Raw genomic sequence first — 72,089 nt, 5'->3', positions numbered from 1 at the left:
AGCTCAGTGGCTTACAGTTCTTTCATTATCCCTCACCTTCTCTTGGTTGACTGAGTTCTGCTGGCTGGCTCTTCAGCTGGTCTCACTTTGGGTCTTTCAGGCAGATGCAGTCAGATCATAGCAGGAAATGGGGTCATCTGGAGGCCCCACCGGAACACTGGCATGGCTGGACCCCCCCTTGATCTTCATGTAAGGTTGAGCATCTTCTCTCCATGTGGCTCTTCACGTGGTCTTTCTCTGCAGTCTCGCCAGCAGAGAAGCTGGACCTCTCTGCACGGCAGCTCAGGGCTCCAAGAAAGGTTGCAGGAAGGTCCCATTGTGCAGGTGCTTAGCAAGCCTCTGCTTCTATTGCTGTTGCTAACGTCCCATCAGCTAAAGCAACTCGCATGACCAAGCTCAGAGTCCATGTGGGAGGAGACTCCCAAATGGCAGGAATATCAGAGGCATAGTTCATTGGGGGCCACCAATGGAACAGGTCACCAGAGTCAGGGACGGTAAAGCCTTCCAGGCAGTGAGGGGAGACAGCATCCCACAATTGCTCTGTGTGGTTCTAGTTTATGGTCATGGGGAGTCGCTAAAGATGAGGCTGGAAAGGTGGTCCCAAGCAGACTGAGAAGGCCTTTCAACACCCTGCAGAGGAATTTGGATGTTAGCCTATAGACTGATGGCGGGAAAGCACTGGAGGTCTCCAGGCAGGGGCATGTATCCCAGGTGTGTGGTTTAGGTTAGCTCAGGCGGACGTGGGTGGTGGCAGATTTCTGGATCTGGTAAAGATGGCAGTGATCGAGGAGAGACATGATAAGTGGCTGGGGTGAGGCAGTTATGGGGAGGGGGCAGAGCGGGTAGTGCAGGGACAGTTTTAGAGAAGGAACCAGTGCAGCATGCAACTGGTGGGCTGGAGGGGCTCGGGAAAGGAGGCGACCCCCTCCAGGAGTGTGCTTCTCTGGCTCTAGGCCTGGGGAACATGGCTGTGCTCGCTGCGCGGGCACTGCACCTTGATGAGGTCAAGTTTTTTTCTTATCACACACAAATACTTTAGGCAGAAGTTATGCAGATTTTGAAAAGGAGGAAACATTCCCGGATACTGAAAATAGGAAAGCTTAGTAAAGATTTACGAAGAACTCTGAAATTCTAGACGTAGGAAGAGACAAAATGGAAACTTGTCATACTGAGTAAAGTCAGTCAGACAGAGAAAGACAAATGTCACATGACATCGCTTATATGTGGAATCAAAAAAAAAGGGTACAAATGAACTTATCTACAAAAACAGAAATAGAATTACAGATGTAGAAAGTAAACATCTGGTTACCAGGGGGTAAGGGGGGAGGAGGGATATATTGGGAGATTGGGATTGACATATACACACTACTATATATAAATTAGATAATTAATAAGGACCTACTGTAGAGCACAGGGAACTCTACTCAGTACTCTGTAATGACCTATATGGAAATAGAATCTAAAAAAGAGTGGATATGTTTATATGTATAACAGATTCACTTTACTGTACACCTGAAACTAACACAACATTGTAAATCAACTAGACTCAAGAAAAGTTAAAAAAAAAAACATACCCAGTGTAAGAATTGTCAGATCCTGGGGGCCATCAGGTGTTACAGGGGTGATGGAGAGCAGCCTTGTTCCTGCTTCTTCCTGGTAGGGGAGCCGCAGAAACAAGCAATGCAGCACTTGAGGAGCACACGTAAGGGGTCTGCCTGGGAGGGTCCCTGGGGCCGAGGGTGGCCAGGGAATGTGAGGCTCGGCCCCTGGAGCTGCCAGGGAGGACAGGGCTGGAGATGAAGAGGCTATGGGGGGATTTGGAGACGTCTTTTAATTCCTCATCACACTCACTGCTGAGGCAGCAGGGAGTTTCTGATTTCAGACCCCATGCCCCAGGGAGCCTCAGATTTCACCCTTTGTTCTCCTGTCTCCTAAGAAGACAGGGCTGCCGAGATCAGCAGGGGTCAGGGGGCCGGGGCTCTAATTACTTTCATTCCTTGAGTTGCTTGGAAAGGGTCTTGGGAAAGCGATGGAAGGCCTGCTTGTCACTCCTGTCAGCCAAACGGGGCTCACACATTCTCTGTAAAGTTGTGTTATTTTTGGTGAAGCCGTTGCTCGTTTCAAACAGCAGCGTCGAGGTCCAGGGCCCGGGAGTGGTTTATGGGCGAGATGTGACCCGGGCCTTCTCGTATACGACGGAGATTGGTTTACAAACTTGGAAAATACATTTTGGGGTGGAGGCATTTGCGACAACCTTTAAATTGATCTGAGGGTTGAACTAGACACGCACAAAAAAGAATGTTAAAAGAAGAAAAGCTTTGGGCAGTGAGGTAGTGAGTGGGCTTGCCTCGCCCGGTTGCCCTGGGGAGGGTGCAGCCCTCCTCACATCCCCGGTGGGGCTCTCATGAGTGACCCTGCACCTTCTTGCCCAGGAAGTCCTGGACTCAGCACAGTCCTGGTCAGTTGATTTGCTAGAAACACCAGCTTGTCCTTTGATCACTTGTTTCCAGGGTTAAGTTACTCCTAGAGCTATGATTAGAGACATGTTTTCTGTGCTTGGGAGACTCTCACGTATGATCCAAAAAATTAGAGTTAAATCTGTTAACCCTAAAATTAGGCAACATGAAATAAAATTTTACCTTTAATAGTGAAGAGTTATTAAGAGCCTCCATGCCAGGTATTGCTCTAAGGACCTTACCTGAGAAAGCTCATTGGTCCGTCCCACACCCCTGCGGGGAGGTGACATCATTGACCTCATCTTACAGATGAGGAAAGGTTGCACCGAGAGGTTAGGGGAGAACCCAAGGTGATACAGTAAGGAGGGAGCAAGCGTCCACACAGGAGATCTGAATACAAAGCTCGGGTTATGTCCCAGAGGGCCTCTCCCCTCCCCTGCTTTCTTCCCACCCCACCTAAAACCATGGCTGGTTTGTTTTCTGCTACTAAAAAATTAAAGTGGAAACATGGCATCCTTTGAGGAAGAAAAATAACAAAGTGCTCCCTGGAACCCCACTCTGCCGGTCGCACATCCGAGGATAAGGCAGCCGGGGTAGCCTTCCAGCCACGGCAGGTAGCCATGGCCTCAACCTGCCCAGGTCAGAGGCAGGGCCCTAGGAAGTGCTTGAGAGAAAATCATTCTCCAAAATTTTCTTGTTTTCTGGTTTAGGAGAACTTTGCCTTATTCATTCATTCATTTATTCATGCATGTACTTATTCAAATCCAGGGTATTGTTTTCCCTAGAGACCTAAATTGTTTGGCCACAGTTTGGATTCCACGGTTGTACAGGATTTTAAGGTGCTACCTCCTTCTCCTCTGTGTCTCTGCCTGACCCTGAGGGGCAGACAGGTGGCCCCCAGAGAGCGGGCAGAGGGGCCGCTGAGCATCCCGAGACCGGGAAGTCAAGTTCTGCTTCACAAGGAGAGTTCAGCGCCCTGGACTTTCTGGCCACCCCGAGCATCCCTAGCTGTGGTCCAGCAGGTGGGACGGCAGCTGTCAGGGTGGGTACACGTGCCCTCAGGTGGGGAGAGTGAGGTGGGAGTTCCGAGTCAGGGTTTAACCGCTGAGTCCTTTGTAGTGAGGGGACGCTGGCTCCAGGGAGGCTGGCAGGACCGGAAGCCTTGGAGATGCTTCTTCCTGGAGGGCCAGGAGGGTCCTGCTCTCCACACCTGTTGGTCCCCCTGGCTGAGAGGAAGGGGGAGTGTACAGAGCACGTGGGCTCTGGGTGGGGAGAGACGAGGGTCGCTTTCAGTCCACGTGGAAGGAGGCGACCTTGGAGCAGGTCCTGTCCCTGCTGATCCTGCATTTCCCACCTGAGGATTTCAACTCTGGGCTCGGGCCCTCCCAGCTGGAATGTCTCTAGATATTAGGAGATACCTCTGACTGTATAAATCCTCCACACTTTTTTTTTTTTTAAATGATAGGAGAAATAATACATGTTCATTGTAGAAAAGTAAGACAATATAGATTATGCAAAAGAGAAAGAAATAAAACCAACCCTAATTTGCTCTCTATGACTATTTTTTGGCATATATTTATATACAATATATATCATTCTGGACTTTTCTCCTGGGTATGTGTATTTAGTTGTGTGTGTGTATGTAAGCAAAATAAAATGAGACTATCCTATTATATATAGTATCTTGTAACCTGTGTTTTTGCTTTAACGATATACCTTGAACATCTTTCGGTGTTGATTTTTTTTTTTTTTTAATGAACATAGGTCATTTAGGAAGACTAGAGATTAAGGGAACATTGTCAGATACATGCAGATTGACTTAATTAAAGCAGTCGAACACGATTTGACTGTTAGACACTAGATGTAGGGGATGGTGAGACATATTTCCTGCCCCCAGGCAGTTAGGGGAGATAAGAGACACACACACAATTACTTGGCCCAGCACCCCATGATCAGCAATCTACTGTGGCTACAAACCAATTCTGTTTTGGAGGTACCTGGAGGGCTTCTTGGAAGAGGTGACATTTGTGGAGTGGAGCAGATTTTTTTCCCTTACTTGGTAACCATTTGCATTTTCTCTTGTGGGAGACAGGCTGGCAGAGAAGTCAAGGGCCCTGGCTTTGGAGTAGATGCATCTGGATGCCAGGCTACTCTGTCACTTTCTAGCTGTGTGACACTGGGCAAATTCACAAGCCCTCTGAGCCCTGGGTTTCTTCTCTGCCAATTGTGGATAATTGTACTTCATCAGTTCAGAACCTACTTCATCAGTTCGTTGTGAGATTTCAGTAAAATAACACATGGCAGGTATCAAAAGCCCACACCTGATGTGTTGTAAATGCTCAAGAAAGGGTCATTATTACTATCATTAGAATTTGGCAAAAATAACTATTCATATTTAAATCTGTAGCAAAATGGGCAGAAAATATGTGAGCTTTTAAGTAATTAGGAATGAAAGAGAGTCTTAAGTGCTTTCACTGTCATCCAGAGTATGTTTTCAGTAAGTCCAAGTAACTCTTCAGAATTTTTTTCTGGGATGCAGAGAAAAACAGATACTGGGTGTTCACAAGTTGCTCTGATTTTAAGTTTCGGGAAATGTGGGGAGTCTGTTGTGATGGACTCTTGTAGACAATGGACTATTCCTCTAATAGTATCAGGAAAATTCCCGCATAATGCTGTACTGATATAACTCGGAAATCATTATGTATTCTGCTATTTCTCTGAAATAATATTGCACTTAATTAATAGAATATCCCAGCTGAAAAATCTTAACTTAGATGTATCACCGTGTTAAATTCCAGACTCAACAGATGATCTCCTTTCTTAGTACTTTTATGAAAGGAACACTCAGATTTGATCAGATTTGATCTGTTTATAGTATTGAGAACTATATTGAAAAGAAACCCTCATTTGGCTTTCTAATTAGGCCAATTTTCAGTGAATGTTAAAAATATTACAATATGGCATGTGTATACATATGGAATAGATAAAACCTTCTGCTTTTAAGTTGTTAAGATGCTGACTTTTCTTAATGTCTGTCCAAATGAAATGCTCTTTTAAAACATATACACGCCACACACACCCTCTCGGAGGCTGTGATCCTAATTTCTCTTGCCACCCAAAAGTCACGGCTAAATTAAATTAATACATAAGAGACTTGTTGTGTTCAGCTCCTGCAGTAACTACTTCTGTTTCTTGAAAGGCCTTTCTTTTTACCGACTTCCTTATCTGAAAAGGTTTACCCTGTCTTCATGCAAGTGGTTGTCATGCTTTAGAAAAATCACGAGCAGCAAAAAGTCAGAATCGTCAGTTCAGAAGACACTGCTTGTTCCACTGGGTACAACCAAGCAAGCGGTGCTGGCAAACGATCTTTAGAAAAAAACAGAGGATGGGAACGGCGGCAGAATGAAGATAAAAAGAGTTGCTGGCTTTATTCTTGCTGAAGGCTGGCAGCGGGAGTCTGCAGGAGGGGGACGCCTATCAGATAGGTCATCTGTTGGGTAATGAAGAAAAGAAGACAGGAGACAGGCGGGGAGCAGGTAATGCTCCCTCTTGGAGGGCAGGAGCTCCTGGAGCGGTGGGAAGACACAGCTTGAGGAGCTGATCACCTTTCATTTGGAGGCTTGCGGGGCAGAGCTTCCAGGGGAGGGGCACCCACTGATAAGGTTATAGGTAAACATGAAAATCCTGCTCATTTCCCCCGGCTTCATTCGTTATGGACTCATCTCTATGTGTACAGGGCGCCCTATTAAAAATTACTGATATGTCAAAAATTTCCTAGTCCTGTGATATTTATACTACTGTCCTACCATCTTATTTTGTGTTAGTGAGGAGGTTGTGTGCTTTTAGGAAGAAGCAGCAAAATGATGGTAATAGGTAGGAACAAGTTTAGATGCACGTCTTTGTCCGGGAACTTCTGCCTTGTGGGGCTCTGCCCATAAAATGCCCTGTGTTTTGCTTTTAAAAAAAAGTACTCAAGGGCTTCCCTGGTGGCGCAGTGGTTGAGAGTCCGCCTGCCGATGCAGGGGACATGGGTTCACGCCCCGGTCCGGGAAGATCCCACATGCCGCGGAGCGGCTGGGCCCGTGAGCCATGGCCGCTGAGCCTGCGCATCTGGAGCCTGTGCTTCGCAACGAGAGAGGCCACAGCAGTGAGAGGCGCATGTACCGCAAAAAAAAAAAAAAAAAGTACTCAAAAGATACACCCTCCATGAAAGTTGGTTTATAGATCTCTAGTTTAAAACCATGATGGCCTCCTTGGACTATTACGGCTTTGGGTTTCTACAAGAAGGTTCAGTTTGGCATCGTTATCTGCTGCCTTGAGGGCTCCTGGCTGGGCGACTGGGGGTCCCTGCAGGCTGGGTAGAGCCTGGGGCGGCCTGAACACATGATTGAACCTAGGGATGCAGGAATGTAAAATGAGTTTGGCCTTTACTTCCAGAGGACCCAGACCCCTGCTCTTCCACTCTGGGGGATACAGGAGACGGAGAAGGGGCCTTCAAGCCAAATACACTTTGGCAAATGCCTCCCTGCAAGAATTGTTAAGTCAGGTCTTTAAGAAACGTGCTAGGATTGAATGGGCTGGGGGGACACTCAGGAGACTACGTCCTCTGGCCAGCCTGCCGGAATCAATCATGGCCATTTGGGTTCGGTGAGAGAAAGTAGGAGGCATCATCTCTGCATCACCGTCTAGGGTACAGGCCACCCTGCCAGGGTGGCCAGGCATTAGGTGCGACCACAGCGGTCTGCGGGAGAACTGCAGGGATGGGCCCCTGGACGCTGGGTTTGCCATTCATCAACGGCCTCCGCCCGGGACGGGCCGGTGCCTTGCACGCACGCATACATCACGCATCAAGTCCGCCCTCCTTCACAAACAATCTAAGGGAATGTGATTCTTTGCTTTCTGCCTCCTGACATGTGGGCCCGGCCACAGGACCCGGCAGTAAATATCTCTCTTAAACAAATTGCTGTCACTGCCAAGTCACCAGGGGCGTTTAAGAGGGAATTAAGAATTTGTGGCGATGGGGAATAAAAGACGGATGGGCTCATTTGCATGGCTCTGCAAATCTGAGCGTTAAAATAGGTGGAAAAGGCTAAAATAAGACAGCAGTTATGCTTCTGAATGGGTCACACTCAATCATTTGGCAATTAATTTGCCAGTTACTTTGTTAAAGTTGTGTGTAAGTCTATGTCTTAGCTACACCTATATCTAGTGAATATCTTGTGCCTATGTTACTGTGTATGGTGTATTTACATATATAAATACGTGTACTGTGTAAGATGTACACACATATAGTGTACACATTAGAACGGGAAAGTTAAAACAGAGACTCTGCCTGTATGTCTCTGCGGCAATAGTTCGGTCACCTGATGGTTGTGCTACGCGAAAATGGCACATTAAATGTCTGCTTTTTACGTGCAGGGTGGTAGCTTCTGTTTGAATAATTTAAAGTTCAAATGGGAAAAGTCTGTGTGCCCACACTTCAGGATTTCATCTTTTTGGCAATCTAAAAGGAAAAAAAAAATGTTAGCTGGGGCCAATAGCTTGGTTATGTATTTTATATGCTGTCAGTACCCTGACATAAGAAGATTATGATGTTGAAATCAGGCTTACAGATGTAGTTTCTACTTTCTAAGCCAGAAAATCCTCCAAATTGTTACGCCTAAATATTTCAATCTCCCTGTTTAGGCCGAAAGGTTAGCCCAGGAACAAAAAATATCAACCATAAAGAGATGCTGAGGGACATTTCAGGAAGCGATTGCTTGGCTGTGCTGTGCACATCACAGAAACAACACTCAGAGTGGATGGTGTCTGTTGGGGCTGGCGGCAGCCGGCCCGAGAGTGCCTTTCTCTAATGGACCGTGTCCTGTGCAGCCTCGTTCACATCCCAGGGAGGGAGTCATAAGCCATCAGGACTGAGTGCCCACTTCTGTCTGTGGGAGAGCCGGATGGGGTCAAATTGGGGAGCACAAGATGTGGCTTTGGCCTCCCCACTTTAGGCAGCCACACTGGGTTGTCCCCAGTTTGGAGGGGTACCAGGATACCCCAGGCTCCTCCCAGGCCTCTCCTTGGCCCTCATCCATCCCTTCTGTCTCTACCTGGTACCAAGTGCTGATAAACTTATTCAAACTATTCGTGGCAGCCCCTTTCTCTGTTACTTTATTTGTGGTTTGTTGCGGCTAAACAGAGAGCCTCTGATGTTTTGACCGGATGGGTTAAGGAAATGAGGGAATTTCAGTCCCTGAGAAACGGCTGATTAGAAAGGTACTGTTAGGGCTGCAGAGAGCCCCTGGTACTCTGAGCTTTGCATGAGCCCGTCTGGGGGAAGGAAACCCGGGCGCTGGTACCTGGACCAGGCCGGTGACCTATGGGGTGGGACAGAGTGGTACCACAGGGGCCGTCGGGCTTTGTCGATCCCTTGCAGGACCGCGGGGAGGTGAGGCTGCTGTGACCAAATATCGCACATGGCGTGGCTGAGACAACGGACGTTTAATCCTCACGGTTCTGGAGGCTGGGAAGTCCAAGATCAGGGCACCGGCCCACCTTGTGTCTGGTGAGGGCCCCTTCTTGGTTCATAGACGGCCGAGTTCTCGCCGTGCCCTCAGTGGAGGAAGGGCGAGCAAACTCTCTGGGGTCTCGTTTATGAGGACACTAATCCCAGTCACAAGGGCTCCACCTCAAATGCCCGCACCTCCTAACACCATCGCCCTGGGGGTTGTTAGGGCCTCAGCGTATGAACTTGAGGGCGTCGGGAGCACAACATCCAGCCCGTAACTCCCAGCCCCAGAGGACGCGGGGGTGAGGCCGGTGCGAGGACGTGATCAGGGCCCTGCCTGCCCCTCTCTCGGTAAACGCTGCTGTGAGCGCGGCTGCCCTCCTGGACTCCTTCATTTTCTTCCTCTGCAGTCAGAAGCCTCAGCAGTTCACCTGTACTTCCTTCCCCTCTGCCACCAACCCCACCAGCCTCCCTGCTTTCCACCCCCATTCCGGTCCCCGCAGCATTTCGGAGGTGTCCAGCGTCGTCAGGTAACGTACAGGCGACATAAAGTAGCCTCTGAGCGACCCCCGCCAGCTCTCTCCTTCCCGATCCTCCTGTCTGCAGCCCCGCAGACCATGCATTGGACACCATTCTCTGGTGTCACTGGGCCCCTTCCCCGTCCTTGCTGGGTTAGCACATCCTGGGGGACTCAGAGCAGTTTCACCTCCCCTGGCCGTGAGTAGCCCCTAAGCCCACTGGTCCTGTGCGCGGGCTCAGTCCTGGGTGACAGTTAAGGATGTAGGGGTCACAAACTGCTGTGTACAGTAGAATGGCAAAATGCAGATTCCGGCCCCGCCTCCCCCCTCCCCTGCTGCCCCCGCCCCCCCAAGTCTCCTATAGCTTATGGTCCTGGGAGCCTCTGTGGGGCAGGGAACCTGCACTTGAAGCAGCTTCCCAGGAGGTGGTGACGCAGGTGGTCCCCGGACCTCACGCTGAGGTTGCTTGACCGCGAGCGGTGATTCCAAGTCCCAGGGAGATGCTGGGTCCCGCTCCTGCTGCCTTTCAGGGCTGTCGTGCTGCACGTGCTTCAGTAGAAGTGAACCCCATTTTAGCAGAGGAAATGCCTGGGTTTTTTTTAAGTTCCCCCCCTCCCCGCTTTCTACCACCTGGGGGGATAAAGCCGTTTCAACCTATGATCCAGAGTAATCATATTAAATAACATTGATATATTAATAATTTAATAAATCTTTTAATATAAATAATATTATGGAAGATGTTAAGATTTCACGTCCAGGGGTACAGGGGACATCTGTGAGCTAGCTGACTTTCCCATCACTCACTATGGTAGTCGGGGAAATGCCAGGGGTGGTGGGCGGGTGGCGACATGGGGGAAAAGCACGCGCTTGGGCTCTGGGGGTAGGAAGAGATTCCTTGGATGGGAGAAGGAGGCTGGGACACGAGAAGCCCCTTCCTGCTGGGCCGTTCCTACTGCCCCCTCCGAGTTGGGCCATGACCACACCACGTCTCAGCCACGGTCCCTGAGGGGAAGGTCTCCATCTCTGTCCCCCACTCCCACCCCCATCATGGGGTGGGTCAGCCCAGGGGCAAGGGGGCTTTTGAAGCAGGTCTCTGTGGTTTGGACTCTCCTCCCTCCCACCTGCCAAGGGGACCAGCCTGGGTCTTTCTCCAGAGCCCAGAGCCCCCATCACTCCCCGACTTGGCGCCTGCCGGCTCTGGCCCTCGGCCCCCGGGGTGGAGGCTGGCACCTTTCATTCAGCTCCTCTGCATAGCATTAAGCCCGGGGACAGGCACATCTGCCCTCGGCATGAGTTTCTGCAGACCACTGAGTCATTAGCAGAGATGCAATGAGTCCAGATGTTCAGGAACACGGCAGCGCTTCACAGACCGCCACTGGGACAAATAAACACGGAATGTGTGTGAGTCTATCGGGTACCAGAAATTTGGCAAGTCGGCGCCCTTGTGAAAGGAAAGGCTGGTGACATTTGAGGGGAGGTGGCAGCGGGAGAAGGGGAAAGTGCTTTTATCTCAAATATCTCAAGGATAAGTGCTCACTTCTTGAAGGAAGGGAGTTGTAACTATTTCAACTTCACTTGAAGGGGGATGATTTATTCTCATTCTACAGCCTCTTCTGATGCTACAAATGTAATTTCCGGCCTCTGCAAGGCTGGGCTTGATGCGTTCCTGGCCTTGCCGTGTGCCGTACAGCGTGAGCTCTAGAGTCAGAGGGAGGTTATTTAACACCTCGAGGCTTCAGTTCTCCTGTCTCTAAAAGGGAATAATAGACACTCCCATTCTCAGAGGCTTGGGAGAATTAAGGAACCTGCCTTAAGTGATGCATTAGCTCAGGCTTATTGACGAGGCGCTGTTAGGACGGCTGCAGGATTTAGTCCCTTTTGCTCTGTCATCTCCAGTGACCTGTGCATCAAACTCCAAGCTTGGTGATCTGAGAGCAGGATCTGGACTTAAACATGTGCATTTCAATAAAATACTGAAAAGCAAGTGCTTTTTTTTTTTTTTTTAAATCTTTTGTTTAAATATAGCCTAATTGCAAAGGATATTGCCCTTTGAGTGGCACCAATAGTCAATGGCTTGGAGGAAATTAATGGGAAAATGGTGATACATTATACCCACTTAGGGTTCTGAAGAAAGAAGAAATGTTTCTGCAAAATTTAATTAAATGTTTGCATCAGAAGTTTATTCACAATAACCCCTGTAATCGCACTGTGTCAATGACGTGATTTGTCGCACGTTGAGATGTTTCACGGTTTCGGTCTTGCGAGGATTCACCTGCTGAAGCCGTTTCCAAAACAACGACGAATGTTAAGAAGAGACATGGTCTCTCTCTCACGAAAGGACTAAGGATCTAGTTAATGTAAAGCAGACCAAGCCAGTAGTTGTGACATTGACTTTGCATTGGTGATTCCTCTCTTCCCTGACCAACAAAGATGTCCAGTTCATTTGACCATGATACCTGAAGATGTTATCCGTGTTCACACACTTCTTTTAGATTAAGGTTTTATTAGAAGGAAATCTCTCAAGATGACAACCTACAGAAATAATAGTACCGATGTCAGTTTCATTTAAGATCTACTCTCCGCTACTCCAGTAAATAAATCTTGGAGGGATGTTCAGCTTGATGTATGTTGACTGGAGAAGACACACTAGTATCATCTTGCAAAGTCCATTTTACCCAATTATAAGTCTCATTCATTGATTTGTTCAATACTTGTGAATTTGAACATTCAAGAAGGACCAGCAAGTGACTAGTAACCAAGATCTGAAGCTCAGGAAAGAGAATCACTCATTGGTTTTTTAAAATGTACCCATTCATTTCTTCAACAACTTTTCTTTGATGAACGAGGCATGCTCCCTGCCCTCCCAGGGCTCACAGCCTATCGGTGACACAGGCGCTTAAGGAATCACTTTCCCTAGCATGTGATAACTGAGGACCACGGGAGGTTGTAGGTAACACTGGGCTGGGTGTGATTAATCTCTCGGGGTGGAGACAGAGGCATCAGGTCAGAAAGATGGAGATGGAGCCAGAGACTCAGATTTGGGAGGTGGCTTGGTGGTGATGAGAGAGGAAACTATGAAAGATGGTCCTTGAACCTGAGGATTAAGAAATTAAAAGGAGTTATTGAACAAGGTCCTACTGTATAGCACAGGGAACTACATTCAGTATCCTGTGATAAGCCATAATGGAAAAGAATATGAAAAAGATATACATATATGTATAAATGAATCACATTGCTGTACAGCAGAAATTAACACAATGCTGTAAATCAACTATACTTCAAATAAAAAAAAATTTTTTTTAATGAAGTTGTTTAAAGCCTCAGTGATCATCATTGGCATATTCTCGAGGCCTGGAAGAATGGAAATGTTTAAGAAGATTCTGTCTTTCTCTCTTTTTGTCACCCAAGCACTGCAGCCCAGTCCCCAGGTGCAGAAACTGTCTGTAACTCCGTACATCAACCAAACAGGATAGTTGTGCTTTATCGACTGGATGAAACACAGGCAAAACTGGACTGAACTGGCTAGTTCTGAGAAGGCTAGCAAAGCGGGCTAAAGTTCACACCTTTTCTCCTTATACACTGATTATAATACATTATCAGGCTAAGACCTCCTCCCGTGCGGGTGTCATGACCCTATAAGAACAGAAAGAAGGCGTGGACCCTATTTCCTGAAACTCTCTGACTTTTCCGAGAAATGAGGTGATGTCAGACTCCACCCCATCCCTCCCCTTTGACCCTTTACTATAAAAACTTTCTTCTGGTTGGGGAGAAGGTGCCTGTAGAGCATGAGCCCCCTTTCTCCATTCTCTGACCATCGAGTAGAATAAAAGCCTGTCTTGCTTGTACCAAACTCAGTTTCATTATTGGCGGCTTGGACCTCATAGGGAAGGAATTCCTTGACTAAGTGGGGGCGGTGGGGTGGGTGGTTTTCGGTTCATTAGGGCCCCAAGAGGGGGCCTCATGTCTAATTTGGTAACATCTGATGATGAGATTTTTCTCTGTAGGGGAATATCATGGGTGGTCCTATCAGGGCCCTTCTGCCATCGCCACCTAGTTGTACTTAAGCATCTACAAGAGAGGGAACATATTGGCAAGGTCCTGAGGCGACATCCCCAGAGCGTCTGGTTTGAGCTGCCTCTTCAAGAAATTTCCGGTGATGACTTGAGCTCCCTCAAGTGTTTGCAGGACACATACGTTCATTTTTGTCCTCCTTTCCTGCATATATTTTCTCCCTTCTTTCTGGTTTACTGAATTCTCCCATCTAAAAGTATGTGTTCGTTATAGAAAAATTAAAAACTATGGAAAAGTAGAGAAAAGAAAAAATATCACTCACGGTTCCTCATGTAGTCGTAACTACCATTAGCCTTTGGTGTTTTTTTTTTTTCACCTCTTTTCCTAAATAATTTTTCTTTTACACACGTATGACCATATGCTGTGTATACAATTTTGTATCCTGCTACTTTATTTATTTTATATTGTAAATGCTTTATCAGACTCTTTACATGTGTTTATCAGACTCTTTACATGTGTTTTAAATGCTTTATCAGACTCTCTTCATGTGGAGTTACTATAATGCACTCTTCCCTCCTCACTTCTTATTAGATACAAATTATTTTCAGTGTTTTTCTAATATAAATAACAATGTAATGGACATCTTTTTGTGGAAAACTCCTTCTGTATTTAGGAGTATTCTTTAGGAATGGAGAATGGAAATGGAATTCCTGGGTCAGAGGACATAAATGTCATTAATATTTTGGGGACAGACAGCCATACACATCTGCAACGGCTCAGTTCCATGAGGCATGAACATGTCGGATTCACAGAAACCCTGCAAACAATGGGTGCTGTAATTAAAATTCAACCAGACAACAAACTGATCCCCATTAAACCTTTACGGATTTGACAGACACATCTACTAAAATTTAAGCTCGTGAAGACAGAGACGTTTGTCTTTTTTGTTTGTTTTCTTCATTGACATAGCCCAGGCCCCTGGAACTAGCACAGAGCAGGCACCCAACTAATAGAGGTAGAATGGAATATACTTTCCCTTTGTCTAGGTGAGGAAGGACGTGGGCCTCTAACCTGATACACTGTATTGGGAATCTCTCTAGTCCTTGTTCATATATATTTCGGTCAGGGCTTCATTGAAAAAACTCAAGCTCAGGCTACATGTTGGTTCCCGGGACAAGTATTTCGAGAGCAGATTCAAACTTTCTGTTTCTGGACACATCTTGTCAGCAGGTTCATCAGAGACATGTTCTCTGTGGCTGCATGAGGCCAGGGGGAGTTATTTGAGTCTTGTTGTCAGCAGAGGGTGAAGCAGAGCCCTGGAGAAGGTGGGGTTTAGGTGCCTTTGGACCCAGGTGGCAGAGACAGGCCAGCCCTGGCTTGTGGATGTCCTTCCCTGGGAGATCTGTGGGGAAAGGTCAGGCCCGCCCAGGCTTCTGTGCAGGCTCTCTGTCACCGACACACGTGCTCTTTATGGGAAGCCTCTAGCTCAGTGGCTAGTCCTTCAGAGCCTGGCTCTTCTGACCAGTTCCCACTAGCCCTTCTAGCCTCAGCTCAAATGACCCCACCTTGTAAGAGGCCTCCTTTATCGTCTCACGCACTGTCCGAGCTCATAAGCCCCTCCGCTATGGCCCGAATCTCGTTGCGCTGTCATTGTCCAACTGAAGTCTGAGGTCCTCTTGCATAGAAGATCTGGGGTCTGACTTCCTTCACTTCTGGTGTCTGCATTTCGACAACCACCCCTGGATGCTTCTTACTCTTGCCAAAGTTCAAGAACCCTTGGCCTTTTCTGGGGGCTGGGAAAGCCACCTGGAATCTCTGTGGATGAGTCATCTCCCAGGGCCATAATTCCAGGGAGTGACGGCAGCCGGCTCGGGCTCGTGTGCACGGTGGCAGGTCCACAGTGTGGCTTACGCCACCCTCCTTGGGATCACCCATAAGGAAAGGCTATCTCAAGACAGATCTTTTTGGTTTTCGTTTCTGTTTTCTTACTTACGTAAACTGTAAAAGTTTTATATACAACAAAATGAAAATAAGGGGTAAGTTATAAACGCCACCTCTTAATAGGACAGCAGTTAAATTGGAGCTGTACATCATTGACCACTATGAAAAACGACTTTCATAATTGTTTTAATTTTCTCTCTTGGTGTTATGAAGACCTTTATTACATACAGTTCTATATTTGCACCTTTATTTGTAATGAAATAAAGGTTGGAAGAAAATTGAGGTTCAAACATGGCCTAGCTTCTAATGGCAACAAGTAAAGATAAACTCCATTGAAAGGGATTAAATATAAGCTTGAGACTCTAAAAGGCAGGATCCCTGCCTCCTCTCTTCCGTTGCGTTTGACCCCCTCTCTTCTTCTTGAACGTTTCTTGTTTGTTTGTTTAAAATTTTTGTTGGAGTATTCACAATGTTGTGCTAGTTTCAGGTGTACAGAAAAATGAATCAGTTATATATATATACATATATCCACTCTTTTTTTTTGAACATTTCTTGAACATATAATCTATGCGTGGCTTTATATCCAACATACAGAAGGATGTACCTAGAAGTTTGATCCATTGATGTTTCAATTTTCAGAAATATTTGCTCATAAAAACCTCCCTCTGGATTTTTTTTTCCCCATCATGGTAAAAAAGCTTGCTTTTTGCTAAAAGCCAAAAGAATGTCCCTTGAAAAGTAAATATTCAAAGATATTTTTCCTTTTCACAGTCAAGATCAGCAGATCATTGGATTTCATAGGTATTAAAAACATGTCTATGTCTTTAATTTTCAGTAGAAAAAAATATATTGCATTTTCTGGGGAAAATTTGTTGCGGTTGGGAACATAGCAGCACATACAATGTGCATGTGTCAGGGGGTCAGGGTGTGGGCGTATCTGGTTGTTGATTTTCAAAGCAAGTACCCCCTTTGGAATAAAAGTCAGGCGACAGTGTTAAGGAAACGTCCGCCTACTAGGCAGGCGTTCAGCGCTCGTGGGCATTCAGGCTATTTCGTCACTGCAGCAGAGAACTCACTTTTGTTTCACGATGAATCTTTGTGAGTCCTGTACCTCTAGACAGAGCAGCAAAAAGCCAGCCTCCCGCTCTGGCATGTGGCTGAGATTTCAAACAGAGAAACAACCTCCTGTCCCCTAAATGGAGTGGATGAATATTGGAACCGCAGAGAAACTAAGACACTCGAGATCATTATTTGAGGTCAGGAGGTTTCCTGCTAAAAATCTCCCATTTAAACCCAAGGGGACTGGACTCAAAGCGTTTTTTATCAGAAGGCTCTGGAGTCAGGGATATGCTTTGACGGCTGGCGTAAGGCTTTTGACCTGTAAAATTCCAGAGCTGGCGTTTGAACTGGGGCCTTAAGGAGACAGTGATGACGGCATGGGTGAATTTAAGTAAGTCTCCTGTGTATTTTTAAGTACATCGTGGAAGGGGCTGCTAGCGCTTATATATCACGCTGCATTTTCAAACGTGGAGCTAGGGGGGCACTGCTGTTTTTGTTAAACAGCCAAATAGCTGCCCCACTGAAGTCGGGGGCTGCCTTGAATAATATTGTTTATGAATTAAAAAAATGAGGTGTAGGGGCTTCCCTGGTGGCGCAGTGGTTAAGAATCCACCTGCCGACGCAGGGGACACGAGTTTGAGTCCTGGTCCGGGAAGATCCCACATGCCGCGGAGCAACTGAGTCCGTGCGCCACAACTACTGAGCCCGCGAGCCACAACTACTGAAGCCCACACGCCTAGAGCCCGTGCTCCGCAACAAGAGAAGCCACCGTAGTGAGAAGCCCGCGCACCACAAGGAAGAGTAGCCCCCTCTCGCCGCAACTAGAGAAAACCCGTGTGCAGCAACGAAGACCCAACACAGCCAAAAATAAATAAATTTTTTTAAAAAAAGAAAAGAAAAATGACATGTGACCTGAATGTCTTGGGACTTGTAAATGGATTCTAACCCAATTCCAGACGAAGAGTCTCAACCCGGCTTGAGCAGAGGGAACGCCTTTGCAGCGAAGGCTGGCGAGGAAGGAGTTTCCAAAGGGAAAACCCTTCTTTAGATGTGCCAGCATTAGTCCATATTAAAAAAACGAAAACCTCGTGATTCTGGAGTCATGCCTCGGACCGTGGGGCTCCTCATAACGTAAATAATTACCAAATGGGACTCACTTATTCATTATTTATTTACTTACTTACAGCTGTGAATTAATAGGATTGCCGCTGTGTTATGAATGGAAGACTATGATTGATTAGACCCCCGATCAAAATCAGATCAATTACTGTTCATTTGCTATTGATCTGGCTGGTCCTAGAGGTTGGGTGTGGGTTTAATTCCCTTTGTCTGCTCTCCAGTAAGTACTGTTTTAGCTTCACCTTGGTCATGACTTGAGTCCCGTCCTGTTGTCCCTTCACTAACATTTAACATCATGAGGACAATCCCTGGCACAGAGGACACTTGTTTCCAAATCGAGGACATGGAATTCGGCTTGTAGGTGCTGAGGCCGGAACTGATCATATGCAACTTTTGCTAAGCCCCTTCCCCACGCGGCCTCAGAGCGGGTGCTGCCGGGCCGAGCGTGCTATTTAAAACTTGGTTTTAGGAATGAGGCTGGATTCCGGGGGTCCATCAACACATGTGACTGGTCGTCACAGAGGCTGTCCCATCTGGCTCCTTTCCGGGCTGCCTGCCTGATGCCCATTTTGGACTACTGAACAATTTTACCTTTCTTTCACTTTCTCTTTTAATCCAGAGCAGTTTTACAAATCAGATGGCCTCTTGTGATATGCATGTGGGCTTAAAGATACGAGATTCTTTTTTCTTCCTTTGTTTTTTACTTTATAAATCATTTCTGCATCTCAGACGTTTATAATCATCTTTCTATTTCAGGGTATTTGTATTGGGCCAGGATGGCCCAGGATGGTGGGACCTCCACTTGACCTCTGATTGTGGGGATATAAACGAACCCTGCCATTAGGGTCTGTGACCACCCGGCGGCCTTCCAGACTCTCCGTTGTTGGGACAGGGGAAGGCGGAGCTGGAATGTGTGAGATCTCAAAGCCAGGAAGGCTGGGACCCTTGGAGAGTAAATGTTGCGATGCTCACCCAAGGCTTTTGTTGGTGTATCTTAACCGTGATTGGATTAGGAGGAATTTATCACGTCTGACAAAGTTCTCAGGTCTCCTGTGCTGTATGGGTGGGTGGGTGGGTTATCGGTCCCCCTAGAATTTTCTCTCCAATGTGCTGTAAATGAAGACGATGCTCCCGGCTTCCAGGATTTCACCTTTCTGTCCTCAACCGTTTGATCCACAAAATTACCCATTGTGCGGGCATTTGTCTGTTTACTATAATGAAGACAACCGGGTTTGTAATTGTCTATTAAATGGTCTATTAAATAGTGTCATAGCTAGAGGGACCTCAGCAAAAATAATTCGGCTTTTCAATGCTTCACAGCCTCCCTCTCCTCACAGTGTTCTGCAGCACTTTTTAGGAAGATAGCTTAAAGCGTTCTTTCTTCTTTTCTCAAATCTCGTAACCTGAAGCTATGCTGGTGATTTTTTTTTTTTCTGGGATTCAAATCTCAGTTTCCCCAGGATGTCAAGGCGTTCCTCTTGCCTGGCGGCTTCCCTGGAAGCTCCTTTGTCTCTTCAATTTGTTGACACGGTAGTTTCCCCTCCTGGCTGATCGATCATCTTTGCTTTGGTCTTGCTTTCCTGTCTCGGGGGTCCTGTCTTCTCCAGGCTCCCCTGAGTGCTGGGCTCACTTCCCGGCCACATCCCCTGGCCCCATCTCAGCTCTTCTGTTTGCCTCTTGGCCACCTTTATCCCTACCTGTGTTTTTAGGTGGGGCTTCTGTAGGTGTTGATTTCGTGGGCTCGATTGATTTCTGCTCTGTCACACTCACCACTGTCCCCCACTCTTCCCTGCAAACAGGAAGCCAGAGGCATATTTCATACCATCCAGTCCCTAAATACTAGCCTCCGAGGGTCGTTCCCCAAATGTGGCCCTTGTTCCTTTGGTGCCCACAATATGCTTTTTGGCGGATGTACATTCAAAACACTAATAACTAGGAATTTGTTTTGTTGCTTATAAGTAAAACTAGCTCATCACATCCAGGATTTCATAGATGAGGATCAAATAGCGAGAATGAGGCTGGAACAGGTTTTTGATTAATTTTTTTGGTTACAAAAGCCAGCTTAGGGGAAAATATTTAGTAAATAACATTAAGTGGGCACATGGACAACTGTGAAGGGGACAGACCACCCATCTGCTCTAAGCAGCCCTCATTTTACAATGAAGGAACGTGGAGCCTGGGAGGGAACAGGCTGGTTTGTAAGGAGCTGAGCTCTGAGGAATGCAACTGTGGCTCTCAAAGAGATGGGCTTGATGCCCGTGGAGGCCCAGGGGCCAGCCTGTAAGGCGCTTTCCAGTGAGGGGCAGCCTGGAGCCGGGCAAGGTGGGCCCCACAGGGGACCTGTGCTTGCGTTCTGTGGGCTCAAGGGGCTGCTGGGAACTAGACCAGGTCGAGCCTTCCCGGGAGAAGACCCCGGCATCTGTGTGCCCTGGAGAGTAAACGCTAGGAATAAGGAGTAGGTGTGGCGTCCTGTCTCTTTGCTCAAGATTCTGTCACATTAATATCATCCCTGCTTGACACCGTTGTTCTCCCTATATTTTCACAATCCTCACTGTTTCTCTTTGAGCATCATTCATTCTACCCATGGTGGCAGGATAGTTTGTGGGGATACTCATTTGTGTTTGGTTTCTAATTTTCCCCTTAAACCCTCTGACCCACTAAATAAGCCAGGGTGTGCCAGACTTTGTTGGGGACCTAGTACAATAAGTTCGCTCCTTGCTTGCTAAGAGATCCCTGAATATGGGGGGCCCAGTTCCAGAGGGTAAACATGATCTGTGTCAGCCATTCCTGGCAATTTTGTTCTCCTTTGCTAGTGATTGGTGTTTAGGTTGTCATGTGATCCAGCTCTGGCCAATAAGAGCTATAGGAAGTCTTTGAGGAACTTTTGGGTAAGTTTCCACTTTTTAATAAGATAGAGGCAAATGAGGAGAGATTCCTTTCTGCTTGGGACAGCGTGGTATAAGGTGTGATATTCAGCACCACAGCAGCCATTTTGCCACCAAGAGGGAAGACATGGTCAACCCTCTGAAGATGAATGAGGAAGTGTTGAAGGAGCCTTCATACACTGTTGAGTCATCAAAGGATCCTTGGAAGTTCCTGTCTCTGGAGATCTTGTTAGGTGAGATAATTGATGCTATTATTAATTGCATCCGTTTTTGTTGTTGTTCTGGCCAAAGTGTCCGGAATGGTACACGGGCACTTTTACTCCCCCATGCCCTTGAGGTTTTGTTCTGCCTAAGGGAAAAGTTGGCAGCAGAGTCTACCCATCCTGGCTTTTGTTTTCCAAAACCTGAGCTCCTAAAGAGTTCACACCCTGGGGGTCAGGGGAGGGAAGAGTTGCCAGGAATTCCTGACAAAAGTCACGATTGCTCAGAGATGCAGGTCTCCACGGTGTACGAGGAAGGCTTGTCCCTGGTAGGGGACTCCCAAGAGTTCCAGGTTTCGTGGCCCAAGAAGCCTGCCTCCAGTGGAACGCTTGGGCTCGAATGATGAGGCTACCCATGAAGTCTCTGATGGGCTGGGGACGCAAGGACTTTGCCCATTTTCTGGACACCTCAGAAGCCCTGTACTCTTTTTTTTTTTTTTTGGTACGCGGGCCTCTCACTGTTGTGGCCTCTCCCGTTGCGGAGCACAGGATCCGGATGCGTGGGCTCAGCAGCCATGGCTCACGGGCCCAGCCGCTCCGTGGCATGTGGGATCCTCCTGGACTGGGGCACGAACCCGTGTCCCCTGCATCGTCAGGTGGACTCTCAACCACTGCGCCACCAGGGAAGCCCCCTGTACTCTTAATGTGAACTGAAGGAGGAAGAATGGGAGCTCCCAGGAGATGGCTGAGATAGAATTCCTGCCGACCTAGTGGGAGGGATGCTTGGAGTTGAGTTTAACCTGATTCTAGGGAAATCCCGAGTCTGTGGTGCACGATCTATTCCTACTGTACCACACTGAGCATCTTGCGGCACTCCTTGCCCCACATTTGTCTGGCCGGAAAGCTGAATTCTCCCCAGGACATGCTTACATGGAGACGATGGCAAGGAGCACTGGCCAAAGACAATCTAGGATCTGAGTAGATGCAACGTTTGCCAACCTTTGCCTTCCTTCTGCAAAGGGCTCCCAAGGAATGCACCATTAGGGACTTCCTACTACTTAGAGTACCAAGGAGCCAAGGACAGTGCCTTTACAGACCTTTCTTTTTGTATGAAGATCATTCAGAACAAGGCATATTTTGAGATGTACTAGTTCAGCATTTTAAGATGTTACCATCTGGAGTCCTCTGATCGGTGAGCAGTCGGGATGGAATCTCAATAGCTATACTTCCCTAGTTCTTCAATGTCTCATATTGTATTTACTATAGTTCATGGTATAAGTTCTCCCCCAAAAGACTTAGGGTTTTTTCCTTGATGAAAGTTTTCAACACTACAACTGAGTTTCCTTTCCTGAGTCACATTAAAAAAAAATAATCTTTTTTGGTGGGGAATAATTTCAGATTTACAGAAAAATTGCAAAGATAGTACAGAGAGTTCCTGTCTGCCCTTCACCTGTTCCCTTCCTAGTGACATCTTACATAACTGTGCCCATTTGTCAAAACTGAGACATTGGAACATTTGTAACTAAGCTACAAACTTTATTTCCCCAGTGTTTTTCATTTGTTTGTTTGCTTTTTGTTTTGTTTTGTTTCCCACAAATGTCCTTTTTCTGTTCTAGGGTCCAATCCAGGATCCCACACTGCATTTAGACTAAGTCATATTTAATTTTGTGTGCGAGATAGTTGTTTCTGTTTTCCATTCTGTTTTTAGCACACAGCTTTCAGTCACCTATCATGCTCATCTCGTGGCCTTCTAGACACCAAAATGTCATTCCTGTCACTGAATATAGAATTCATATCAGATAATGTCTCTTTAATAAAGTTCCAGCTTTTACACAATATCTGTGAAGCTGCTAAAACTTGGACAAAATTTAAAGGCAGTCTGGGCCACAAGCCAGATCATAGCTTCAAAATATAACTTGGTGAAAACTATTCCCCAGAGAGCACCTTGGAAGGGAACACGTATAAACCCGCACAAGTTAAAATATTTTTTCTTTTCATGCAAATTTGGAAATTTCCATATTCCTCCTTGTTTAGGGGCTGAAAGGTTAGGAGGCAAGTGGATTTGTATTTTTATCCTTTCTGTGAGAAGATTAGCATGTGCTGCCTTTAAAATGCTCGTAATCGTTTTTAATATCCATAGACTCTCATATATGATTGTCTAAGTAATCCAATTGGGAAATTAATTGCTTGATCTTGTAAGTTTCTGAGTACAAGATGTGGAAGAGATATCAGAATGTAATTCTGTTTGATGGTATCTTGAGATAGGCTCACTCTTGGAATTGATTTTTGGGTCCGTAGGCACCAACTGTGATATCCTCCACAGCTGGGGGAGCCCGACCTTGCTGTTTGATGCGATATAGTCACATTTCCACTGTGTCTACATTTGGCTTCATAAACTCGTGGAACAAAATTACAAAGTGAATAAAAAGTCCATAATCAATTATTTTGCCTTTGTGACTTGAGAACTGACTTGTCAGATCCTTTTCTCACCAAGTCACCTGTGCTTTCTTGCGGTCATGCATGTCTTATTATTTCTTCATCAGCTTATGGAAACCTCACCAGTAACACTCCATACAGGGATCCATGTCAGTCTCATCTTGACAGATACAAACAACACAGCGCCAGCCACCATACTTGAGCATCCTGCATTATTTTCCCCTGGCCTTGTGCATTTTTTTCTCAGCTTACACTCTCTAAAGACATGGGTACAGTCTTCACGCGCTGGACACCTGGCTCTAGGGCAGACTAGCTTCATCTTCATGCTTCTGGAGATTAAGCTTCTTTCAAACCCGCTTCCCGTGAACTTCCTCAGCTGCGCCATTTGCATATAATGTCGCCTCTTCAAATCCCCGTAGATCTAAGATCTGACTTGTTTGTTTCTTGGGAATCACAAATTTCTTTGCTGGGTTCTCCAACTTTCTCTAGGTGTAAGGGACTTCTGCCCCCGCTCCCCTTTCCACCTCCGCATACCTAGCTTGCAAGATTGTGACCGAAACTGGTGAAGTTCTGTCCATGCCCAGTAGCCAATGAAGGGCATCATTTCTTGAGCATCTTCTGGGTACCAGACGTCATCCATTCCCTCAGGAAACTCATGGATCCTCCCCACAACTTTATGAGACGGCTCCTTCTATTTCCCCCATTTTGCCTGAGAGGAAACAGAATTTAAATAGTTTAGTGTGCACTTAAATAGCTTCTCTGGGCCACAAAGCTAGTCCCTGGGCCATAACGCTGGAGCTGGAACTCACGTGTGTCGGGACCCCAGAGTCGGACAGTGCTTCTCTCCCTGGAATAGACCTGTGATGAGGTGAGCACACAATACATATTTTTAGCTCATCAATCTAATGCCCTTTCTTAAGCAAGGAAGAATCCACTCTCCTAAAGTGCATTGTGACTGCATAATGCAGTCTCCCAGTACATTGTTTAACTGCTCCCTGATCTTTGAATGACTTTATTGTATTACCCACTGTCATTATTACATTCTGAAATTGATTTTGGAACAGTTAAATCTTTCCTTTGAACTGAATAATAGGATGCTCCGATGTTGCCAAGATCTCCCCATCCCGCGCAGGCATGGAGGGAACTCTCCAAGCTCTTGGGAAGTTTCCTGATCATTTTCACTAGTGACGTCAGGCAACGTGGACCACCACATTTTGCGAACCCTCTCCCTGGGTTGTGGCCCCTTTCCCAGCACGGAGCTGTTGCAACTGCCTTTGAATGTTTGGATTTCCTTGAGAGCTGGGTGACCACGTCCAAATCTGCCTGAGGGGTGAGATGGTATGATTTTCCCAGGTTAATGTAGGCATTTCTGGAGGCTCGGGGTGGGGGCGGAGGAGGAGGAAGGTCCGCTGGCTAGGCTGAGGGGCCATATCCTCTCCAGGCTCTAATTCTTATGTGGGTCTCTCAGGGGGCTTAGTCCAAGCCTCCATCCTTCACAACTTGACCATCCTCGGGTCTCTCTCCGTTTGGAGTCTGTTGTGTCTCAGTGCTGTGTCTGGCTGGGGGACGCTTAGTGGGACTGGGCTCGCTGCACCTGGTGGGAGAGTATCAGAGGCCTTTGGATACAGGAGGTGGGGGAGCTGAGTGAGGCACTGGCTGGGTTTCAGGAAGCACGGGGTAGTGGAGAATGAAGACAGGTGTGCGGGTCATCTTAACCTTCTCCTCGTTTCCAAGGTGGAGTCAAAAATGTCTTGTTGGTGGAATTAACCAGATCCCTGTGGGCGTCTCCCTCTCTCTTCGTTGGTGTAGTCGTGTCTAGTGGGTCCTAATTGTCATTTTGGAGCAAACTGGGCAATTTGTTGGACCCTGAGCATGGCAGGCAGGGGCGAACCTCTGGGGGTTGTTTTTGTTAGCGATTTCTCTCATGTTCCATTTTCTATGAAACAGATTATTGACTGAAAAGATAATTTATTCCCTCATCCTCTGTCTTATGACCTCAAGTCAATTTATGCCACGTTAGCCAAACTCGGTGCTGACTGAAAGTGGGATCACACCACACAGGCTGCCCCCAAACGTGGACATGGCAGGGGCACCGAGAGTGTCAGCTAATTTAGAAAGGAACGCCTGCCTGTGTGAGGATTTATTTATAAAGTCTATCAGATATTTTACCTTGAGAAACTGCATTTTGGTGAGAAGTGTACCAATGAGAGGAGTTGTCTGGGCAGACCTCACCTGCTCTGGGTTTAGGGCAGGATCCGTGTATTTCTCCGGTGCCGTGTCCGGAGTGAACTCTGTGGTGGGATCATGCCTGTGTCTCCAAGCACTGTGAATAGTTCCAAAGCCTTTCCAGGCCCGTTATTTTATTTGTTCTCCATAACATCGCCAGACCCTGAGCCCCAGAGAGGTGAACTGGCCTGTCTGGGCTCACAGGTGGGAGATGGGGCTAGAATGGGGGTCTCCCCATTGCCGGCCCCGCACTCACCTCTGGAGGGACTGGGTCATGGCCATGCTCATCTGGGGACTCACTATGACACTGTGTGGTTGCCACTGCCGCTGCGCCCAGTGTTAGTGAGAGCCAGGAAGATGGCGCCCTGGCAGGCGGCCTGCACTGTTCCCGTGGAGCGCCAGTCACCCTTCCATCGTTTCTGGAGGGCCACCTGCAGATCGCAGGAAGGTTTCTGCAGAGTGAATTGCAGCGGCTCCCGGGGTGGATCCTCGAGGCTCAGAAGGTGAGGAGAAGAGGCCTGTGGGCTCCTGCACTGCCTGCCCCCTTCCTCTGTGTCATGTACCACGCCCACCCTCTTCTGAGCACATGTTGCTTCCCTCCCACAAAGGGCACAGGCTCTCCTTCCCGCGTTTCTGCTCCAGGGCAGGAAGGGCTTATGGCCAAGATCTGGGGCTGCTGAGCTAGCGGGAGTGGGGTGTGGGCGTGGTGAGCAAGTTTGAGAAGAGCTGGTTCAGGGGTGGAGGAGGTACCACTGCTCCGGGCCGCGGGCCGTGTTCCAGTGGGAAGGATTGGAGAGCAGGAATGCAGAAGTAAAATACGAATGCAAAATGCAGCACTGGAGAAATTCCCGGGGGCCACCCTTGCTTAGGATCACGCTAATAGAGGGAGACAAGTGGAAGGACGGCTTCCAAGCATCAGAAATGAGCCCTCAACATCCGGGGCAGTTGAGATCCAGAGGGCGATCCTCAATAGTGGGAAGATGGACCGCGGAACATCATGGCCAAGCTCTCCTTCCAGCCGAAGCAGGCGTCTGCTGCCGCGCAGCCTCTTCAAAATGAACAGACCGGGTTCATTCAGGGAGGCAGGCTGGGAAGACAAACTGGCTCCAAGGGCCCGCCACATGGGGGCAGCAGCTCTGAAAAGTCCACACTGCAAGCCACTCTCTGTGGCTGAGACGCTGGCAGACGTAACTTGCCTATTAATAAAGGACATTTCAAATTTTAAACAATTTAGGGGAGAAATCCTGCTTGGATATTAGTCCAGAGTTTCCGTGTATATTCATATTGAAATTTATCTCTAGAAAATAATCCATAGATAAAGAATAGAAATCACAGCCAGGGTGAAATAACCCTCAGAAGATCACAGTATGTGGTCGATTTTCTGAGTGGATGAAACTGGGTTTCTAGCTTATGCCGGGAGTATTTGAGCTAAATTAAGTCATGAGAGAAGATAATACACTGTACCATCATTTTAAAGTAATTTAATCACGAAAACTAAAAATTTGGAAGAAAACAGATATTTTACTTAATAGAAACCATCTGTACCGTACAGTAGGCAAATTGTATAAAAGTGAATAAAACTGTCTCTGGAGGAGAATGGCTCAGACACTGGCTTATATAATGAAGATGTATTTGTGCCTTTTAGCATTTGCATTGTGTATTAGATGAAGTAAATCACACCAGAGTATAAGGGAAACAGTTACAAATTTTATTGCCATCATATGACGGGTGACAAATGCAGCATTAGAAACAACGCCTATGCGGGGCCCATCCCCAACTCCGAATGGCTCTCCACTTTGGACTGGTCTGGATGGATCAGTCGTTACTGAGCGGTGGGTCACTCGGACGTTTTCGTCTAGTTACTGTCGCCTTAGTGGCTGGTACCCGCAAGGACCATCTTTTAACTTGTTTAGGCTCCAAGTGTGCAATTTGAATTGGCTCCGCCAGGGAAGGAGCTAATTTAAACATGTCCGGAGTGGCTTTCGCGCTGGACTTTTTGGCTGGAGGGATGTGGGCGGGTGATCTGAAAACCGTCCCTTTACTCCTGTTGACCTACATCAAAATGCATTTATTTGACAGGAAACTTTTGTTCTCCCGTAACGGGGGCTGGCTCACTCCACTCTGTAGCTGAAGGTCGAGTGGCCACATTTTTCAAAATAGGCACTTGCTCCTAATCTGCAAATTAACTAAATAATCACAACTGCTAATTATACAGTATCAGGCCTGGAATACATAGGGCTTGAGTAATAATCAGCTTTTTAAATTAAGTTGGTGACAACCACTATTAGCTGCTGTGATTTAATAATCCCAATAAACGTGCACATTTTAAAAAGCGGCTCTTTGTAATTTTTTCCCAGCATTTGCAACTGAATCTGTTAATGAAAAGAGAACACAACAGTTTTATGTTACAGACGATGCCATAATAGGTAAATAAAAGGGCTCCTCCAGATGCTGTTAATGATGGAGATGCCGTGAATATGAATTGGAGAAGCAGAGCGAAATCTGAAATCAGGTTTCTATTTCTGTTTGTTATGATGAATTAAGGCCAGGAAGAGAATCTGATGCCTCTTGTATATTCAGCATTTTGGGGCAATAAGGAACAGACCGTTAACAAATACGTAAAGTAAAAACACCTCCCTGAAGATTTAGAATTTGGCAAATTTAGAACAAATGAGATGCAATTTTCTACCTCGTAGGCTCGCCTGGATTTACCTAATGTTATTATAATATATTGGCTCCAATGGAGGACCTGCGTCCTTAGGACTGAGGCACACACCTCAGCGTCAGGTAGGGGGCTCCTTGAGGGGAATTGGCCCCTTTCCCACCCCCCAGGACTCCTGCACCCCAGAGCCCCCTGGGGGGAAGCCACCCCACAGAGCAGCTTCAGTTGCAAGTCCGAAGGCTGTAGGGGGCACTGGAAGTAGAGTGGGTCTGGGGGGGCTCCATCTGGGTCGGCGGGGACCCTCACCCTGCCCGACTCGAGTCCTCCTCCTTCTCTCTCCCCACTGCCGAGAGCACTTTTTTTCCTAGTGGTCAATTGAAATTTTATGGCTAAGTTATTTAAAAGAGACTATAGAAGAACCAAATGAGGGAAGGATGTTGGAAACACTGCCTGTCTTTTAGAATAATTACTCTTGATAGCAATTTGCACTAATTTGCATTAAAAACACCCATTTAACCAATCTGCTGAAAAGGGCGACTTCTTGTACACCGTTTCCTAAGACCTCGCTGCAAGTCTTTTTTCCTCCAAATATAAATTTAGTTTAAATCGTGGAAGTAGTCCAGGGCAGTGAGGAAATCTCTCAGCGTAGGCCCGGGATTAGGCTTGTTTTAAACTACCTGCGCAAAATTAGGATATTGCATTTCACGGCAAATTGGCCTCATTTCTCATGAATTGCCCTTTTTATGTGGAGTAACTTTAAAAGCCAGGAGATGAGGGCAAAGGTCAGAGCCAGGATTCCAGGCTCTGTTCTCTCAGCTTGACCCTAGACAAAATCCCTGATCTTCATGTCCTGGGTTGTTTTTCATCAGAGCAAGAAAATTAGCGAAATATTTTGATCTCTTCACTCTCCGAGGCCTTCACAGTATATACACATGTATAATGTAAGCGATGTTATTACTAATGCTAAGCTTCGGTGGGGCGTGCCCGCTCCCATATGATGCCTGCAAACTGACAATGATGGTGTTACTCATCTCCCAACCCGGGGTGGGGGGGGTGGGGCTCGTGGGCTTGGATGGGTCTGTGTGTCAGTCACATGACCAAGGAAGCCACGTGGAGACAGTTTCCCCTGCACGTCTCTCTCTCCATACTTGGCTTCCTTCTACTGCACCTGATGTTCTCCTTGTACTTTATTTCAAAAAGAGAGATGAAGGTCCAGTCTGGCTGTAGGTGGGAACCATTCGGACCCTCACTTCCACTCCTTTAGTTTCTTCTTTTCTGCCATTTTTGGGTTCTTATTTTGTTTCGTTCTGTAACTTGAAAACATTTAAATCTAAAACTCGGGAAAAGAGATGAAATTCACAGGATGTATTATTCTGAGCCTGCTGGCTACATCTAAGGCTTGGTGAGCAGAGGGTTGAGAGCGGTGTCAGGAGGGCACCGGGCTAGAATTCAAGGAGCTGCCAAGTGTCTCATTTTACAGATGGAGAGACTGAGGCCCCAGAGGGGAAGCCAGGTGGAGAACGTGGGCATTTTTTCCTGTTTTCCTTTATTTGTGTCAGTCCCTAAAGTGCCCATGTTTTCTGTACCCATGATTCAGACACTCTGAATACGGAACAGAGTTTCTGGAATTCGAAGTTATGGCTGAAACCAGCTGACAGCCAAGTGCAGACTCTTTTGTCCCATCCCTGGCTTTGTTCTTACCCCTCCCTCCTTTCTTCCTTTCCTTCTGCTCTTCCTTCCTTCTTTCCTTTCTTTTTCCCTTTCTTTTCCTCTCACTTTTTTTCTTCCTTTTAAGCTAACGTTCTGATCAGTTTAGTTTCACCTGAAGTCCAGAGTGCAGACCTTCCCAGCCCCGAGCCGCACACAGAGCCATTGCAGGGGTGCCTGGGAACGCAGGCTCTGTGATGAGGGACCGAGGTGGGGTGCATGGGGTGCAGGTGCACAGGGTCGTCCCTGTGCCCTCGCTTCAAGCCAGAGCACCTTCTGGCTGTGACGCATCCTGCAGAGGCCAAGAAGGAGGGCTGGGCCAGAGGCAGAAAGAAGGCAAGAAAAGAAGGCTGCTCCTGCCAGAGCCGCTGGAACCGAGCCCTCGCAGTTGCATCTCTCGTGCACTAGATGGCACTCTTAAGCTTTACAAGGAGCCGGGTGCGCGGAGCGTAGATGTGACATCCCAACCTTCCCCAGCGCCTCCTGCCGGAGAGGCTCCTGGGGAGACAGGGAGAGGGGAGGAGAGTTGGAGGCCTCCTGGACATTTCCTGAGGCCCCCAGTGTGGGGGCGCCCCCCGCTGTCCACTTGGGCGACCAGGGATCCCAGAGACCCACAGAGCCGCTGCTGTCAAAGCCAGGAATTGCCAGTGTGGTCCTCGCCGTGGGCTCTCAGGCTTTGTTTCCTGAAAGGGGCAGAAGCGATCAAAAGAGCTGGCTCTGACCCCCAAACACCACCAGACCAGCCAGGGGTAAGGGGCTTCGTTCCGGGATCTGATGGGAGGTTCTGCATTTGCCCACCTGGTGCCGGTTCAACGCTGTGCTGGAGAATGATCCCTCCTAGGGAGGCCTCTGCGTGTCTGGGAAACCTTGCATCCCTTCCAGTGCGTGAGGACGCCTTCCATCTGGAAGGCGTACGCAGGGCCCTGTGCCCGGGGGGAGGGTGCCTTGCTGTACGCAGAGGCTCCCTGGGCCACGATCAGCCACCTGGTTGCCTGTGAGTCCCTGAAGCTGGGCCCAGCCAGGGCCAGGTGGGGATGAGTGACGTACAAGAACTGGGTACAGTGAGCAGACAGTGGGGTCAGATCCTGTGACAACTGTGTGTCTCAGCAACCAAAGCGACGGGAGGAGCCAGGAGAGCTGGGCCAGGGCCATGGCATGTGGTGTTACGGCTGGGGGTTAGGGTTAAGGTGAAAGGTCAGGATGCCACGCCTTCATACCAGTCGGCTGCTAGAGAATGGCAATCCACGCAGACTGTCTGGACCTCAGTTCAACCGTCTTAAAAGGAGCCCGGGGATCAAATCGTGTCTGAAATTTGGGTTGCATGGTAAACAATAAATGTCTCAAATTTGGGTCGCACAATAAACGTGAACTAGAACAGATGAGGAAATATCAGAATTCATAGCATGTGATAAGGAGAAGTACTATTTCTTGAAACTTTTTATTTATATATTTTTAATTTTAAAATTTTTATTGATTTTTATTTTTTTAACTTTTTCTTTTATATTCTTTTATATTATTATGTATCGTTGATTCATAATGCTGTGTTAGTGTCAGGTGTGCAGCAAAGTGATTCAGTTATATATATACCTATATCCATTCTTTCTCAAATTCTTTTCCCATTTAGGTTGTTACATAATATTGAAACTTTTATTTAGCATATCTGTGTACGCGCGCGCACGCACACACACACACACACACACACGAATGTGTGCGTATACATAGATGTGTGTAGATCAGACCATGAAGTTAAAGTCTGAGAATCACCCGCCCCTGCTCCGGAGGCTAACGCGGTACAGGGTGCCTGGAACACGCCAGGGCTTTCCAGTCCCACGCACCTGGGTTCCAAAGTGGTTTTGCCATATATGAGGCACGTCGCTCTGCTCATGCGGCCGCTTCCCGCTCTGAGCCTCGCTGGGCTGAAATCTGTCGCTATGCAGAGCCCTGGGTTACTTGGTGCTCTTGAAGTCAAGTCCACCTACACACACGGCTTCCTAGGTTGGAACCATTTTAACTTGGTTGGAGACATGCTGGTGGGTCCCGGTGGGGTGCACAGAGGGAGGGGTCTGCCGGATGGAAGGATCCAGAAGGACAGCGGGTAACAGTGAAGAGTCCCGGGTGTCAACAGGCCAGCGAGTTGGCCAAAGAGAAGCCACGGATGGATGCCAGGCAGGACTGTCGCGTTCCTTTCTGCTCTGAATGTCAGTTGCACCCGGATCTGAAAGGTGCAGTTGACCCTTTCTGTCATCACTCACTGATGGGCTTTTGCAAAGGTCTGTGTAAGGGTTTGGATAAGATGTAGGTTTGTCTTGTGTTTCATAACCTGGCGTCTTAGGACCAGACTGAGAAGCAGGTAAGGAGCCTGCTCAGGCAGAGCTGTGAGTGGAGGTGGCACCTACTTGCCCATCTGACTGGGCGGCCGAGCCCCTGTGCGCTTATCTAGTGGCTGCAACCTCACCTCTGGCATCCCTGAGCTCGGGCCACCTCCTGAGAGTACCAGCCTTTGATCCCCGCATGGGTCACTGTGACAGAGAGACCCACACTGAGGATGCGGAGATCCGTAGTCCAGCTCTGGTCTTTCTACCTGGAACGCCTTGGGCAGATCTGTGCCTCGTGTCTCAGTTTCCTCAATTGAAAAGCAAAGAGGCCGTGTGGAATCATCTGTAGGCCCCTTGAGTCTGGCTGGAGCGGAGGTTACTCATCTGTTTTCACATTCCTTGGACTTGGGTCTGAATGACCCTCCCCCAGATCCAAGTTCTATGGTTCCCAGCTTTACCTTGAATCAGACCCTAATTCCTAACAATTTAATTCATAAAAGCTTTGGTTTGCTGACTAGCATCCTGGCTTGGACTCCCATAGCCCTGTTTCCGATCCAGTGGGAAATTTTTAACCTTCAAGGATGTCTTGCAATTATCTCCCAGGAGTTTTCCTATTAGTTTTATAATCAACTTCACTGGACCAGCTAAGAATTGATATTCAGCCCAAATGCATTCTTGTCAAACTGCATAATTTTACCCCTTGGTTCTATTACTTTGTCCTATGTTATTATAGGTAATATTTTAACGAGCATTGCCTTAATTGTGTTTGCAGAACGTTATTTCTACGATGTATTGGAAAGAATTTTGCAGGGAAGTGAGAGGAGTGTTCCATAGTCCAATATATTTAGGAGGCACAAGTCAAATGTATCTGAACTGATTTCATTAGTGCAGACCTTCTCAGAACCTTATCTATTCAAATAGTATTGGGTGAGGGGACGTTCAGAGGCCAGGCTCTACCAGCTCTACCTCTTCCCTGCTAGGAGTCTGTGGGTCTGCAGTCACTGTTGCAACAAGGGGTTGAAGGACATCATCTTTGAGGTCCTTTTCAAGTTCTGCCATTCCTTAATTTTGGTTCTGATTCCCTCTTCCTCCTAAACAATCAACTGAGAGGAATTTCTTGGGCTTTTACAATATATAAGATACTGACGGATTATATTTCTTATATAGCTTATACCCATGTCCTGTGGGAATACCGAATGTATCAGATATGTCCTCTGCCCTAAAAAAAGGCTAAATTCACCTTGGGAAAGCAGGACGTGCCAAAGGTTTCCTGGTGATACAAGGTCACCTACGTGAAGCTACGTGATAGGTAAGAAGACCAGAGAGAGAAGAACGGTGGTCTGGTCTGGTCAGGGGAGTTGAAAGGGTCAGGTTGGACTAGGTGGTTGTTACAACAAGGCTGTGTTTGGATAGATGGGGACCACAAGGGAAGAGCCTTGAGTAGAGACCCCAGGGGCGTAGAGACTGGAGCTGTGCATCTGACCTCATTTCATAAGGGAGGGGTGGGGACATTTCTCCCCTACAATGCAAGTGGCAACTCAGTTTTACCTAAGTAGGCTTCCTCTGCCTGGTCCTGGGTTCTCCCTGTCTGCCCATCCTCCCTGCACAGGCTACTCTCTCCCACCTGAGTTGACTTGTTTGTACTTTTCCAAAATAAACGTAACTCCTATTCGACGGGTGTGTGTAGTGAGATCCTGGTATCTCCCCTTTGCTCTCATGAGTGAGAGGTTTGAGGGGCGTAAGGCAGTCCCAGCATGACTCCTGGAGTGTAAGCTTCTCTCGTCTCCTCCCCTGCTTTGTTCTGAGGTGCCTGCGTGGGGACAGTGGAGCACAGACGTCTGCAGGTGGCTTAGGGAGCCGACGGTAACGGTCGCTCCTCCGTCACATTGCCTTGGAGATATCGAAGCCACCTCAGTATAAAGAAAGAATCGGTGACAACTGTCATCTTTGGGATGTAGGTGTTCACGTTGAACAATTCTGTAAATTAATTAACTCATTAATTTGTTCCACAAATACATTTATTTGAGCATCATTCGTGTGCTATGCACTCGGGATACAGAGAGAAAAGGCAAAGTCAGAGTCTTTGTTTTTGGGGTGCTCGTGATCAAGGAAGAAAAACACCCAAGATAAATAACCATGACAAACAAATAAATTAAAATACCGTGCAACTGACGTCATACTGAACTTAGCCCCTATATATTGTGCTCGTGTTCCAAGTACTGAGCTAAGTGCTTTGCATCGTTTTTTTTTTTTTTTGCGGTACGCGTGGCCTCTCCCGTGTCCCCTGCATCGGCAGGCAGACTCTCAACCACTGCGCCACCAGGGAAGCCCAGTGCTTTGCATTTTTAACTTTCTTCTTTCATTAAATGCTCACAACAATCCTTTCCGAGCTGGTATAGTTAGTCTGTGGTTTACAGATGCAGAAATTGAGCGACAAGCAGGGTGAAGACCTTGGTCTGTGTGATTTTATGGTGCTTGTTCTCTCAGCCACCAGGGTCATGATAGACATGGGAGTGAAGGTCCTGGGCCACAGAGGAGGGAGAAGTTAACTCTGCCTGGAGACCCAGGGAGGGCTTTAGGGATAAGGAAACATCTGAGTTGGATTTTGAAGGATGAGTAGGAGTTTTCAAGGTATGAATTTGGAGCAGAGAAGAGAAAAACATTTTTGGAACCCGGGAACATGTGCAAAGGTCACAGGTCAGAGAAGAGGGGATTAGGGATCTGTGAGGGGTTAAGTCTGTTGGGTGGGATGCTTGGGCGTGGTCACCCTTGTATGTCAGGGGGAGGACTTTGTATAAAATAACAGAAGTTAAGCCAGAAGAGTTGACGTGAATTTCTCTCCTCTTCTCCCCACATTTACTAAAGCAAAGTGACATAGGTTATGCGGAGGGAGGTGATTTGTTTATCTGGAGGTGCAAGCATGGAGCAAACCATTATTCACTCCATGAGAGAACCACCTGTGAAACTTTAAATGGTATAAAAGAAGCGCAAGAGTTCCTGCCCCTCCTCACGGCCCACGGCAAACTCCACCATCTGTGGACACGTGGCGATTCTTCACTGAGCAGAGCTCTCTCTAAATCCCCATCAGTTCCTCCAGAGTTAAAGATAGAAGTTCCATATGCAGTTCCACTCCTGGGTCTATGCCCCAAAGAACTGAAAACAGAAACCAAAGCAAATATCTTCACACAGATTCTTAAAGCAGCACTATTCACAAGACCCAAAAGGTAGAAACAACCCAATGTCCATCCACAGATGAATGGATAAATAACATGTCATATATTCATGCAATGGAATATTATTTGGCCTTAAAAAAGAATGAAGCATTGAAAACATCCCAGACAACAAAAGACCACATGCTGTGTGATCATATTTGCATCAAAGATCCAGCATAGGTAAACCCAGGGAGACAGAAAGTAGATTGGTAGCTGCCGGGGGCTAGAGGTGGGGGGAATGGGGAGAGGCTCCTCATGGTACAGTTTTGTTTGGGGTGATGAGCTTGTTTGGGAATAGGATGGAGGTGGTGGTTGTAATCACTGTGAATGTAATCAGTGCCGTTGAGTTATGCATACTTTAAAGTGCTTAATTTTATGTTATGTGAACTTCACAGCAAAAAGAAAAAATCCCGGTCAGTGCCGTTCTGGGGTGGGCACTGTTTATCAGCTGGAAAAGGGGGCAGCATGGCCAACAGCCTCCGGGTGGGCCCCATGGGTGCCTGCATCCCCGAGAGGCCCGGTCCCCCTTCTCACCTCAGAGACCGTTCCCCGGGTCTCCCGGGAGGAAAGGATTCTTCACCATGTAAAGCAGTTATTTCCAAGTGGACCCACTTGACCCTGTAAATCACTTTCGTGAATGAGAGATAGTAAAGGGCAAAAGTTAGTCCTTTCCTATTCTTTTAATTGCCTGGTCGATAGGCACAATTGATTTGAATTGAGAAATAGTCTCCAGGTAACATTTAGGAAGAATCACTGAGATGGGCACATCGCGAATGACCCTCTGCTGCTCTCCACGGGGACCGCCTTCGGGGTTCTAGCCAGTGCAGCTAGGCCTACGCTCAGAGTGAGCGAGGCCACAGATGCACGTCTCCACATGGTCCTTTGGACAGGCCCTGGATGCTTCCAGTGGGATGGTGTGGAGTCCGTCAAGAGGGTTGTGCCCTAAAACTTCCCTGGAGGGTGGAGGCTGTGCCCTTCACCTGGTGGTCTGGTGCTGGGGGGAGTCTCTGAGCAGCAGCTGACTCCCTGGAGCCCAGCCGCTGGCCCAGACCTTCTGCTGGGCTTCGTCCCTCAGAAACACCCCTGCGACAGGAGCTGTCTGCTGAGGTCACTTTCTGAGGGACTTTCCTGCCACCGCCCCTGGTGACGCTCACCTTGGAGGGGATGGCAAATCTCGCCTCTGGGTCTCTGTCTTGGGCATCAGATTGGGGCTGTGAGGCAGGGACAGTGCACCATGCTCGGAGCAGTGCGCGCCCGTGACTCCCTGCCTGCCTGAGCCTTTCTGAAACTATTGGGAGGAACAGCTGGCTCCGAAGAGAAGCCAGTTTCCAGCCCAGTTCTCGGGGAGTGATATTACAGGGAGAAAAGAATTCTGTGGACGCAATATCCTACGTTCATTAGACAGCTCATCAATAAGATTGGGGGACAGGATTGATGTTTTACTTATAATGCAGAGCACTGAATGGATGGCAAAAGTGCTTTTAAAAGGGGCCCACGGAACACTTTGAAAATATTAATTAGTGTGTTGAAGCATTCTGCATAGCATTTCATAGTGAAACTGCTCCAGGGGGTTGCTTGGGATGAATTATTAATAAGAATCCGTCTCCATCCTGTGCTTCCTTCCCACCCTGATTTTGTGGGTGTGGGTGTGGGTGTGGGTGTCTGTTCTATTCATTTACTGCTCATTTCACGCAAGTGGGAAGATTGGGGTGGCCCATGTTGGGGGCCCACGTGTCTGGAAAAAAAGACATACCCCAAACACCAAGGACACACCATGCAGGAGAAAGGCAGTGCTGTACGTGGCGGTACTGGTTTTGGTGCTTTATATTCCAATTGGAAACCAAATGGGTATGACTTTTGGGGGTGAGTTTAAGGTTTCCAAAAGATTCAGGGCTCAGAAAGCAGCAGCTTCTGAGAATCAGAGAAAATCCGGGGGCTTCCTTCTGTAGCCCTCTGACCCCCACTTGGCCTACATCACTGGTGGGAGGAACCACCATTCCCTTTTCAACAGACCTTAACTGTGTTTACCGAGCAACCTCAAGGGTTCACGGAAGCTCACTAAAATACAACGTCCCCTAAACAGGTTAGCAATCAGATTCCAAGCCGAGAGTGAAGCCTACTTTCTTCCTGTTCTCAGAAGCATAGATTTGGAGAAATATAAACATATTAGCAGGGGCATTTTGCTTTAAAATTTTAAACTAATTCAATCAAGGATCATAGAAATACTTATAGTTATGCAAAACTGAGCAATGCGGACAGGGGGGCTAATACAGTTATCCTGAGCGTTCCTTACCTTGGAGGGAGGCCAGAGATGCGTTCGCAGGAATGCCTTAGACGGTCCCCAGTTTGTCTTCTTTTGTTCCTCCCTGCCCGCCCCCCACCCATTTCACACTTCACATTTTTGGATTCCATGTCTTTTTTCTTTAAAAAATATGTGCAGATATCTTCGCTTGCTGGAAAACAGTCCAAAACTACGTCTGTAAATCATGGAGATTTTTGACCTGATGGCCATGTTAGACAATCAGATGAAATGGTGAATTTTCCACTTTAATTTTATTAGTGTTCTCTGGTCTCAGGGTATAAAAGACATGGCCCGTGCAGTTTAAAAATGAATTAGTCGACTGGACTTCTTTGTTCAATACGTTTGACAGGGATAACTCTGGTCTACTGGGCCATACAGATGTGTATTCCCCGCCTCCCACGAAAGTTTGAGGTGTCCTATTGGACTACTTTGTTTAACCCTACAGGGAAAACCACCAACCATGGGCTTAACTGGGATTTTCGTGTTGACAACTTGCTGCTATTATGATGGGAGCTGATGGTTAGCAGTTGACTGTGCCTTAGCGGTGGGGACAGGGGACAGGCAGTCGTGCGAGTCTTTGCAGCAGCAACGACAATGCCTCTGCTTTTCATGAAGTGAAGAGGGGACATCTTTTCCCAAGGAAACCCTCCTCGCACTGTGGATGTTACGGAGCACGTTCTCTGGGGCGGGTTCTGTAGCCAACTGGTTAATATTTTAAACATGTAGATGACCTCCAGGCCTTCTGAGGCCAATTTCTCTCTCGCCATCTTTCTTTGTCCATGTCTTTCCTTCTTGGAAAAAAAAAAAAAAAAAGAGGGAGAGAGACTTCTCAACTAAAGATCTCTCTAAAATTTTACATCCCTGGTGCGATATTATGATTTTATTCACTTGGTTTCATCAGAATTAAGCCCAGATTGAAAAGAGAAAAATCAGCTCTGCCAGCAAGGAGAACAATGCCTAACGTCCTCCCTTTGGTGACCTTTGATAAGGGTTCTCTGCTTTTTGGAGAGTGTGACACGGCTGGCCCGTGGGCAGAACCTGCTGGCCGTCTCGGGGGCAAGATGAACGCAGTGCCGGAAAGGGAAAGGAAATGAACCCGGAGATTCTGTGGCTGTGTTACCACCTCCAAGGACAAAGGAATTTGCAGTGAGCGGTTGTGTGTGTGTGTGTGTGTGTGTGTGTGTGTGTGTGTGTGTGTGTGTGTGTCAGAGGGGCCTCCTAGAAATTGCAAAGTTTTATTTTTATTTATTGTTTGGTGATGATTTAAACACCTTATGGTGCCAAAGCAGAAGCAGAAGAAGCCTGTGTTTGGCTTTTATCAGCTAAGAGAATTAAGGTTATTTTTTCCCTTGACTTTTTTTTTTTAGCAGCCCCAGTGCCTTGGCCGGATTCCAGTTCAGGTAATTACATTCTGTCTTTCTAAATTCCCTTGTAACTCCAATTGGGCAAAAGCTGCTCTTCACTCCCCTCCTAAAAGCTGATATGTGGGGTGCCTGGCACCGAATGGGGTGGCGTTCCAATAGTGGGTCCCAAGGTGTTCCGCTGGAAATGCGTTTCGAGAGGCTTCTGCGTGCGGAGCTCGTGTGCAAATGGAAGGAGTATTATTTATGGCTGTTTTCCGTCAGCAGCTGCTAACCCGAAACTCTCTGAATGACATTTTAAATATGAAGGCTGGGGTCATTAGGACGATTAGATACAAGGTCCGTTTTGCTCACCTCTAGAATTATTGGGTGACTGAAACCGGGGTGGGAAGTGAAGAGAGGAAAACACGTCTTATCACGGGAAATGCTTTCTGTGTTCCATTTTCCACAAAATGGCTCTTTTTGTTGTTGTTGTTGTTATTTGCTTTTACTTATTTTTTTGCTATCTCCTGATGAAAATTAAGGGGGATTATTGGGCCTTTTTGTTTTTGTTTTTATTTTTTAGGGAGGAATGGAAATGGAGGTGTTTTCCGTTTGTAGGAACAAAATGATATCGCTTTTTTAAAAAGTCTGAGGTTCAATTCATTTAATTTTTCAAATATTTATTGAGTACCTGCCATGTACCGGACCCTGCCCAAGGGCTCTTTTGGACACATAAACGCTTACTGTTTTTAACCTTTTCATTAATATTTATCTTAATTATGGACACCAATGTGTTTTTCAAAAACAATGAAAGTAATTCCTATAAAAGAGCATCTGTAGGGGTGACCAAAGTATGAAATGACCTGCTTGTGTGTATGTGATTGTAATGACACCCTCTGTAGACAGCTGATTTTGGCGAAGGTATATTTCCCAAGACGGACACAAGTCTTTGCCACAAACCAGAATTTAGAATGTGTCCTGAAAGGTACAAAAGAAAATCTGACGTATGAAAAAGCCATTTTCATTTTAAAGATAAACATAAGAGTAAAGGGATTGTTTTTCTAGTTGACATTAGAGATCCAGGAACCTGCTGCCATGGGCCTATTGTCAATTCTGTTTGTGTCATAATTCCTACAAAACGAGGATGTGAAGGTTTAACAGACCGCATTTCTGAAAGAGATGGGTTCGATGCTCTGGGCATGCATCTCGGCTGGCTGTCCTAGTCTGGGGTCTTTCCACAAACCTAGAAGTAGACAGATCTCCCCAGTACTTTACATTTTTATTTCTGTTTGCTTTAATTTTCCCAATCCTTCGTCCTTCCGCGACTGCCGTAAATCAATGGCCCCGTGCATTTATGTGGAGCAAGCAAAGCCACTCTGAGGGGCCTGACAACCACATCTGATGTTAGGTCTTATCACCCTGTGTTTAGATAATAATTCCTTTTTGCCCTTGTACCCCCTTTCTTTACAAAGCATTGGGTCCAGGCAGATATTAAACAACTCAACCCAACCCTGCAGTCTCCTCTGGGCTTGTAACTCTAGTGAATTGCATTTTTTCCTAATTACAGGAAAAACAGCAGATTGGCAAACATCAGGAAGCGGGTACACCCCCTCTGATTTACAAGGAAGAGTGCAGGGTGACTCTACAGCTCAGGAATTCAGTGAAATAAATTTATGGTTAGAAAAATTCATGTTCTTAATGTGATGAAGGTCCTTTAACTTTTAACACGTTTCTCTAGTTAAGCTGCACAGGGTTCTCTCGGAAATGGCTGTCTACAACTGCTGCAAACTGATTTATCTCCAGATAATGGTCAGAGCTGCGGACCAAATTGTTGGAAAGACCCAGTTCTTTAACTTTGGGGTTTGGGGCTGTCCGTATTACTGTTTATGCATATTCCCTTTGTGTACATGAGCAGAGATTTTCGGTGGCCTAACTTTTCTGGGCAATCGGGGTAATTTCCCTCCAGCCCAGAGGGTCTGCACTGCTGAGAATCTCTGCACACGGTCGCCCTGCTGGGATTTGCAGCCCACATCAGCCCCTTCCTTGGCAGCTGGGAAATTCCTTGAAGAATCAAGTGATCTATGTGAGAAAGATCCCGTAGACATCACGTACACATCACTGTGTACAGCAATACTAATTTGTCTTTCGAAAATTATATTTTGAGGAGCTGCTGAAATCATTTGCATTGCGAGAGTGATGAAATTTCCTCCATTTAAGATGTTTTCTTGGAAAAACAGATGCATTGCCCCAAGCCTGACATTGTCCTGGCTCTTGTGGGGCCTCCCCTCCATCTCCAGAGGGAGCACAGCCAGACACCTATTACTGGAGAGACCTATGACTTCACTCAGTGAACATTTCCTGAGCACCTACTACGTGCAGAGCAGTGTGTCGGGTCCTGGAGACAGGGGTGCATGAGACAGACACCCCCTCACCCCCTTGGGATTTACAATCGATTGAGACATAGAAAATGGAGCAAGCAAAGGGATGCCTGCATAAAGAAATGCCAGTTGTGTAGGCGCACCGAGAGAAAAAATACAAGGCGTCATGAGAGAGAATATGGGGTCTCCTGCGGTAGGCGGGCTCTGGGAAGGGGTGACTGGGAAGCAGAGATATTCAGCCCCTGGCCCTCTCTGCAAAGTTCCCAGGCGCATCCCTCGCTTCTCAACAGCAGAAAGAATCGTGGGGAGGCACTATGGACGGGGGACGGATCACAGGCTGGTCACGGCACAAGGCTCATGGGGTTCAGCCCAACCCGGAAGTCCACTCCCCGTCCCAGGCCACCGTGTGTCAGTGATGTCTCTGGAGGGGACGGGTCACCTCCAGCTGTGTACTATTTAGGGGGCCCCAGGCTTTGTGCTGGACTGTCCCTGCCCCCAGGTTCCCCACAGCACGATGTTGTCTCTTCTCTCTGATTTGTACACTTGGGGTCAGGACTGTCCTCCTCCTGACTGTGTGTACCTGCCTGAGCGCCCACCCCCAACCCAGCTCTGCTCTGAACAAAGGAAGACCTAGCGCTCTAGCCCCTGAACCCCAGATCTGATTTTTCACTTTTCCATAGATGTCTGGGTCTGACCTTTTTGTGGGTAGTTGAGGATGGGGGCACAGAAGACTAAGACATTTTCATCTTTTTCATGGCTTTTCTCCCGGAGAAAATACTCCTGTATATTCATTTGCTTTGAAAAGGTAACTGAATAAAAATAACTGAAAACAATGTATACCTGTGTGCAGTAATGGATGTTGACTAGACTTACTGTGGTGATCACTTTGCAGTACATACAGATATGCAGTCAGTATGTTGTACACCTGAAACTAATATAATGTCACATGTCAATTACATCTCAATAAACACAAAACAACCCCCTTGAGTTTTATGACATTTTTCTGTTGCTTCTGATAAAATTAAGAAATAAAAAATTAAGATAAACTCAAGAGACAAACAGGCATACGAGAATTACAAATACCTTAGAATAAGGCGAAACTGTCACGAGCGAGTCTTAAATCCATACCCCTGCCTCCCCACCTCCTTTCCTCCCCTCCTTCTCACCAAGCATCTGTTGAGTACCTCCCTGATCCTGCTGAGACGCTGCCAGGTCCTGGTGATGCTGCGATGAAGGAGCTGTGGTCCCTCTGTCTTCATGAAGCACAGCCTGGCTCATGAGACAGCTATGCACACATCAGCCTCTGGGAGAAACCTCGCTGACACATACCTGTGCACAGGTGAGCCACTGGTGAAACTTTCTTTGCGAGCAGAGGAAAGGGCGACTGGAAACATCTGGGAAGCCTCCCCAGCAGGGGTAGTATCTGATTTAGGCCTTGAAGACTGAGTGGGGTTTTTCTAGAAGGAGCCCTGGGGAGAAGGGCACTCAACAGCAAAGGCAGCGCTATGGATGGACGCAAAGGAAGGACCGTGCCGGGGACGGTGGGAATGGAAAACCATCTGCCTGGGACTCCCAGGGTGACCTGCTGAGCAGCCCATATTGTTGAACCTTTCTGGAACCTTTCCAGAACCTTCAACACTTAGCAGTCCTTTGTACCATCCCAAGGGGCCTGCTTCTTCTGTTGTCTTGACGAAAACTCTAGAAGTAAATGCCGGAGCACTTCAGGGTCTTTTGCTCACAAAGTGACCATGACCCTAGGAGAAGGCATGGATGCCTTGGAGCAAGCGGCCCTGGGGGGATCTGTCACCGCCAGGTAAGGGTGGGTGTCCCTGGACCGGGTGCACCTGAGTCAGGCCTGTGCCCGGTAGAGAGTCACTGTGGGGATCAGTCACTCAGTTGACAGAGGTCTGTGTGGCCTCGTATGACAGTCGGGAAGGCACGATCATCCTGTCGTCTTGAGCAAATTTGTGCCTAAAAGAGAAAACACTGAACCCTTCACTAATGTTTGCTCTGCTTTTTATTATTCAGTGTATTTAGCTTGGGCTTTTCAGGGAGAACTGTGAAAGAATTTGCTTGACGTCCAAGAAAAAATTATTTCCACCTTAGTTAACCTTTATACCCAAACTCATGTGAATTCCTGTTTCTTTGATAAATTGAGATGTTTTTCATTCTTCTTTCTTCCTTAATGTGTAGAGGTTCATTCTTGGATGCAAACCTAATATGCTGGAGACCTATCCATGGTGCCCATCTGAAGCCTCTTATTTGTTGGCAGCATTTATTTCTTTATCCAGAAATTTTTCATTGAGGCTTAGGATGTGCTAAGTAAACGGGGCACCTAGTCCCTGTCTTCATGGAGCTGACAGTCTAGGGGGAGAGTGAGAAAGTCCCACACATCACTGCAGTAAGACATGATGTGGGTTCCGAGAGCCATATAACTAACGAGAATGGTTGAGCCGGAGATAGTTCCGGCTGGGAGCTTGGGGCAGGGGCTCTACGAGTGATGCTTACGGAATGTATACAGCATCAAGAGGCAGAGAAAGGAGGACAAATAGCATTTCTGGCAGAGGCCATGGGGTAGAGGCAGGGAAGGGTGCAGAGCTGGACTGAATCTAGCATGGCCAAGGTCAGGCTAGGAGGCTGCTTTCCAGGTAAGGCTCAAAAGATGGCTTTGGCCCAGTTGGGAGGGCCCCAGTGCCATGCTGGGGACATGGCCCTGTTTATGTAACCATACTTAGTATGTCCCCAGGACTGGAGAAGAAAAGTAAGAGGTAGGAAAAGGGAGCCATCAGGGCTCTGAGAAAAGGGCTACAGGAGAGATCTTTGATTTAGGGACACGATTGACATAAAAAGAGAAAAGGGACAAAAATGGGCCAAGGAGTCTCTTTACTCACGCACACATTCAGAGAAGTGACAGGTCCGTGAGCCAGGCTTCCAAACCACGAGCTGCACTGTTCAGAGCTCTGCTCGTCGCTGCCTGGCGCTCACACTGCCGGCAGGCATCCATCTAGCCACTCCTCCCTCGATGGCTGTAGACCACCTACTGTGCACAGATACAGCCGTTACAGGGATGCAAGGTCCACTTGCTGCAGCGGGAGTTTGCAGGCCAGTGAAGGAGGTCCACGGTGGTGGGTAGTTCAAGGGCCTGTGGGCCAGGTGCCAGGGCAGCACCGTGATGGTGAGATGCACAGGTGTGTGCAAGATGAGGGTTTGGGCCTGGCTTTCAAGAAAGGGGCAGGCCATGGGTTGGCTGAGAGAGGACAGGAGGCCCTTTAGGGTGGGGGAGCCTCGGACTCTGCTCTTCTCAAATAAGGGTTCATATGGGGGAGACAATAAAGACAGGTTTTGGGGGGTAGCCACGTGTGGGGCCTTGAAAACCAGCGCTAGACTCTGGCTGGGACATCACCACAGGCATCTGAGCCGCACAGGGGTCTGGGGAAAGGAGACATGGGAAGACATGGGACCCAGAAGCCTCTCTGCCTGTGGGCGGCTCCCATCCTGGGCTGGGGGGACAGAACCCCTTGGGAACAGTCATGTCCTGCTTTGGGATTTTGCCCTTTGATGACGGGACCTGCTGATGGTGCTGGGCTTTTCTGCCCGTTAGCCTGGGCAAGCGGGGTTGGACTTCTCCTCTCAGGAGCCCACGGAGCAGCGGGAGGCTTGTTTGTGCCTTCTGGTGTGTGCTGGGGTGGCCTGAAGGGGAGCTGGCTGTCTCCTGGGTCTGCCGGCCCCAGAGGGGCCCGGTCTGGTTTGGGTCACTCGTCATTTACTTGGCATTTGCTGTTGGCTGAGTCCGTGCAGGCACTGGGGAGTCAGCAACAAGGCGACCTGCCTGGGACGCAGGGACTCCCAACCTGGCAGGACACAGAGCTGAGCAGAGGCAACCAGGACCATGGGAGTGGGGATGCTGCACCAGCGTGCTTGGCTGGGGGGGCACCTCAGTGTCCCTGCTTTGTCCTGAAGATGAGGGCTGGGGCCCAGGGCCACCCTCTCGTGGGTTTGCTAAAGCAGCCCTTGGCACCTAGAGTAAGGTTGGCAGACCTGAACAACCATGAGATCGAGTGAATGGGTGTCCCCAATCTTTCTGATGGGCTTCCTGAAAGGAGCTCTGGGCAGGTGACTCCTGAGGGGCACAGACAGCTGCTCGGATAGCTTGGACAGGTCATCCAATGTCTCTGGGCCAGGAACAGGGTCCCATGGAAGAACAAGCACCCGTCCACCTCTAGGAGCCAACACGGGGTGTCAGTGACCAAGACAAGCATCTGTCCCTTCCTCTTCCATAGCACTCAGAGGAACCCCTGCCAGGGCAGGGGACAGGATGGTGGCTGTGCAGGGCCACCAGGGACAGGCAGGGAAGCCTGAGGGACACCAGCCTCCTGGCCATCCTCTAGAGTTTCTGGGCTGTCTCCTGTTCCAGCGGTTTTGGAGAAGAGACAACAGAGAAGAAAACGTGAAGCCATGGGGAGCGGTGGTCAGAAACCTCAGAGACGTCAAAACAGTCAGAATTTACCCAGGAAAAGAGATGGCATTGGACTGACCTTTGAGTCTGGACAAGATAAATAATTACCTAGGAAGGCTTGCAACAAAGCCAGCCTGGAAGAAATAAAAGCAAGAAGGGACAGCTCGATTGGTCAGGACCCCTCTCGAGAGCTTACGCCCTCCCCAGGCTGAATGACATTCACAGTGTATTTTAAGAGCTGTACGTACTGGGAGAGGTTAAGTCGATAGACTCAGCCTACTGTGCTGACTGTGGTCCCCAAGACTGGGAAGTATTTGAAATATTCCCCAACTACAGGAGTGGAAAAAACACGAATAAAGAGAAAACCTTATGGGACAGTCTTCCAAGTGAACAACCCCGTGGTTTGGTCTTGTGAGCTAGTTAGTTTTTCAAAGTATTCTGAATTTGCTGAATCCACTCAAGTTTACTATTATTTATTATCAGGTAGCAGCATAACGAATGTCTACCTCCTGGACACTTGGGGGTCATCAAATCTGTTCTGCAGGATTTTAGGACACAGGTAGCATTGTCCGTCCAAACGCAGGCAATGAGGAAGGTAGCATCCACCTCTTATTGATCATGATTTCTGAACTAACCGATAGAGAGCTCTAATCTTGGTGTAAGAATTGAATTGGTTTTGAAAATACCAAATATTACCAGACAACTCCAGCGCGGGTATAACCGCGGTGTGCGGTTTGCAAACATGCTGCTGAAATGATACACTTTTAATGAAAGAAACGTTTGGCACTTAGGGCGTGTGCCTGGTGGCTATTTACGCAGAAAAAAAGGAACGATATTCTTTTTGCATTGGTGTTTTCACTGCTTTGCCAAACTCTGCGCCCCTTCTGGGAAGGGCGAGTTAATTTCCAAGCTCTGCCCACACTTTCCCTCCATCCAGCCACCTCCTCTCCCCTGACCGTGTTTCCTGGAATGTGGGTGACCTGGGGATGCCGTGGCCACAGCGCCCCAGGGTCAGCGGAGGAAATTACAGTTGGAGCGCCTCTCAATCAAGGCCTCTTGAGAGCGCTCCGGCCTGTCTTGGTCTTAAGAGGAGGCTGCCTCCTGGGCCGGCGCTGGGCTCTCCAGACTTATGCTAAGTAGCTCCCACTCATCCGTGTAAACACGGGCGTCCTGGCGTTTCCGACAGGCTTTATGTAAAGTGATAAATTGCCCCTAGAAAGGCTCGACCAGCACGTGGGCCTTAATTGTCTCCTGGCACCAGGGGTCCGTAGAGCCCCTGAAGATAAGTTTGTGGCTCCTGCGGACCATCCGGGGACCCTCAGTCCTCCTTGCCCCCGTCCCACTCCCGCTAAGGCCACGCAGGGTGCACCCCGGGCGCGCCCCTGGGGATGCCCGGCGGCCTAGCAGCCACCCCTACCCCCCAACACCCCACACCCAGAGCCTGCAGCGCGCGCCAGCCCGCCTTTGCCATCGTCGTCGCCATCGCCGTCGGGGGCAGGGAGCGCGCGCTTCCATCGATTAATTAGAAGCTGGAGTCGGTGGAGCCCCCGCCCGCCGGCCCGCGCTCCGCCTGCCAGGGGCGCCCTCCCCGCAGCCCGCCGGCCCTTTGATCGCCCGCGGCCCGCAGCCCACGCGGCGGCGGGCAGGTGGCGGCAGCCGGGCGCAGCGCGCCCCAGCGCTTGGGTCCCCGGGCCGCGGCGAGCTCCCTGCCAAGCCGCACATCAAGGCCCGGCCGGCCGGCGGGCGCCTTCATTAGCAGCCTGAAATTATAATATTATGTTAAAGAACAAAGCTGCTCCCCGGAAAAATATGTGCTGCATATCTGACAAAGATAAATTGGATTATTCAAAATATTCTTGATGAAATGTTACATTTTGCAACTAATTATCAATCTGTTTTATCTGCAGACCAGCTGGGCATTTTTGTGCATGCAAGACCTGCCTTTCCAATGATCTTAAGATGTCACTGTAGCGTTTACATCTTTTATTTCAAGATTTAAATAACTAGGAAGTAGCTGATGTAATTCACTGCTGAGAAGAAAGGCCAGCTTCTCGATTCCTTTCCAGAGCATCTCCTCCTAATGAACTGCTTTGGACTGTCCGTAATGAGGCTTTATTCAAATAATGTTTAAGGAAGCCTCTGCCAGTGTAATTTCTGAAAAAACGGGACGAATGTTTAATACATTTGAAACATCTCTATTCATAGGATATTAGCTCATGCAAGCACACGATAGCACTTGCCAATGAGACATCCACGTTGCTCTTTTCAGCTGAACTCGGCCTGGCTGAGCCCTCTGATACCCTCCACAAATCCGAGGCCTTGGCCTGCCTTTTTATCTGGCATTTTCCAGAGCTGAGATGTTTAAGATACTCTGGGCTGATATAAATCCTCACCACGAGGAAGATTCAGCGTTCTGCTCTTGTCTACCCATCAAAATCCCTCTCCTGTTCTCATCTGTCTGGGGGATTGTGTCAATGGAGTTTTCTTGTTGTTTTGTGAGCATTTTATGGTTGGAGGCAACTGAAAACCAGAATCTGACAGATTCTGGGCCCTTCACACTTTCCTGGAGGGTAGAGAGTGGCTAGAAGATGCACTTCATCTATATGCTTAGCCCTCTTGCTTGGCCGAATGCACTTTCCATCCAGACTGAGGAGAAGGGCTAGAAGCTGTTGTGTACACACACTCAGAAGCGCTTTCCAACCTGCTCTGGTCTTTCTTTTGTTACAGCTCAGAGAGAAATATGAGAATATTCTCTTTGTGGAGCAGTCTTCACTTCTTCAGTCTCAATACTCTTTTTATATATATATAAATTAATTAATTTATTTTTGGCTGCACTGGGTCTTCGTTGCTGCGCGTGGGTTTCCTCTAGTTGCGGCGAGCGGGGCTACTCTTCGTTGTGGTGCGTGGGCTTCTCACTGTGGTGGCTACTCTTTGTTGCAGAGCACGGGCTCTAGGCGCACGGGCTTCAGTAGTTGTGGCACGTGAGCTCAGTAGTTGTGGCGCACGGGCTCAGTTGCTCCGCGGCATGTGGGATCTTCCGGGACCAGGGCTCGAACCCGTGTCCCCTGCATTGGCAGGCGGATTCCCAACCACTGCGTTACCAGGGAAGTCCCTCAATAGACACTCTTGACAGCCGGAGATGGAGAAGGCAAGGCTGGGCTTCATTCTCATTGCATAGATGAGAACACAGAGGCACAAGGGAGGGAGGCGATGATGTGATTTGCTCAAAGATACCCTGAGAGCTGCGGTGGAGGCGGGGTTGCCAGCCTTTCCGCGCTCTGTGCTCGAGCTCCGAGCGCTCCACTTAGACGGATGAAAGATGAACTCGTAGCTGTTGGGAGGAACATGTGGGAAGCTTCAGGCTGCGGATTTCCCTTCTCAGTTGAGAGGTCTTCAAAGTGGTTATGAGGGAGCACGCCAAGGAAAATCAAGCAGCCATTTTCCCACTAAAAGTGACAGAACATACATCCTTCTTGCTTTTCTAATTGATTTCATTCTGACCGCCTTTCCATAAAATTATCCCCAGACAGGTTCTCAGAGCTGTCACTAAGTCATTTGAAATTTTGCATGAAGCAGAGTTATGTGTGCGTTTCTCTATCTATCTATAGAACTCCTTTACCCCTTATTTGGCTTGGTTAGACAATGTCTTTTGTTCAGATTCCAAAAGAAAATTATACCTGATCTACTTTCTGCCTGATTTGACTCCGGGTTTTTCTATTTTGACATTCCTGTATTAATGGTCAAATTACAGTGCTCAGAGCACAAAGATCTCAAAGAAACACTGACTGGGCCATCCTAAGACTGCTCTTTGGTGAGTCTCATCTTTTCTTTTTCTTTTATTTTTAAAAGTTTTTTAGCTTCTTTTTTCATGGCAAATTAATTAATTTTTATTGGAGTCTAGTTGAGTTACAATGTCGTGTTAGTTTCTGCTGTACAGCAAAGTGAATCAGTTGTGCATATACATCCATCCACTCTCTTTTAGACTCTTTCCCATATAGGTCATTACAGAGTATTGGGTAGAGTTCCCCGTGCTACACAGTAGGTCCTTGTTGGTTATCTATTTTATATACAGTAGTGTGTATATGTCAATCCCAATCTCCCAATTTATCCCTCCCCTACTTTCCCCCTTGGTAACCATCTAATACATGGTTTCTACATCTGTGACTCTATTTCCGTTCTGTAAATAAGTCCATGTGTACCATTTTTTTAGAATCCACATATAAGCGATATCATATGGTATTTGTCTTTCTCTGTCTGACATACTTCACTCAGTACGACTATCTCTAGGTCCATCCATGTTGCTGCAAATGGCATCATCTTCTTTTTTCAAAACGCTTGTTTCCTGCCTAATGCTCCTTTTGTGGGAGTCCACGTTGTGCCAGATGTGAAGGTGAAGGGATCCCTTCACCCCACTGGCCATTGTCTTTTCCCACATAGCCTCCTGGGTCTTTTGCCCAGAGTGATTTTGGGGCGGTCATCGCATGATATCAAGAAAGAAAACAAACCCCCAAACGCTCTGAATGGAGAGTGAAATCTCTCTGTCACAGAGATAACTATTTATAGGGTACCAAATGTTGGGTGCTGTGTTTTTTGCTAAAATAATTTCTAATTATTATTTATATTTTGGAAGACATAAAACGGTTTTTATTTTCTCTTCTATAGAAGAGTTATTGTGTGTGTGTGCAAATCGTTTAGCCATGTTCACAGTACGTGGTACAAAAACATGTTGGAACTCTCCTGAAAGAGTGTGCTGTGCTTTCTTAGTTCTCATCAGTGGGTGGTGAGTGTGGCTGGGACCACAGTGGTGCTCTGCAGAATTCTTTAACGTGTCTAGAGCAGGGATCCGCAAACCTTTTCAGCAAAGGGCCAGAGGATTAGTGTCCTAGGTCTGCAGGCCATCCTGTTTCTGCCGCTGTGGCTCTAAAGCTGCTGTAGGCTATGTAAGTCCACAAGCGTGGCCGTGTTCCAATAAAACTTTATTCGTGGGCGCTGAAATTTGAATTTCAGATCATTTTCATATGTCACGAAATATTATTCTTCTTTTGATTTTTTCCAACCGTTTACAGATACAATAACCATTCTTAGTTTGTGGACTGCACAAAAGCAGACAGTGCCCAGATGTGGTCCGCAGGCTGTAGCTTGGCCTCTCTGCTTCGGAGTGTAACGTAGATCTTTCCAGCTGCTCTAACTCCCTTGCTGCTCTGGTAGGCGTGCATTGTAGGAATGCCTTTTTTACCCATTTGTATCTGCTTACATAATATTAGGCTCTCTATTAGCCCCTCTCCCAGTTTTATTGAGATATATTGTAATTGACATTTAATATTGCATAAATTTGAGGTAATGACGGGATTCCGTGTACATTGCAAATCGATCACCACAGTGAGTCTAGCTACCATACTTCACTGCACAGTTATAAGCTTTTTTTTCTTGTGGTGAGAACTTTTACTGTCTCTTCTCTCACTCAAAGGGAGGGGATTATATTGGGTCATCTGTTAGGATGATTCCACGTAGAGGTTGAATTTCTATGGTTTCAGCTAGCGGGAAAACTCTGAAAAGTCAGATGGTTAAATGAATTCTGGATCGAAACTAAGGAATGAAAGTGATTTGGGCCAACCTCTCTGCGCATCTGCTGACAAGGACTGTGATTAGACGGGGTGGGGAGGTGGGAGGGGAGGGTGAGGCAGAGGAGAGGTGAAAGGGAAGTAGCAGCATAGGGGAAGTGGGGAGGGTCCTCCTGAAGACTCTGTCCAGGCCTAGGAGTTAAGGAACAGACTGCGTGCTGCCAGCCCTTCGGAAGCATCTCTTAACCCCAAGTTTTCCTACAAAATCGCACGCTCGTACTTATCCATTCCACAGATCTGTACTGGGCACCTACTGTGCGCCAGGTCAGTGCCAGACAGCCTGGTGGGGCAGCTCCCCGGGGCTGCCGTCACAGATCGGCAGGAACTCAGACGACCTGTTCCACGTCTCTCTCTGAGTGTCTGGTGCTGCTGGCGTTCCTTGGCTTGCAGCCGCATCACTCCAATCTCTGCCTCCGTCTTTACATGGTCTTTACTCTCCCTGCATGTGCCTCTGTGTCCAAATTCTCCTCTTATGAGGAAATCAGTCATTGGATCAGGGCCCAGCCTACTTCTGTATGAACTCATCTTAACCTCATGACATCTGCAAAGACTCTATTTCCAAAAGAGGTCACAATCACAGGTACCAGGTGACTTGAACATCTTTTGGGGTGACACAGTTCAACCCACGCGAGACAGAAAGCTGAGTAAATAGATGTGAGAATTGGGACCCAGGTGCTGGCTGTTCCTTCACCGTGTGGCTTCGGTGGCCTAGGGTTGTCCCTGAGTTTTCCTTGCAGCAAAACCCGTTTGCGGCATTTACCGCTGCTGCAGGGTCTCCAGAAGGATCCGTCCCCACACAATCCCTAGTGAAATCGTGCACAGGTTAGTAAAGGTCTCTTTGGGGGTTTGCCTTGCTCACTCGGGGAACAACTTCACAGGCCCCGAGGCCCTTCCTGCCGCACTATCCATGGGGCTCTTTTCTGGGCCCTCCTCCATGTAGCTGCCCCTCCTGTTCTTTGGGATTTCTCTTGGGAATTAGGATTCCGCGATCCTTAATCAGCTCAGGCCCGATTCCTGTCCCCAAAGCTTGCAGACACCACCCAGCGTTCAGCATAAGGAAGGGTCCCCCAGTGCCTGGACCCCATCCTCACGCACAGCTTTGCATCCCTTTGTTAGGTAAGCTTGCTCTTTTGGGGTCTCACATCTCCGCCCCAAGAGACTCGCCAGCGTATTTCTCCTGCACAGGCACACCTCGTTTTACTGTGTTTCACTTTATTGCGCTTCACAGATATTGAAATTTTGACAAATTGAAGGTTTGTGGCAACCCTGTGTTGAGCACACATATCGGTGCCATTTTTTCCAATAGCATTTGCTCACTTCACGTCTGGGTCATGTTCTGATAACTCTCACAATATGTCAAACCCTCCACCAGCAAAAAGATTTTGACTCGCTGAAGGCTTAGAGGATGTTTAGCATTTTTAGCAATAAAGGATTTTTAAATTAAGGTATGTACATTGTTTTTTAGACATAATGCTATTGCACACTTAACAGAGGACGGTACAGGATAAACAGAACTTTTATACGCACTGGGGAACCAGAACATTTTTGTGTGACTCTGTATTGCAATGCTTGCTTTATTGTGATGGTCTGCAACCAAACCTGCAGTACCTCCGAGGTGAGCCTATATGTGTAGAGTGTTGTCTCCGAGAGGAATTTTTGTGAATGAAATGATCCCCAGCCCCTTTCCAACCCCTTTGATATGGAGCAAACACAGGAAGAGTGTCCAGCTCAGGTGTGGAGACCAGAGAAGCTGCCTGAGGGATGGACAGAAGGCCCGGGAGATGACAGCCAGGTGAGGGGGGAGGGGAAGAGTGTCTGCAGAGTGCACCTGCGTGGTGAGGTGCTTCAGGGGTGGAGCGATCCTCCTGCAGGCTCAGAGTGGTCTCCTGGGAGGAGCAGCGCTGGGCAGCTCAGAGCTGCCGTCTCACCCCGGACGCGGAGCCTCGGCCACAGGCCAGGGGTGGGGCCGGCCCTAAACATTAGGCCTTAGGGTCTAGGGGGTAAGGACTTCCCAGTTCCAGCCTGGGACTCTGGCCAAGTGCCAATGAGAGGAGGTGCTTCCATACCCTGGGGAATTTCTAACCCCTCCCGTGTTCTGTGCCCCATCCTCAACCCTAAATTGCACTAGATTTGCTGCCCTTTGACATTTCACTTTATTTGACCTTTGACCCCCATCCATGCAACCAGTCTCAGAATTTTGGACTCATACTGTTTCTTGAACCACCGCCCCTAAGTTAGACCCTGTGAGTTCAGGTGCTGGAAACATGCAGAGGTCAAACAGGCCCACAGCCAAGCTGAAAGGACCACAGGGTGGCTTCTGAACGGGGCTCAGCCAGGAGTCACCTTTGCTCTTTTTCATTACGACCCCCACAGTTATCAACACATTCACCGTCACCATGACAATCATCACCACCACCACCATCATCACCACCACCACCACCATCACTATCCCCACCATCAACACCACCACCACCACCATCACCATCACCACCACCACCACCACCTCCACCACCATCACCATCACCACCACCATCACCTCCACCACCACCACCACCATCACCACCACCACCATCACCTCCACCACCACCATTACCACCACCACCATCACCACCACCACCATCACCACCACCACCACCACCACCACAATCACCACCACCACCACCACCACCAACATCACCTCCACCACCACCACCATCACCACCACCATCACCACCATCACCTCCACCACCATCACCACCACCATCACCACTGTGCATTTCATGCCCTGTGATCTTATTTAAGGCTCACAACAACCCGGCAAGCAAATATTATTATTATTTAAAAAAACTAGTTTATCCCTATTATTCAGATGAGGAAGTTGAGGCTTAGGTAGGAGAAGTACTGGTCTCACTTTGCCTCTGCTGTAGGGGCGCCTTCTCCCAGGATCAGTGCGTGTGAGCATGTGTGCTTGTGTGAATGTGTGTTTGTGTGTGCACACCTGTGTGTGCCTGCCTGCCCACATGTATGTTGGTGCAGGTTTATGCATATGTGTGTGTGTGTGCGCACATGTGGGCCTGTGTGTATGTGTGTGTGCAGGTGTGTGTCGTGAGTCCTCAAGGAACAGCAGAGCATGTCGTCTCTGAGGGCACATCAGGACCACAGGGAGTGAGATGCGGGCAGGCCTGCAGTGGGGCGGACCCTGGCTTTGTCCACCAGCCTTGGGGAGTGTGGGAGCCGTACTCAGGTCTCCCCTGGTTGCCTGTGTGAGCCAGCCAGGCCCTTTAATTGGCAGCATCAGTGCTGTGCAAGCTTCGCTGCCTCTGTGTCCTCTGGCAGGAGGGGCTGGGAGCCTGGGGTCTGCAGAGCTCTGCGTGCAGGTGCTCAGGTTGAGGAGGAGAGCCAGAGAGGGGGAGGGAGGGGCAGCCGCCTGCCTGGTGCCTGCGATGCAGCTCAGAACAGCCCTGGGCCTCAGACCCGCCCCCTCCTGACAGGAGCAGTCCAGGCCTGTTCCAGTACAGCACCCATCAGCCGCAGGTAGCTGTTTAAACATCATCAATTAGTTGATTAGTTATCAATCAAGTAAACGAATTAATTAAAATGAAATGTAAATATTCAGATCCACATTTTAAGCGCTCAATAGTCACACGTGACCGGTGGCCACCAGCTCTGGTGGCGCAGAAGAAGACAACTTCTGTCATCACAGAAAGCTCTGTTGGACACCATTGCCCTGAAGGGCAGGTCTCTGAGCATGACCCCATGGCCTGGGTCAGAAGAAGGATGCTGTCCAGACTTCAGGGTCCCCCGGCCCTGCTTTGTTCTATATAGAGCCCATCTATACAGCCACCCACGAGGTGAAGGCTTTCACTGGTCATTGGGTCACTGGAGGATTTTATAGGCAAGTTCGGGGGTTTGGATTCCATCTGACCTATGAGAGGAGGTGGGGGAGGGGCAGGGGGACAGGGAACTGTCTTTGTGGCTTTTTTTTCTTTTAAATACACCAGTCATGGTACTGCACACTTCACACATGCTACCAACAGTAAATGATAGTAACTGTCATGTACTGGGTGCTTATGAGTGGGAGGGCTTAAGCCCCTGTGTTCCAGATCCCATGCCTGTCCTCGCTAAGCTTCACTTCCCACCAGGAGTGGGTGTCAGCACCACCCTCGTTCACACACTGAGACACCTCTGCCTGGAACAGCCCCAGCCCCAGCTTGTGCCGTCTGTAACCGTGGGACTCATTCTGCTTGAATTCTGTCTTTAAAGCCATTTCCCAAGCATTCACCCCAGTCTCATGTTTCCTCTTTTATTGGAGTAATTATAACTTTTTAGCCTGACCTTAACATATATACTTTTTCCCCCTATTTAAACTCACCCAGGGACCATTTGCGGTAAAATGGGACGGGGACTCCGTGACTGGGTGTTGACCCCTCCAAGCCCCCTGCCATTTGTTCTTGTTTTTTTTTTTTTTTTAATTAAAATGTAGTTGATTTACAATGTTGTGTGTTCTTGCTTTTTTTGTTTCTTTTTTTTTTTTAACAGACTTGCAGATTCTCTTAATTTTAAATCTCATCGTTTCCATTATAAGCTGTCATCTTTTGGAAAGTTATTTGAGAACTTTTGTCCTCACATGATCACACAGTTTCTTTCTCCTCCGAGGAACTTGAAAAGAGTTTACGTTAAATATTGGAGCATCTTGACCACCACTGGCTAATTTAATTGTAGACTTCAAGATAAGCTTCAAGGATGTTTCTCCATCACTGGAACTGTCAGTGGTATTTTCTGGTGAGAGGTTTCAGTGGAAAATCCCCGGCCAATCAGTACTTTACTCTCAGGAGGAAATTAAAGAAATCGCTTGAAAATAGCTGAGAAATAGAAAAAAAAACAAACAAAAAACCCAACCCTCTTGGCTCCAGCAGGCGTCCTGGAAAGGTGGATGGGAGGTCAGCTGAGTGCTAAACGCTGTTCCTGGCTCTCAGGTCCTCCCTTGGTACAGCGGCTCCGATGGCCCAGTGATGAGACAAGACGGAGCTGGCTGCCTTAAAGATGACTTTTGGTGGGCTGCCGTGGTCTGTTAAAATCATAAAATACGTATGGCAAGCGTCAGCGTCGGGGCAGGGAGCAAGACCCTCGCTTCGGCTGGTCTTTAGAAAAAGAAAACAAGCTCAGTATCTAATAGGAGATCAGTTTGCACCCGATTTGGTTTAAATGCTAAACCCTATGAAATGATCTTAAGCAGAAAAATCAATTTCCCACAAGTCTCAGATGTACACTGGAACTCTTACATTTGAACTAAATCTAGGTAGAGTTAAATAATTGAGCTGGCTCTCTTTAAGTGCTACAAATGTATTTCACGCTAGAAATCACTCATGTGAGTCGGGCAACTCCAAAGGGTGCCGGGGCACCCAGGCCCTTCAGAAATGGGCCAGCTTGAGAGGGGTAGGGCCGGGGTGGCACTGAATCCCAGGCATCAGAATAAACTGGGAGAGGCAGGGGCCAAATCCATGATCAGAGCTGGAGACTCTTGAAATTACCTGCATTGACATCAAGGAAAGTGAGCGGCTTTGCCCCTCGAGTGTGGCATTGAGAGGCCAAAGACACAGCCTGGGGACCCCTTGGTCCTGCAGAGGAGCAGAAAAAGACGAAGGTCACTGCTCCTGACCTTGCTGCACTTTGGTCCTCACTCCCATCTCCTGCCTGGGTTGACCTGGGAGCCACAACTTCTCAGAGCCTCAGTTTTCCATTTGTAAAATGGGACTTCATTTGCTCCTTCAATTGTATTTTTTGACTGTCCTGGGCACTGGGATACAGCAGTGAACATGGTGGACAGAGCCTTGCCTCTCTGAGCTTGTGGGTCTCATGGTAGAGGCACACGGCACAGAGCCAACAGGTTTGCAGAAGCATTTGCTTTGGGGAAGTGCTGGAAAGGAAGAACACGCACATCTTAACAAGCGTATCTGCTTCCTTGGGTCTGTGGGTCGGGGGGAGATTGAATAAATTAATACAGCAAGTTGCCCAGAGCTGCTCAGTGAATGCTCGCTTTTACTACTGTGGTCCTTCTAATACGATGGCTGCTCTTATTACCGTCAGCACCGTCTTCATCACATAGGCGGGGAGGAGAGAGAGAGGAAAATAGGAGTTTAGGAGAAGGGAATTAAGTAGAAACGCAGGGCTAGTGCAGGGAGAAGGGGGTTCTGGGATTGTACCCACCAAGAAGCAGGCACATGTTTGCTGCCTCGAGCCCAGCCACCAACCCCCAGCCCAGCTCTTCCCAGGAGGTGATAAGGAAGCTCCTTGGGGCCAGGAACGTGGCTTGGACCCCGCTGGCTCTGGAAGTTCCTCCGTTCCCCTGCTTCATCTGCAGAGCATTTACAAGTGGGAGCAGGTCAGACTCCGGCGTGAGCATCTCCCTGCTGGCGAGGGACCAGCAGGGAGTGAGGGCTGGTCCAGTCGGATCAAGCGAGGCGCAGGAGGCACCCCAAATTCAGGGAGCGCCACTGTGCACGTTTATCATTGGATTTCGAAGCTGGCCCTTGGGGGGCATCTACGCTGAAGCCGGCAGCTCTCCTGGCCTTCGTTGCCAGGAAGCCATTCTTCTTTGGAGTGTTTTCAACAGCTGGATGTTTGCCTTGCCAATTAAGAATACACGGGCCCTGTAATAAAGGCATCGATAACCCTTCGTAAGGATGACGTGACGGGCGCAGATTTGGAAGACAGAAAGCAGATGAGGGTTACTTGGAGGTGAAGTGTGGTTTTCGCTGCTTGCAGTCGAGGCTCTGAAACCCAAGCTCCCCCTGAGTTTCAGTAGAGCCTATATTTCTTTGCTCATTTTGGCGCTCTCGCTGCTGACGGAATCCCCTCCCCCTCCCCTGCAGCAGGGCCGAGTGACACACGTGTAATCCAAAACCATGAATCCAAGGTTCTAGGCCCACTGCTGTCACCCACCAGCTGTGTGACCTCGACAGGCTACTCAGTCCCTGACAAGATCCCTGCTTTCTGGTCTTCGAGGGAGGGATGCGTTCCTGACTGCAGGATTCTGTGGTTCCAGGGGAAGTTGCTTTCCTTAGAGAATCTGGTTCACACAAAATGAGATCATGGCAGGGCCATCCAGGGCCTGTGAACCGAGGCAGGCAACCAGTGGGTTCATTTCTTTACACGTTCTATATTTGCAGGAAAGCACACCTGGCATCCTTCCGTTGACTTAGCTGTCAAGTCTGCATTTAATTTGTTTATTTCCTCCGGAAAGTCCTGGTAATACATTGATAAACTTCCATCTTTAAATAAAACCTCTGTGTGAAGAGGACTCCACTCCCCGAAGAAGGCACGACTTTCATCTCAAACAGCACCCCAATATAAGACTGATTAGTGGACATCAGGGTGGTGAGAAGTACTCTCTAGCCTGCAATGCACCGCAGTCTGCTGGGGGACATCATTTTGGGGCTTTGATCCAGCAGGAATGAATAGTAAATAAATGAAGAAGTATATTAGGCCGAACCGCTGACATTTGTTTGCAGGGTAGTAAATGTTTGTGAATGAAGAGCAGCAGAAGATTTTTTAATAAATGCTTTTGTGGCGGATTTTATACTAAATCATTTCTTGACATTTTGACTCAAACCAACAGCTTAGATAATGGATCATACCATATGCATATACTCTGGTTTGATAAATCCTCTGCTGAGAGGACCTCCATGAAACTGGATTCCCTCTAGACTGGGAGAAGATTGTATGCGGAATAAATTAATTCAGGCAAGTTGGGGAGGACCAGGTCGGTGATCTTGCCTACGCTCTGAATCTGAGCTGAGGCTCAATGAACAGTTTCCTTGGGTGTTCAGTTTGGGCTGGACCACGTTAAACAAACTCCATAGTGAAGATGATGGTTCTATTTTCTGATGGGAATGTTTACTCAAGAAAGCAAGACACAGAGGGCCTGAGAGGACCATGAAAGAGTGAGCCAGTCAGCACGTGGACAGGCCCCTGTTCTCCCACGGCTCCCTCTGAGCCGTGCAGGACCTCCCCGGCCATCCTTCCCTTCAGGCCAGCAGACGCCAAACCAGGACACTCGGCGGATTCCCTGGGCTCTGCGGGCAGCCCTGTCTCGCTGCCGGCAAGCCCCTGCAGAGGGCAGCTGTTCCTCCTGGTCTGGCCGTAGGGGCTCAAGCCGGCCTCTGTGGATTCAGATGCTGGAGCGTCTTCCCACCTCCCTCTGGGCCGATTCCTCCCTCCTCTCTGCAGGGGGCTCCCCTTTGTCTTGCGAGTCCTCACCATCTTCTGCTCAGCAGAATGTCCCCTTTCCTCTAGCTGGGACCCTTGCGACCTCCTGCTGGAGCCCCTCCCTGTGCTGCCCTCAGAGAGGGCCTTGCCGGAGCCCATGCCTTGTGGGCCCGTGTCAGGAGGGGCTGGACTTGGAGCCTGGATTTTCTCATCTGTAAAAGGGGGGACAGTGGTTCCCATCCTGCTTGTGAGGAGTAGCCCACGCAGTAATATACGGGGCAGATACACGCAGAACACTTGCAATGGCGCTGGCCTTTATTAAGGCTACGGGGCGTTAGATATTATTAGTATCACGATTCACCCGCGATGTATGCTGGCTGAGTCCCTTCAGCAGCTTCCCTCTGGTCACAACACTTGCCTGGTATTGGGAGGAAGGTCAAGTTTCTGATGTCGAGGCCCCGGTGCCCTGGTGCTCCTGGGTAGCTTTGATCACGGAGATGGGATACCAGTCCATGGAGGGCAGAGGCTCCTTACAGGGCGGGAAGCAGTGAGGGGGCAGCAGGGAGCGGGGGGATGTGACCCCACCTCCTGGGCATTTAATTTGGGGACAAGCTGGGCTCCTCATTTGTTTGGCGTTAAGTCAGCACGATTTTTTTCTTTGTTTGTTTGTTTGTTTTGGTACGCGGGCCTCTCACTGCTGTGGCCTCTCCTGTTGCGGAGCACAGGCTCCGGACGTGCAGGCTCAGTGGCCATGGCTCACGGGCCCAGCCGCTCCGCGGCATGTGGGATCCTCCCGGACCGGGGCACGAACCCGCGTCCCCCGCATCGGCAGGCGGACTCTCAACCGCTGCGCCACCAGGGAAGCCCAAGTCAGCACGATTTTAACACAGGATGTTCATGAGCTCGAACAGCGCCAAGAACAAGACAGACCTGCCCTTTGGTTGGGGTGGTCCCGGCCGGGGCAGATGCTGCTGCAGGTCCTTGAGGCCCGTGGACACGTCTGCACTGGGGCAGCAGTGTCCTCATAAGCGATGCTGTGTGCTCGTGGCTCCCGGGGGCAGGCACTGTGTTGACGCCCGTGCTGGCTCTCAGGTGCTGATTGTGGAGTGAGAGCGGGGTGGGGGGGCACAGCTGCTCGGCAGGCACTTCAGCCAGTGTCTCTTCCTGAAAATGGGGGTCCCAGAGGCTCCCCCCACATGTGGCTGCATCAGCCCCATTCTCTCAGTCTCCTGGGAGGAGCGTGGGCCTGTGTCACTGTGAACAGAGTGTCACCCACCTGTTTGTACAGCGCCGAGTGTCACCTACCCCGACTGCATGCAGTGTTTTCTAGCAGCTGTGTTTTTAAGAGGTACAAATTACACACCATAAAACGCACACATTTTCAGTCTACACGTCAATGATTTTTAGTCAATGTATAGCGTTGCGATCAAATTTAGGACTGTTCCGTCCCGTCCACCCCAGAGATCTCTCGTGCCCCTTTGCCACCCCTCCCCACACGCCCCAGCCCAGGCAAACACTCACCTACTTTCTGTCTCCATAGATTTGCCTTTTCTGGACATTTCCCGTCCGTGGAATCATGCGATATGCAGTCTTTTTCAGCAGCTGTATTGATTATTTTCCCTCCCGGTTCCCGGCAGGAAACAATTTGTATCATATTTGTGGCTGGGAAGTACCTGGGGGTCGGGAGAGAGCTGCTGTTGCCCACGACGGCTGTAGCTGTCCGCAGCCCCTGCCTCCAGCCCCCTTCTCCCATCGGCTGCCTGTGGGCCCTCCAGGCCCACGTGTCTCTCTAGGCTCCATCTCACCGCTGAGAACAAGAGCGGCTCTCCTGTTGGGTGGTGCTCGGAGCTCCCCGCCCTGCCCCACACTATTCGTGACCCCTGTGACCTTCCCTTGGCGGACAGGCTCCAGCAGGGCCCCTGGGTCCCCGGCCCCAGCCCCTGCAGCGTGGGTGGGTTGTGGCTTGCTTCTGACCCTAGATGACAGCCGAGGCGATGGGAAGTGTGTGCTTCCATGGTTCTGTGACCTAGGATTGTAGCATCGGTCTTGCTGGAATTTCTCTCACCCCGTCGGTTGTGAGGCAGCAGGTGGCCATGTTGGGGACCCTTACATGGCAAGGACCACGGGCATTTCCAGACGCTGAGGCAGCCTCCTCAGACCTAAAGCTCTCAGTTTTACAGCCACAAGGAGCTGAATTCTGCCAGCAACCACACAAGCAAGAAAGTGGATCCCTCCTCGGTCAAACCACCAGACGACAGCCCTGGTCTATTTGATGCCGTGCCTGCAGCCTTGTGAGACCCAAGCAGAGGACCCAGTGAAGCTACGTCTGGACTCCTGACCCACTGAAACTGTGAGATCATAAACGTGTGTATTTTTAAGTGGCTAATTTTATGGCGACGTGGTATTGGAGCCGTAGAAAACTAATGCCCTTCCCCCGTAAGGCAGCCATCTCAGTCATCCTTCCTGATGCTCCAGCCCCCCGTCCCCCAATCTTCTCCTCCAGCCCCACCGCCCTGCCTCACTTCAGGCTTCACATCTTGCCTCTGGATGATCGCAATGGTCTCCCACTCACCTCCCAGCCGGAGGGTCTGTGTGAGGAGCAGGACGGCCCCGGCGGGCCCCCATGGGGTACTACAGCACCTCATCATCATAATCCAGTCCCCACAACCTCCTCAAACTCTCTTCTGCCCACGCTGAACAACTTGGCCATGCTTAGGTATGCTTAGATATTAGATCTTCCGGCCGTTATTAGATATCCTTAGATAGTTCCACCGCTGTGATTTTGCATCTGCTGATCTCCCCACCTGGAATGCTTTTCCATCTCTTCTTAGCCTGAAAAACTTTGATTCATTCTTTAAAACCCAGGTCCAATAGCAACCCTGTTTGAAACTGTGCTTTCCTGTGTTCACTGACATTCACGTTTGTTATTTCCGTCTGTGTCCCCTAGAAGCTCCAGCAGAGCATGGACAGGGATTTGGATTTGCTGCCCCCTAGCCAACACCTGTGGTGTTTAACGTACTTCTCTAGAACGAACAGCCAGTTACCTGCTTGAGTAACTGGCTGTGGCCACTTCAGTATGTGTAAGCCGGAGCCTCCAGCTGTGACATCATATCATGGGACTCTTCAGGCTCCTGGATTTCCGGGGAGCTGGGTGTGTAGGTCGGGTGGGAGGGGGCAAAGGTGGGGGGCTTCCAAATGTTGAGACTCCACATTCTGGATTGTTCTGTAGATCTGAATGTCATAGGTGTCGCCGGTGACACCCATGGGCCCCGCCGCTCCATCCACAACGGCGCCCTCCTCCATGCCCTGCCCGTGGCCCCAACACGTGGAGACCAACCTGATGGAAGTCTCAAACCAACACCAATATGTGTAAAATAGATAACTAATGAGAACCTGCTGTGTAGCACAGGGAGCTCCACTTTGCTGTACGGTAGAAACTAACACAACATTGTAAAACAACTGTAACCCCAATTAAAAAAAAAAGAAGTCTCAAACCATGTATAAAGCATCTGCCATATTAAGGACCTTTCTGCCACTGATCATTACAATTAAAATCGTGCTCTCTTGCCCCAGGTAACTCCTCTCTTCACTGCTGTCTGTTTCTCCCCTGCACCCTTTACCATCAGATGTATGTATCTTTCTTATATATCTGCTTGTTTTCTGTTTCCCCAGGGAGACCGTAAGCCCTGTGAGAGCTGGGGTCTGTCCGTTTGCTCGTGTCTGCATTCCCAGTACCTGGGACATCGATCCTGAGGACCTGGTACCTCAGGATTGATGGTTGAATGAAGGGGAGAGAGCACAGTCTCCGTGGTGCAGCTCTGCCCACGTCAAGGCTGCTTCCCCTCCTTGGCCTTCCTTCCCCTTAGGGTAAAGAAAATGATCCTCACCTCCAGAAAAATTTCACTTATCAATTCATCCCAAATTAAAGATTTAAAGAAAGCACTCTTTTTAGAGATTAGATGTAACTCTAACTTAAACTAGAATTCTAGCTCTAACCCTAAAGTCTAAAAGATATGATACAAACTTCTCTTCCTGGAGTATTTTTATTTTAGACAATAATTTCAGTTTCTCTTCATATATAATACAACATTAAACACTTAGACTGCCACTAGGTTCCTCTTTGGTTGATTGCAATTTTAAGGACTTAGAGCTAAAAGTGTGAGGGTGAAGATGGTTTTAGAACCACGTGGTGTTCGAGTGAAATGGTATCGCCCTCTGGGTGGGACTTGGGTGGTGGTGGGGGTCTGACTATAATCCTTTGCGTGCATTACGGCCTTTGCCAACTTATTCCTGTGTGATGCTGGATACGGGATGGGGGTGACGGACTTCTCAGGATTGTTTCCATCAGTTTCATGTTCTTGGCAGAGGGGCTTGTTAAGCCATGGCCTTGGGGGCCAGCTGATCAGCACTGAGCCGCCAGCAACCTCAGCAGTCACTGGGCGAGGACAGCCTTTGGCTACTGGGGCCCAAGGCCAGTTCTGCTTCACGGAGGAGGTCACCTTGCTGGCAATAGAAGAGCGCGTCATGTTAGCATCCCAGAGCCCACTTAAGTCTGCCTGGCTTGGTATTTGGGGAAGAAATCAATGACATGTAGGTGTTGGGCCCTAGCTGGGCAGCGGCCAATGTGTACTGCAAGGGTCTCAGGGTCAGTATTTTTCCGGGTGGTTATTTTCTATCAGAGAGTCAGTGGAATAGAATGGAAATGGCGTTCCTAGCTATTTGAGGGAGCACAAGCGAATAAGGCAGCGTCTCCTAAGCCAGCCCTACTTGTATCATATGTGGTCCGAAGAAATGAAAATCAATCCCTTTGTGGCCAACTGTGTACCCCAAAGAACATTCTCATTTGGGGTTTTGTTCTGTTTTCAACAGTGAACACTCTCCACCTCTAGCAGGGATGTGAGGATTTTCTGCAGTGAATCAGAACCAAAGGCTGCTTCACATCAATCAACTCAAGGAAGAAAGCTGGTAAACACACAAGGCAGTGTGTACTTCAACTCCAGGGGCTGAGAGTGAGTGACAAAACGCGCTTAGGTCCCAATCAGTCGTGTTGTCTAGGAGCTGCCGCCTGAGCCATGAAGGAGGAGATCCCGTGCAATTCAAACGTACTCCTGTGTACTCCCAACCCTTGGGAAGTGGAGTCCAGAATGACCGCCCCAGTACAGCGCTACAGAGCTCTAGAGATGGCGAGGTCCTGCATCTGGTGAGGGAAAGAGATGCCTCCGAGACAGGGGGCAAATGTCTTCGGAGAGGAAATAGGAGATGCTGCTGGCTGGTTCTTCTCTTATAACCGTGACGTCTCCACTCAGCTGGTCTGTCCTCTCCAGGAAGGCAAGTCCAGGTGCAAAAGCATGAGTGGATTAGAGGTTCCCAAAGGTTCTTCCCACACTACCTCCCCATCGGCTGCTCTGCCCGGTGGTAGCTGTCCCCCCAGAGCATGCCTTGGGTTCCAGGAGCACCTCGTTCTACCCTGGGAAGCATGCGGAGTACAGCTGTGAGTGTCCTCCTGCTGCCCCCCTCCCTGTGCTGTCCTCTCCAACAATGTATTTGATTTGGTCTCTGAAGGCCACCCACAGAGCTGAGCTTTCAAAGAGCCACGGACAGGAGCCACCCTCTCACTGTGATCACCGAGGCTGCCCAGGGGCCCCCGAGACTGCGCTGAACCGATAACTGCGATCAGTATATATCTCTCGGGTTTCTGCTGAGCCCTTCTGGTCAGCAATGCTCCATGCTAAGTCCCGGGTTCCGTCCGTACCTGCACGGTGCCGATTAACTCCCTGTTCCTTTTCTTTTCGGTTCCTTGAATTACTCTGCACTCTTTGCAGTGATGTTTAGTAATTCTCTTCGAGTATTAAAAAGCCTGCTGGGACACTACCAGCCGATCGTAACAAGCCCACTTACTGCAGGGTTTCCCACTGCTTTCCTATGCCGGGAGTTCCTTAACCAAAGGCAGCTCTCCCAGGAGAACCTTGCGAAGGTGCCTCGTCGTGAATATTTTGATGTCGGAAGCACTGGCCATGCAAGTTGTTTGCAAAGGCGGCCAGTGTGTTTGGAGGAACAGGGTGGGCCTTGGGCAGACTTGGAGCAGGGTGGGATTCCGATTCTGCTGCCTTCACCTTTTATCCTGGCCTGTCTTTCTTCTGGGTCATCCTCTCCTGCCGCTCCCCGCCCCCAGCTCCAGCCGCTCTGCCACACGCCCACACTGAAGGCTCGTGCACTAATTGGTGATTAGGCATTAATGCCTGGTGCGTGTTGGCTTGTTTCCTCTCCTGGATAACGTTTTCTTCCCTTTTGTGTCAGAGGCTTTCATGTCTTAACAAGAGTGGCCAACTTGTATGAGATTTCAGGCGTGCTGGGTGGGCGAGTTCGGGACTTTCGGCTCCCTTCCCAAACTACACAGGCTGGGTGCCCATGTGTGCCACACTGGGCCGTGCCTGCCCCTGAGACTGGCTTCCAGGAGGCTCTCAGGACTGTTTGATGGAGATGTGGATGGAGGTCGGGGAGGGGTGGCGGTGACCTCTCCAGTCCCAGCTGTAGAGTGTAAGAGGGGAGGGTATCTGGATGTTACGGGGCTCTGTGGGGTGATGAAGGATGAAGCACCCCCGTGTGCAGCTAGGCACCCCAGCTGACAGGAACACTACAAGGACAGACTCTTTTGAGCATTAAGTAGGTGGAAGGAACCTCCCGTTAGAAACACACATGCTAGGAAACAAGAATTTGCCGTCAGGCAAGCTGAGGGGCAATCAGTGTATTGCACTAGGAGTCTTTATCACCCAAGAGCTGGTGGAAGGGTTCGGGAACAAAATCAACCCAATAAGTGGATTCGTGTTTACAAATTTCCTACGGGGTTTGATTCTGAGAACTGATTCAGTTTCATCTTCCCAGATTCCTCAGATGTGGGAGAGAAGCCACGTGGAGAGAGATCATGGTTCTTCGGTTCTTCGGATAAATGAATGATGTTCTCTGGACTTAGAGCAACCCCGTCACTAGAACTTGCCGGTGATATTCCGTACCTGTGTGGCCCGGCAGTTCACTAACTCATGAAGGTGCTATTTATTTTACACACTTATTTTTCAAAAGCATTTCCTGCTCTACATAAAAAAGGCTTGTCATTTGAACTAAAGCCATTCTGTCTGCATTTATCCTTCTTTATTTATCCTAAAGAAATAGTCATGTACGTGGCCAAAGCTTTAGCCTGGAGGATGTTCCTCATAGTGTTGTTTATCCAAATGTGTGACAGTGGTACATCGGGAAATAAGAGGGTGATAGGGCTCTGCATTCTTTCAAAGATGGAAAGAAAATGTTTAAGGACTTGAAAATTGTTCATATTATGTCAATAAGTGAAAAAAAGCAGGTTGTAAAATAACAGATAGAGTATAAGCAAATTTTTGTTTTAAAAAGGTATATATGTTCATTGAAAACAATCAGGATAATATACCGGAAATCGTGGTTACTCTAAGAAGTAGAATTAGAATTAGAGATGTTTTAAAATTTTCTTTTTTCCTTGCATTTTTATGAATTTTCCACAAACACATGTTTTGCTGTGAAATTGGGAAAAAATCATTTCTTTGGTAAAGGACAAGCCAGAGGACAAGGTGCCATGGGGGGCGGGGAGGCAGAGAGATTCTGCCCTGGAATTTGGTTCCGTCTCCCAGAAGCTCACTGTGTTAGATGTTCTGTGGATGTGAAACTGTGGGAAGGCTGTTTCTAGTGAATCCTTGGTCCTCAATTAGAAAAGCATTTTCCTCCTTTGCAAAAAGCAAAGCGCAGGCTCCGTCTGGTCCTCAGTATAGAGCTGGTCTCGTGTGGCGGGCCCGGTGGGACTGTGCTTCTGTGAGCAGGCAGTGACATTGCCACTCCCGTGCACACAGCTGAGAAGGCAGCTCGGACCCACGCCTGGCTCAGGAGATGCTGTGTGAGGGTGCTCTGCAGAGCCCCGGGCCCTCCCAGCCACCGCGACAAGCTGACATGGGACCGCCCACTCAATTAGGTGTCAGCCGGAATCCACAGGAGTGTGGTGAAGGGCGAGTGTCATGAGGACGCAGGATGGGGCAGGGCCTGTCCATAAACGGTCTCCATCAACCAGGCAAACGCTGGGCCACAGAGCTGGGACCGTGCGAGGGGACAATTAAATGGTTTTAACTGAATCTCACTGTCTCTCGGCACACTCATTTGGTGGTGAGTTGACCTGCGATTGGAAAAAAAGAAGAATTCTTTAGATGTCTGTGTGTTTCTGGCGAGGTCTGACTCTCAGGTCAAGGCCGAGGGCTGACTGCCGACAGCCAGCCGGGCTCTCCCTCACCTGCAGCCCTCCCCAGGGTCCCTTTGGGAGGCCACGTGACCCTGTCAAAGTGCAGCATTGCTGAAAAATACGTTTAAACTCGACTTTTGGAACAGCCTGCAAAGCTCGATGGTCGTTCATCAGTTTACTCTTAAAATGGCCAATCTTACTCTTAGAAGAAGGCAGATTTTCTCTTTGGAAATAGAAAAACAATCATTGGAGCTGAGAGCGATGAGGAATCCACGGGCTGAAGGGTGGCTCTGCCCTATTAGAGCACACTGGGCAGGAAAGATCCTCGCGTCCTGTAGCTGAGGGGACGGAGGTGTATCCACGTTTATGTGGGCAGAGAACGCCTGGGCCCTGCTGTCCACTGCCCTGCAGTCTGGCTCTGGCTGGAGTGAAGCGGGGGCCGATTGGATAAGATGGCCTCGTGCTGGTGACGACTTGCAAGGACCCCACCGTGAACGATGCTCCTGCCCTCGTGCCCACGGCTGGTTCTGGGCCTTTGGGGTGTTTGGGAATCACTCCGCTCGGGCACGATGCCTGCTGATGTCGGGGAAGATACATTATGTGACGAAGGAGGCACATTCCACGTCTCAGCTGAAAGTTTGGTGTCAGCCATGGGCTACTCTCCTCATTTTGTGCTGCGACCACTTATTTTTCTGGGTTGAGAGATTTATGTGCGTCTTCCAATATAACAGCCTGCCATTTAACACCGTGCCTGTTCGGATGCAATCAGAGCAGAGTGCATTCAGCACACGCTTCCCCAGGGGTCTGCTCCCCCGCTGGGGGACAGCGGCACCACACCCACTCAGAAGTTAGGCTGGCGTTTTTCTGCCCCTTATGAGATATTTGGACTTTATCTTTAATATATATTCAGATGTTGATCTTTTCATGAATTCAGCAAAGGCTTTTACCTTCCAGACCTCATTCACGAGGTTTTGATGTGCTCAGTGTAGTGATTCATGGCAGCAGAGAGGGTCCGGGACCCTTTATGAAATTTTTGTAATTTGGGCTGCAGAGGGTCTTGACTGTCAGTATTTCGTTCTAGTTTTCTTCTTCCTTTAGACTTAGAAACTTTTAGACTTTGGGGTTCAGGTTTTGCGGATACTTTCCTTCTCTTCGTTCTTTCTGTCTCCGTCTCTCTCACTCTCTTTCTCAATCTCTCATTAGAAGGAACTAACGAAGAAAGGACGGAGCAGATGGAATTGATGCTCACTGTTGCGAAGTCATCGTAGGAAGGACAGGGCAGTTGTGGCCCATTTCAAGGAGCTACAAAGTTGTTTGAGGCCAGCTGTTGGCATGACAAGGCGTCACCAAGGCCCCTATAATACCATGGGCAAGGCAGGAGTGAGGCAGAGCCTTTGGACGCACCAGGTCACAGCAGGACGTTGGGCTCGTGCTGATGGCAGCTCACCATGGCTGGTGCCCAGGCAGCAAGTGCCCAAGGTGTCCTGCCCCAAGCTCTCTCTTGAGTCTGAAGCTGACCCATCACCGGACTGGGCTTACAGCCCCTCCCCCTCCTCTCCTGCCTCCCATCTCCCCCCACCCTGTTTTGCAGAGGCTGTTTCTTTGTTGGCTTTATATTTTTAATAAGAAAGCAGCAGCATCTTCTAAGAGGGGTTGTTGACTGATCTACTGATGCCAGGAATCAAACCTGTCTTAAAAAGCTGCCTTCTCTGCATGGTGGGTTTTTGTTACTCGGAGCCACCAAGCTGGCATTGTTTTGAGAGGGTTAACTAAGATTAATGAGGAAAGAAACATGAAGCCATAAAGGATCAGCATTTCCAATCAATGACTGCATAAATTTAATGTGTATTCCATCTGTAGTTTCTTTGGCAGAAGTGTCTAATTCCGAAAGGTTTTGCCTTTTTATGCTTCTATATAACCTACTAAGACAAGAACAGTGTGTACTTCCAGTGTAATAGCGCTTTATTTAAGGTTTATACTGCAGTCTATGTATCAATCAAGAGGAATTTGTAGAATGCACAGGCGTGTTTCATAAGAGCTGGACAGAGCACCGCAAACCTGCTACTCCCAGGACTTTCGACTATTGTGTATTGCAACTTCAGCATCTTATCTGGGAGACGAAGGAAAAGGAAAAGAGAATTAATTGTAGCCGAGTGACGGATATAGCAAAATGGGAGCTCGCCGATGTGCCGAACACCCAAGTCGTGGAATCAAGGAGAGTCTCCCTAGGAGCTCCAGAATAACTTGACAAGAGCAGCCTCCTGCACGAGCTTTTTAGAAACCCGTGTATTTAAGCCGAGTGTAATCACTGTTCCAGTTGGGGAGTGTTGTGAAGACTCCGTGCGCTTTGTCTCTGACATTAGGGCTGTACCAGTAAGATAGCATCTCTCTCTCGAATCACCCCAAGATTAGCCTGCAGTTAGTTGGCTCTTTCTATTCAGCATTTGAATAACAAGCTTGACGAAGCCACTTAACTCCCTCAATTACAGGTGCCAAGTGGGGCTACCAAATAGAGAGGCCTTTTACATGTGTGAATGGTTTCACAGTCCGGTGTCATAATCAAATTCCAGAAATTGAACTTGCAGAAAGTTTGTGCTAGCCTTGTGGATTTTCATTTCAGATGTTGTCAACTCAAGGGCATTTGGACCAATCAATATCTGTCTGTCTTCTTGCACATAGAAAGTTGGCTATTAGAAAAGAGAGGCTTACAGCAGACTCAGCCAATACCATTAGCCCTAGCCTTAGGGCAGTTCTGTCCATGTGCCCGGGTAGGCACCTGCCCCCTCCCCTCCCCCACCATTAGGGAGGCCTCTTGGGATGTCATTTGGACAGAGCGGGCAAAGAGCACTTCTTTATTCTTTCTCTTTTTTACACCCAGACTCCCCCAAAATCAATGAATCTGTTCTTTGCTTATTTTCAGAACTTTACTTCAATATAAATAAGGGCTTTCCTTCCAGCCACAAACTTGAGTAATACCATGTCAAGCTTGTGTGTGTGTGTGTGTGTGTGTGTGTGTGTGTATGTTTTCTTTCTCTGTTCCAATTTGAAAAATAATTGGAAATAATATCTGATTGATGTTCTCGCTCTCTCTTTTTTCTTTTTAGCTGAAGATTTCCTACATAAAAGACCTTGACCCATGGCCTTTCCTGATTCAGCACTTGATTTTCTGCTCCATGCATATCCTTCGACTCCTAGTGATTTTGTGAAATTAAGCAAACACAATATTGTTTCCTTAATCAGAGAGAACTTTGTACAAATTGTGTTCACTGACTGCTCTTTTGTATTTTGTTGTTACTGATGCTTTTCTTGTGATTTTTGTTTTGCATCAAACAGCTCCCTGACCAAGAGAAAACCCTGAAGCAGTTAAGACAGCGGGAAAGGGAGAACTGAGAATTGATTAATGAAGGTTTGGAGTATCTCCTGGAAGGTCTTAGAATTTGTTCAGTTTGTTTTGATATTTCTGTGTCTGTCTGTCTGTCTGTCTGCTTCTCATCAGAAAGGCACAAAAATGTTGAAATTGGTGCTCACTACTGCAAAGGCGCCTTAGGAAGGATGGGGCAGTTGTGGATCAGTCTGGGAGGCACCAAAGCTCTTTGGGGCCAGCTGTTGGCATGTCAAGGCATTACCAAGGCCCCTATAATTCCATGGGCAAGGCAGGAGTGATGCAAAGCCTTTGAGTGCATCAGATAACTGCAGGAGAAAACTCAGGGACCTGGGAGAGACCAGAGACAGAGAAGGTCTGGTGCAAAAGCCACACGGCTGTGTCTCGACAGAGGAAAGACTCGGTGTTGGAAACAGAGAGATGGGATATGAATGTTTAATACAGGGCCCGAGAAGATGGCATTTTCTGTGCCTGCAACAATGTAGAATTAATGTGTATCTGCAAGAAATATCATTAAGATTAAGTATTCTTCAGAGAGATGGAAGAATCAGAGAATTCAAGTGGGTTTGTTGGCTAGAGCCAGCCCTCCGATACCTGACCCATCTGCAGGCGGAAAGGGCATCCTCTACAGTAAAGACATCTGTTGGCAGACAAAAGTAAAGATGTGAATTTCCTTTCCATTTCCTGAGAGAGCACAATACTTTCAGTTCTCTCTTTTAATGCGACGCTATGCGATGCTGGATTTCTTTCTCCCTGACAGTTGCTGCAGAGATAGTATAGGCTGCTGCACACTGCAGACGTACTCTTTATTTCATTGCAATTAGCAAGGGTAATTTTCTGGCATGGCTCCGGAATGGTCCATGAGGGGTTTTCATATTTGAAAGCAGAGGAGAACTCAAGGTGAGACCCTGAGCTTCTGTAACGAAGACCAG

Source organism: Delphinus delphis, chromosome 16, assembly GCF_949987515.2.
Source record: "Delphinus delphis chromosome 16, mDelDel1.2, whole genome shotgun sequence".
Lineage (NCBI taxonomy): Eukaryota > Metazoa > Chordata > Mammalia > Artiodactyla > Delphinidae > Delphinus > Delphinus delphis.
This window is presented reverse-complemented; position numbering follows the sequence as displayed.